Source organism: Diceros bicornis, chromosome 16 (assembly GCF_020826845.1).
Source record: "Diceros bicornis minor isolate mBicDic1 chromosome 16, mDicBic1.mat.cur, whole genome shotgun sequence".
NCBI classification, from domain to species: Eukaryota; Metazoa; Chordata; class Mammalia; order Perissodactyla; family Rhinocerotidae; genus Diceros; species Diceros bicornis.
In genome coordinates, this window is record NC_080755.1 from 25,210,225 (window position 1) to 25,282,313 (window position 72,089).

The following is a 72,089-nucleotide window of genomic DNA, read 5'->3' on the forward strand; positions in this document are numbered from 1 at the left end:
AATAAAACTATACAACATGATGAAAACCAAAATTATATGGAGATAACTATAATTATTAGCAACTATTAAATAGAAATTAACAAACTTGCTTTTACACAGCAATAGAGGATTTGAGTGCACTAAGCTTGTCAAAAATGTTTAAAGGCAGTTTGCATTTATATTCTAGTGCACCACTCTAAAGGTCATTTTTCTAAAGCATGTACAAAAAGACAATAAAGATCCATTTATTCTCATGTTGCCCTCTCATCAAAACTAAGACTGAATTGCCATAGGGAAATAAGGTATGGGTGACATTTTCTAAGACAATGACATCTATTTTACCTGGAACTTTTAATATTTTAGACATAGGAAGTAGAAGAAAAAATAGTATCTAGCATTCAATATTTTGCCTACTCTGTGCTTGTACATTCAGGTCCTCCATAGGAAACAGATTTCACACTCAAACAGGATGTATTTGTAATATATCCGAGGAAATATTAATGAAAAGACTATTTACAAAGTGTGGGCAATTAAGGAAACCAGAAAGGTTGGATGAAGCACTTCAGGGCTAGCAAGAGCTGTTAATACTCTTAGGTCTGAAGAGGTGAGAAAATGGAGCAGTTACTAGACCCTGAAAAATGCAACTTTGGTTACAACTTTGGTTGTAAGAGGGGGCCCAATAAGAAGCTATGGAGTTTAAAAGACTCGGCAGGAGTCAGAGTCAAATGTACCCCAATCTCCTCCTTCTGTCATATCTTTGGCAGGTGCTTCCCACTAGTCAAACCCAACCCTATGGGAAAGGAGCTCATTGATGCAGTCTCTAAAGTGAGCTTCCCAGGAAACAGAATAAGGTAGGAAAGGATGAAGAGGAGACCTGGAGAAGCAAACAAAAATACCCAGCACAGTCTACCCCTTTTGCTTCTCATATCTACTCTTGTCCTTGTTCTTGATGAAAAGTTTGTGTATCCATACAAAATATCGTAAGGTCTTGTTTAATCATAAGACCATAGTGCTATAGATATATTCCCACCTAAAACGTAAAATTTTAGCCACTACTATTTCTTCAAATAAGGGGAAGGAAAGAAAGAATCAATGTAAAAACTTGGCTTTAACAGTCCCATTTCTGTAACTTTCATCTTTCAAGACCCGTTTAATGTTCCTCTTACCCTCTACAATTGCTTAAAATGGGTAAGATTCTTTGTCAAGTAGGGTGACCCAAACCTTTATTCCTAGGATCTGGATCCTTGGTGGTCCTGTCTTTATTGGACTGCTGCAGTGTTCTATGGACTACTCTTGGATAAGGGGGTACTAAAAGCCAACGAATCTTCTGGTTCCAGACATTGTCTTCCTTGTCCCACTGTGTAGCAGTCATCCACTTTCTCCTGGGTAATAAAGATCAATCGGCATAAGAAGCACAGAGAGCAATTTCACTTTCTTATTTAAAGGAGTGTAACTATGTTCTCTAGTAGAAGCATTACTACCTTGTATGTTAGGACTTCTAAAGCCACCAAAATCAAGGTCATGGAGACAGGAAGCAAAAATTCTTCCAGTGATTTGTCTTGTGTAATAGTAAGAATCAAATATTCCCATGCCCAACCTCTTAGTTTCTCTATTCCATGTATTCTAGCTATAGTAAAGATAGCACCATAAAATGGCTTCTGGTTCATGTCTTATACTACATGATGAATGGAGAGTGCCATGACCTTAAAGAGACTTGTCTCTCAGTCAGTGCTGTAACTGAACTTTTAGCAGGCTGTTCCACCATTCTATAAAGCCAGCTGCAATTGAATCATGAGCATATGCTAAGTAAGTGAATTCCACGGATGCCAGCTCATTGCTTTACTTCCTTTCCATACAAATGGATAACAGACACTTTGATTGGTGGTGATGTTATGCGACATATCACAGAAATGGATATCTGAAAGTTCCTGAATAGTGTCACTAGCAGAAATGTTACAAGCAGGAAGGCATATTTGCATCCCATGTGTGCATCTATCCCCGTGTGGGGATAGATATGATGAAAGGGACCAATGTAATCAGCCTGTTACCAGGAGGATGGCTATCCTTTTGGGAAATAATACTACATCACGTGCTCAGCATTAGCGTCTGGGGTCTGGCAATAACCAGATCAGCCTTGGTGAAGATAATTCTAAGCTAAAGAACTCATGCATGGCCTTTATGTGAGCCCCCATCGCTATTTCATATACAGTGAACACAATTATCTTCATCATTGGTGCATATACCCAGAAGTCCATTCAGTTACCTCTTGCCCAAGCTTACTACTGGTCTTGCAAATCTTGTTCTTTTCAAAGCCTTGACCAGGCATCCAACCCATTAGCTAGCATAGGCATTTTCCTTAGACAGTCTCCCATTCCACATGAAGAGAATGACCAGACGTACTGTCCGAAGTTCTGTCCACCAGGAAGACTTCCCTTTACTCCTACTTCCAGGCCTCCCCTGAATGAGGCTATAACAGTAGCTATCCACTGCCACGTGGTATCAACATACAGTGCAGGTGCATGCTGTTCCCTCCAACATAAGATGGGCATAGAGAACACCTCGTGAAGCCTGAGTTGTGATATAGAGGAGAGGCAGGAAAGCAGAAGGAACAATTACTGTGGATGTCTAAGGTACCTGTTCATGCAGTGTGCTTGTTTCTTCTGGTCTTTGTTTTGTTCTTACACGCTTCATCTCTAGTCTTCAGTGGAATGCTGAAATACACACCCAGTTTTATGATTTACTGAATTAGATAATGCCCAAATCATCATGAGTATTTTAGGTCACATTTTTATTTGGTGCTTTATTATAAAGAGTTTGGATTCTAGAAACACCCCAGGAGCAACTTTCCAAATGGCCTCTGAGGTTGGCAGGTAGGACGTTTAATAGTGGCAATATCTAGATTAACCTGTGTGAGGAGACTTCTATGATGTTTAACCCACAAAAGCATATGTCCCGGGAAAAAGAGAGCCTGTCCCTACTATAAAACTCTGAGTCTGAGCCATGGTTTCTTCTTAAGGCCTGCCAGAGGCTCCACTGCAAACTCCTGTTTCTTTCTACTGCAGAGAGCAGCGACTTTTTCTCTAAAGGGACAGATAGTAAATATTTCAGTCCTCAGGGGCCATACAGTCTCTATCACAACTATCCATATTTGTTGTTGTAGCATGAAAGCACCCATAGACAATAAGTAAAGGGATAAGTGTAGCCACAGTCCAACAAAAATTGCCTTATGGACATGGAAATTTGGATTTTGTGTAATTTTCATATATCATGAAATATTCGTCTTTTGATATTTTTTTTTAACTATTTAATACTATAAAAACTATTCTTCGCTCCCAGGTCATACAAAAAGAAGTGATGGCCCAGATTTGGCCCCCAGATTGTAGTTTGGCACCCCTGGTCTACTGGGACATGAGGCCCAAGTGGCAGGGCAGCTAGAACTGCAGGCTAGACCCACTGAATAAGTTGTTATTACTTCAGGTCCCCTCAAACTAAGTTTTATGGGTTACCCAGTAAAAGTACTGAAATAGCATAACAAAATGTAGTATAAGTTGCCTTCAAAATCTGAAGACACCATGAAGCATAGTGACTGTCTCTTGGTGTAGATGGTGGAGCAACTTATCTCTCACTTTAGAAAGGGTATTCTGATATGATGAAGAACCATAGACTCCTGGCAACTTTACCAATGTGACAGGCCCTAAACATCTACAGAGTTTATCTCCCATCCTCTGGCATACATGAATCCTATCGGGGCATCTAGAATGTTTACTACTCCCAGATCACCACACCTATCTGGGATAGTATCTTCAATATAAGTGAGTAGCATGATGTTCTGTGATATATCAAGATCAAAGTTCCTCTAGGCTGTATTACACCAGAGAGCTGAAGAGCTGACATAGGCCGGTAGCAGCACAGTAAATGTGTACTGCTATCTCTTACACATAAGAGACATGCTTCTTACTATATTTGCTTATAGGAATGAATAAAAAAAAAAAAACCCATTTGCTGTTTCATTAGATACACATCTGGTATCTAATGAACTTTAGTAAAGATATTCTATCTGGAACTCCAATTGGGATTAGCATCACCATGTGACTAAGTTTTTGGTATTCCGTATTCATTCTTTAAGACTCATCTACCTTTTGCACCAACCAAAGAGGTAAGATAAATTGAAATATGGTAAGAATCAGCACCTCTAGATCTTTCCTTTTTTGGTGATGGTATGACTCTTTGTTATTTCCCTAGATATGTAGTATTGTTTGTGGTTTACTATAATCAAAGGGAAGAAGGGCTGGTCCAGAGCTTTTATGTCCCTCTTTCTACCATAATGGTGCTTATTCTACAGGTTAGGGAACAAATGTGGGATTTCTTCCAGTTAAAAAGTACCGTACGTATGTTCTTACTATTTATTCTGGGACTACGAAAGTACTGTAGAATGAGTCTGAGGTCCTACTGGACTCATTTGGGCTGACTCCATCCATCTCATGACTTCTAGAAGCTCCCAATTGTCTGACAAGTCATAGCAGCATTTGGGTTTCCAGACATCAGCAGGAGTTCAGAATCACTATCCACTAACCAGTGACAAGTCTGGCTATCCTTCTCTCTTCAGTGTACCTTATGCTGGTACAAATGGCACTGGCGCCTCTGGAGAAGGCTTTGAGGGGATTCATAATGCACACCTGTTGCTGTGTATGCAGCGTTTCCTCACAGGCAGCTGGCCTCTTTCTCAGTCCAGGGACTCTAGTTCAGTAAGATGGCTTAGCGCTATGAACTGAAAAAGAGACTGGGAACCCACATTATGGGGATTTCTGCCTACCAGACCTAGAATATTTCAGCCTATTTGTGCCAAATAACACCTTAATACAAAGCCTATTTCATTCCTAGGAAACTTGTGATCAACTAGGTTCAACTAGGTGTGCCATCACCACACACCCATGCTGTGAATACATTCTGGTTACTACTCTTTCCCTCTAGTTCACATTTCTCATATTTGGCTGCACATTAGGACCACCTGGGGAGCATTGAAAAATTCTTTGCCTGGGCCTTACCCCAGAACAATTCGATCAGAATCACTGAAGGTGGGAGAGAGGAATTGGTATTTTTTAAAATTCCCAAGCTGAGTAAAATGTGCAGCCAAGTTTGACAACCACTGCTCTAGTTTGTTGCGATAATTACATTCACCTTATTGCTAAAGATTAATTACTACCACCTGGTCTCTATAACTGTGATTTTATTATCCCCACCAAGATCTGAGAATTCAGTTTTATAGCAAAATCTCTGCTCCAGAGAGTATAGTCACCATAGGGCTTTTCAAAGATTTTGGTGCCCAACTTGCCACTGCACCCCCTGCACTTGAGGAAGAGCATGTCCTCTCATGAGCAATGATAAGAAAGCAGTGGAGCAGGTCACACACGATGGATACTCGCCAACATCTTCATTTCCCTGCCTCTTCAAATTCCTTCCTTATGATATGTCAGGGAAGGTCTAACATGAAAATCTATCTCATTGACTGCAAAGCTGGAAGCCTATAATTGCTAATCCACCAAAGCACAGGTGCTCTAGACAACTCACGGAATCCTGAATCCTAGAAGAATGCATCTGTATCAGTAAATTCAGTCAAATAAAGTATCACTGTGTTATTCTTGACCTAACAACCTTAAGGCAGCTTCCATACATGCACTGCTTACTTCTGTGGATACAAATTGCACAGTTCTGGAACTTACTTATTTGTTGTTTTATTTGTTACTTATTGTTACTGTATTTGTTTGTTTTACTCTATCTCCTCCTGGACTTGTCTATCTAGGCTATGCTGGGATCTAAATCTTGTTACAGAACTAGAAGCAATAAGGACAACTAGAGAGGAAAATGAAGAGAATCAGAACCACCTTCTAAAGGCAACAGATGGAGTTACCATCGAAAGATTTCATTCAGGGAAGTCTGGTTTCCTTAGGGGTAGGGATATAAGAGTAGTGAAAGAGGCTGATTCTGGCAGCAAGGAAAGTTCAGGGGAATTTGTAGTTCAAAGTTCCAAGCTTCATTTTTGTCTGCTTTAATATTCCCATCCTGTACCTTAGCATTCACTCCTTCTCCCCAGTTCCTTACCTTAATATAAGGCAGTTAACAGGATTTAGTATTTAATTGGAGCTGCAGACTCCGTGATGCTTGCAATCAGAATCCAAGCTTGGTCCTCAGCCTGACCTTTCTTTTTACTTGAAAGCTGCCATAGAGATTTTCTGACTTTTTTCTCATTCTCTGAATTCATCTTAACAGGGCTTCAATTTGTTATTTTCTTTGTGTTTTCTTTTGGGGAACTTAAAAAGAAATCAGCTGACCCTGTAATCATTATAATCACTGTTGTTTCATAGCAACTACATACCACCATCACTTAACCTGTCAACGTCTTGCCCTTTACTGCCCTTTATTCCCTGCCTCTGTTGGGTTATTTGAATAAGTATGATGGCACACATACCACAGTTTTCCAGGAACACATTTCCACTGGCAAGGATGTGATCCATACACTCATCAAATATTTGAGTAACCAATCCAAGAACCCAATGAAAAGGATTTGTTTTCCAGGTCCACCTGGAAGGAAGGAAACCAAGGAATGATGAAACTCACTGAAGAGTGAGTAGGTATAGTTATAGGAAGAGGCTTCTCGATAGGAGATATGCTCTTTGATAGAGGAAATATTCAACCTATGACAACCTGGCAGAGAAGCAGCCACGATAACAACTCCAATATCAAACTACCTTTTCTCTTTAATTTCTTGCCAGTGCTTTCCACCAGAGAACATTTGGAACCTACAGGGCAAGGGATCCCATTGATGTAGTTCTTAATGGTGAGCCTTCTGTATACTAAGGTGGAGAAGTGTGGAGAGAAGGTTTAGTGTAGTAAATGCACAATGTGCAGGTCGAGATGCTTTATAGATACTCCTTCCAATTACAACTCTGTTGAGATTTGTTAGGCCCCAAATATTAGTTAGGATGTTGGTTTAGCTGATATAATGAAAAGCAAAGTAATAGTTCATTATGACAGAATTTATTTCTCCTTTTTTGTGCAATAGATTATATAAGCAGTCAAAGCACAATACAGTGGTTCAATAGGGTTGGGAACCCAGGCCTTCGCATGTTATTAACAAACTCTTTTTGGGTGTTGGGTGTTGCTCTTATCTGCATAATTCACCACTAAGTCTGTATCCCATCCAGCAGGAAGATGTAGGAAGAAAGTGAAGTGCATGTACATTCCTTTAATGGGATAACATGGGAAGTGAACACATTGCTTCTATTAATATTCCATTGGCCAAAACTTAGTCACCAGGCCAGAACTGGCCACAGCAAGGAAGGCTGAGTGACATACCTTTAGCTGGCTCCCTGTGTGCCCCAGACTTAGGGATTCTAATGTTACTGAAAGATAAGTGAATGAAGGCTGGGCTAATATCTAATTTATTTTTATACAGAAACAATTTTTTAAAAGAATTCTAAGTTCTTGTCCAAATATCCAGGACTTATTTATAGATATGATTAAATTTAACAAAAACAATTAAGTGTTCCGTTGGATAATAGAATATTAGAGAAATTTGATATGATTTAATCCTAAACCCTTATCACATAAGAATAAAGTGACTCTCAGAAAAAAAGACAGTTATTTAAGGTAGCAGAGATATTTCCTGGCAGACCTGGGACTACATCCCAGTGCTCCTACTTTAGTGTCTCTCTTCTTTCCACTAGCCCATGCTGCTTATCATGTTATATCTAGGTTTCCTGTGGGGAGGAAAAGATGGGTGTGGCATAGTGGCAGCTAGAGTGTAGCCCACAGGAACCAACAATCTAATTAGAAAACATGTATGCAAATAATTAAGGATAAAGCAAAATACAATAAAATAAATGATTTCATAGAATGTTGAAAAAAAAAAAGTAAATCATTTCCATGTGTGAAAGATAGGATGTTTTATGCATGAGGTGTCTTTTGAATTTAGTATATCTTTGTAATAAGACTATATTAATTATAATTTTAAAAATAATAAGTGAAAACCTACCTCTATTCTCTCAACTATTTCAACTTACTTTAAATTGGGGTACATTGGACTAGAAACATAAGCACCAAATTCAGTAAGATAAAATTTAATTTATAGTAATGTGTTGAAGACTTAGTTAGTAGCATATCTTTATATTTCTCAAAAAATGGTAATAGAATTTATAGTTTATTTATATGCTTAGATCTACTATGGTCAAGCACTATTCAAAGTACTAGGTTTAAACTGGTGAACTCCACAGAATTTTATCTCTAAGGAACTGAATGGGGTTTAGAGACCTCAATAAGTCAATACACGTAAAGTGCTTAGATTGTGTCTAGCATATTGGAAATGCCATATGAGGGTTTGATATCAGTATTGCTTTTTCCCATAATTGATATTCACTTCTGCAATTTTGTTGATATTTGACTGGAATGTACTAATCATCAAGACATTTGCAGTGTTCTACTGGGGGAAAGGTTGTTATCTCCACATGTAAACTTTCTTATATGAATAAATATATTCATTAATTAGCCAATTTTGAATAATTTTTGTGATGGCAACTGTACTATATCATGGGTGCTATATCATGTAGTTACAGCAGCCATGTGGGATAGGGAATTAATTATAAAATGTTCTAAATACAGTGTATGTCAGACCTATAGAGAAAGTTATGGCTAAAATTTTCTTTTGGAAATCAGAAAATTTATCATATATTTTTCTGGAGTGTAGTGCATGACCTGAAACGTAAAAGACCAATAGGTTCTTGCCAGACACATAGGTCAGGAAGGGGAGGAAATTAGTGGGATGAGAGGAGAGCTTGGACATTCCACAGAAGGAGGTAACGATGAGGAAAAGCATGGTGACTTTGGAGAGCTTTAACTAGTTATGGCTTGGGATGCAGTTCTGAACAGGGTGAGGAGTGAGAAGCCAAAGGGATGCAAAAGCCAGTTCTCTGGAAATACCTTTATATGCCAAGGTAGGGAGTTTGACTTTCTCCTCTAATCAAATGGAAGCCATCTAATGGAGAGTAAAACAACAAGGTTTACCTTTTAGGAAAATTCTTCTGTATCCATGTAAGATAAAGATCAGAAAGCAGCAAAACTGGGAACAAGAAAATTTATTATGTGACGTTATTGAAGTCTAAAAGATGAGAAGTGCACAAACCAAGATAGCAGGCAATGGAAACAGAGATTTTAAAGAAATATATGGCCGCTGAGTCTCAGGTTGAATTTAAGATGCATTTCCAGTCATTTTAGGAACAAAAGACAATATGTAGAATATCTTATATATAAACTTGAACTGTTAGTTTGGATAAAAAATAAACAAACAAAATATGTATATGCATGTATTTATGTGTAAGTTACAACATCTTAAGGAACGTTAATATATTTTCTTTGCAACTATTAAGGAAATAGAATGCCCTTCAGTTTTTATCAGCAGAATAATTTTTAGGATAGTGGGCAGGCAGTATTTGATCTGAAACATGTGTCAGCTGATTTTTTTCTAGATTTTCATGATTTAAAGCAAAGTTATTTAGGGTATACTGTTACTGACACTTATGTTTCACTACAATTTAACATATTGTTAACGAATTTACTGTGAACACTAAGACTTGAGTTTTGCCCATAGGATTGATAAGACATGGCAGGTCACACTTGCCATCATTGTCACTGATCTTTAATGATGACTGAAGGATTTTTCTCCTTGGAGAAGAGAGAGATCTTCAGCCTGAATGCTCATTTGATATTGGCCTTTGTATAGAGACCAAAAACCACTTTGTCAATTATAGTCAACAGAAATTCTGGTTCTTCATAAATAATAGAAAATTTAGTTTCCAAATTCCTAAGAAATGTTCCTACTATCCCTCCCCTGCCCCTAGTTACTTTTTGATTCAACCATAGAAAGAATTATATTGAACTCTCTGATGAAGAGTAATGTTCCTGAAATCTAACACAGAATTCAAGATCAACAGGCCAAATTTGTGTATAAGAATTTATTCAAAAATCATTGCAATTGGATATTAGAATAGAAAAATATTGTTTTCTTTTGAAATATTCAGGCAAGACTTTATTGGATCAGATGAGATTTGAAATAGATTTTGGAGTAAGGAAGGAATTTTGCTAGGAGACTGAAAGACATGTCATGTATAAATCACCCTATAAGCTGAATCAATATGTAATAAACACAAGATGAATATTTAATAAATTATAATTTGACTGGATTAGAGAGTTCAAAAGGGAAATTTTAGATAAACTTGGAAAGGCAGTGGAGACTAGATTAGAGAAGCTTTTGAATTGCTGACATAAGAATTTGAATGTTTTTTAGACAACAAGAAGTCTGAGTAATTTTGTGAACAAGGATGCAACATTATTAAAGAGGCTTTTAATAATATTACATTAGGGGCATTTATGCTGCATAATTTAATAGGAGGGGAAAACAGAGTATGGCATGGCTCTTCAGAACTTTTCAAATCTCCAGGTATGAAGAGATAGGGCCTAAAGATAATGTTTGTAAGAGAGAAATATGAAAAATAATTCAAAGAAAGTAGTCAAATAATATCATGATTAACTGTTCACTGTTTATTGAGAACAAAAGAAAGAGTAGAATTAAATATGATTTTAAGGTGTTAAACCTGCACAGCCATAGACTTAGTGTCTTGTGAATAGTAGTAGGATGTGAGAAAATCATTTAAACATATTATGGTTGAGTTATTCATAAGAAATGAAAGTTAAAATTTCCTTAAGAAATATATACTTAGAACTCAATTAAGTGATACTGAAGATATTAAGATAAGAATGTATTGTGACATATTTATTGGGGAAAAATGTACGAATATACTGGAAAGAAAGAAATAATCAGGAAAAGAAGTTCACCCCAACTCAGGTCATGTTTTTCTCCAGGCTACTAAAATACTCTGTGTATTCACAGTCCACGAAAGGTTTTATTTTTATTTTTTTCCCAGTCGTGTGTGTGAACTCATAATTCTCATAAGTCATGACCTCCTGAAGAATGAAGAAAGACAAGGATTCTTAGCAGTTCAGCAGGTAATATGAGGTGAAGAAACAATCTGAAAAAATAAGAAGATTAACTTGAAGTAAATAAATTACTAAGTCAAAAAGCATAATTATAAGTGACTTATGCAGGAAAATATAGTAAAGTCAAAGAATACTCCATTACGGTACATTTTCACATTCTAATGTATTCTTTGGTTGATTTATTTTAGAAAGAGGTACCTAAGTATGTTCACTCAATGGCAACTACTAAAAACTAATAAAATTGCAAATCCTTTTTATTTACCTTTAGGAGAAATGCAGAACAATTTCCCATCAATTTCATAAAGAACAAATGATACGATGTCAATTGAAAAGATGGTAATAAGAGAATCGGTCTTCTCACACAAAACACCAACTGACAAATGTTTGTGGAGTGTATTGGTTTTCTACCAAAACGTAGCAGCTTAAAACAACACCTCTTTATTATCCCCACTGTTCTGTAGGTCAAAAGTCCGGGCTGATTTGACTAGTTTCTCTGCTCAGGGTCTCAGAAGGCTGAAATCAAAGTGTCAGCCAGGGTAAGCGCTTATTTGGAAGCTCTGAGGAAGAATCCACTTTAAAACTCATTCAGGTTGTCAGCAGAATCCCTCTTTTCTTGTTGGCTACCTGCTGATGGCTTGTCTGAGCCCCTAGAGTCAGCTCTCTAGTCTATTCCAGAATGGCCTCCTATATATTCAAGCTATCAATGGTGCATTGAGTCCTCTTCATGCTTCAAATCCCTCTGACCTGCTCTTCTGCTTCCTGATGAAGAAAGAACTCTGCTTTTAAAGGGCTTGTGTGATTAGACTGCAACCATGTGGATAATGTCTCTTTTGATTAACTCAAAACTAACTGTTTAGAACCTTAACTGCATCTACGAAATTCTCTTTGCTATACAATATAACATATTCACAGTCCCTGAGATTAGAGAGAAACCATGGGCAAGAGGGTTATTTCTGGAATTCTACCTACCACATGGAACATTTGTTTTACTTCTATAATAGAATTTTTAAATTTTCAAGATCTTTTGAATGTAAGATTTTTCACATTTCTCTGATTTTGCTGTGTATAGTCATCCTATTGACTTTACAAACTCTATTTTCTCAGATGTTAATTCTTCCTTTTTAAGTTTGATATCTTACTTCCATAGTGTTTTGCTGTAACTCAAAGATTTACTGGCTGTTTATTTTTGTTTTTGAGAATGCCTGTTCAACAAGTGAGAGTCTAGAGGGGATAAAATCAGTGCTGGTCCTGCATGCTCACAGGCCCCCCTCAAGGCAGTTAGCAGTCCCTTGGAGCATCCCCTTCTGACTTAGTCCGAGCATCCGGCTCACTGCTTTAGTCTTTGGCCAAAAACCCTTGTCAGCTAAGCCCCAGGAAGGGCAGGCTGTGAGGATACCCAAGCTAAGCTGCTCCAAGCGGCTCACGTGGCTGTCCCTCTGGCCTTGGACCTCCCCCAAACTTTCCTTACTCAAGCACATTCTTCTCCTGCTTGTGACGTCCTCCAGGATTGTTTCTCAATATATCCAACATTATCTGCTTTCTAGCTTTCAAGAATTCCTCAGCATGGCATTCTTTCTTATTTTATTGTAATTAGTCTGTCATTTCATAGGATCTTAAAAGGGTGCGAGGATGATCACCTGGATCCTATCATAGAGGATTCACGTACTAAAAAAAATGCCTTGATGTACTGAGAGGTACAAAGATGTATAAGGCCTGATTTTTTGCTTTCAAGGTGAAGAAATATTAAATAAATAATGAATTGTGTCATTTAGTCATACATTCAATAAATACATATTCAATTTCTTCAAGTTACCAGATGGTACTTAGATAAAATGATATGCAGTATGGGCATATACTGAAGATGATAAATAAAAATAGACAAGCATTTACAATTAGGCATGATAAGTATCAGGATAGGTGGAGAATAGATGATCAAGAAAGAACTGCCCTCCTAGTCTGAGATCTGAAAAAACCAACCCACAAACAGAAAGGCTGATACACCTGGTATTCTACAGACAGGGGCTTCTCCTTGATTTGAAGTTCCATCCCTGTAGCTACATAGGTTTCTTTGGCTCTGGCGTTGATCATTTCCAAATTACTGTGGTCTTCAGGCAGATTTTCAGTGCCAAAGCCATACTGATATGCATAATATCTACTCCTTTATAATGGTAGTTCCTATCCAAAAAGTGGATCCATAAATTCTTTTAGTAAATTATTAAGTACATGGGAACAATTATAGGCTAATTTTTGTGTAATTATATGGCTATGTGTGCTTATATAAATATTTGGCACATTTGAACATAAGAAAAAATAGAAACAAAAAGGAAACTTTACCTCTGAAAATTTAGTCAGGTAATAAATTACAATACATTGACTAATTCTTTTGCTTCACCTTCACTTTCTAAGGAAAGTGAAATTTCTGAACATATTATAGAATTCCCAGAGAGGATCCCAATAGTTCCCAAAGGAATCAAATTACGTCCTAACTACATGGCTGAAAAATAAAATCACAATTCCTTAGTAATCTAAGAGAGGAAACACTATTATAGAAAAATTTCATCAAGTAAAGGTTTTCTTTCCTTATTGAATCTGAGCTGTACTTAATCAAAGCCTGAGAGGACTGTCAAGTTCCTTTTTTACGTCTTACAAGGAAAGAGGCCTCCAAAAATAGACTTCTGTTTCTTAGTATGCTCTAAGTCACTGATGTTTCAAATCTCAACTAAGACTGTACTTTCACAGATTAATTCAAGTGGAGGGCTGAAGGAATATTTTATATACAACTGAAGCAAGAAAAACATTAATTTAACATAAATGATCTGCTTGTGTTCTCTGTATATTAAAAAAGAAGAAGAAGATAATAAGTCTGTTCTTTTTTAACAGCTTTATTGATATATAACTGATATACAAAGAACTGCACATATTTGATGTGTGCAATTTGATGATGTGGAACATATGCAAACATCTGTGATACCATCACCACAATCGAGGTCATAGATATATCCAACACCTCCCAGTTTCCTTGTGTCTCTTTGGTTTTGTGCGTATGTGTGTGTGTGTTAAGAACACTTACCATTAGATCTTCCCCCTAAGAAATTTTGAAATAAAACAGGTCTGTTCTTCCATCTTTGTTTGTAGAGATAGAAGACCCCTCTAGACGATCCAAAATCCTGCCAAGAGTGTGACTAACAGTTGGACTACCCCTTGATTACCTTTCAGTGCCAAGTAAAACTTTGCTTCGTGTCACCCCACTAAAAGTATACTAGAATGAAATTACAAGAATGCTCCTAAGTGAATATATGGCTGACTGAGCTCTACAACAGAGATAGATTAGATATTGAGCTTTGCAGAACAATGAATTGCAGGTTTAATGGCCTAAAGCAGTAGTACATATGACCCTATTTTATAACAATTATATTTGTGGAACCAATTCAAATAGGAAATTATTCAAGATATTTTTTGAACGAAGAAATGGCAAGAATAAACTTCATGCATCTTCAAGATTTGGTTTAATCTTGCAAAAATGCACTGACTGTTCATAGATTGTTTTTTCCACATATGAGAAATATATGTAGTTAAGTAGGTGTCAAGTTCAATAAGCAAAAAGCCATGCCATGGCTCTTCACAAGAAGAATATTATCTCTCAAAAGGATCGAAAAAATTTCTATTCACAAGTAACACTGTAACAAACCATCACAAAGATAGTAACTTTTGAACCACAAAATGCTTTGGTTGGGTTTATTTCATTGTATTTCGTCTATCTTAAGCCATCAATTGTAAGACACACCATTATTTTACCATATACATGTACCCTCATTAAGGGAAAAAATGCTGTCAATTAAATGATGACTCAATGTTTCAACAACAGTGTTGATGCACGAAACAGTCACACTCACTTTTCATCTCTTGTGGGATTTTGGCCATGGCTCCTGCCCTCACCTGAACAGTGGTGAGCAATATTCTACTACCAATCTCAACAACAAAACTGAAACAGCTTCCCAAGGGCATCTTTCTCCCTAAGGTCCTATAAGCATTTGGTTGCTGCTTTGCAAGAAAATGAAGAATTATAGTCATTCCTTTAATAGTGAATATTTGCTTCACAAATATCAAATTTACCCCTCATTAATCACTTTTCATGCCTCCCTGACTACACAATAACTTCTCATTTAATGCCAAATCATGGTGTAATCCTTTAAAGGCATTTTAAATGGCAATTAAACTTAACATGTGTTGTAACAACAGTGCACTAACTCTATTGAAGGGAAGAAGAATATGCAGCTATGACTAACTCTGTCCACATACAGCAACGAAGCTACATCACAACTGCTACCTTGCCAAAAGTGATTGTGAGAGGGGATCAATTGTAATTCACATCTCAACTTCAGATCAACGCACATACACACACACAAAAAATATAGCTAAAAGGAAATAAAATATGATGAAAAAAAGTATCCTGAGTTTCTTATTTTGGTGTGTCTGAAGTTCTTTATAATTAATTTTGGTTCTCACTTCCTAGAATTTATGTGGTTACAGAACTTTTATCTCAAATCCTATCTTTTTCATAATCTAAGTAACTAAGCACTGAAGTGAGGAAGGAAACATTTCAAACATTTCCTAGGCAGTGAAAGCTATTGGTTAGAAGTTTTTGTTTTATTTTGGTTTTTGGGGGTCTTTTTTGTTGAGAATATAGGGAAAATAATAAAATATTAAGTAGACATCATGTTTGAAAAGATGCTACAAGATTCGACCAATCAAGTGAATCACCCTGAAGCCTCTGATAACCTCCACTGAGTTTTGTGGGTGAGAGATTAGCTGCCCCTCCCCTAGTGGCCAAAGGCTTTTGCATACTATATTAGTCTGCTTGGGCTCCCATAATAAAATACCATAGACTGAGTGGCTTAAACAAAAGAAACTTATTTTCTCACAGCTCTGGAGGCTAGAAGTCTCAAATCAAGGTCTGGCAAGATTGGTTTCTTGGTGAGGACTCTCTTCTTGGCTTGTACACGGTGACTTCTCTCTATGTCCTCACTTGACCTTTGTTTGGTGCATGTATCTGCATGGAGAAAGAGGAAGAAAGAGCCTTTTCTTATAAGGACACCAAGCCTATTAGATCATGACCTCACCCGATGATCTCATTTAACCTTACTTACTTCTTTAAAGGACCCATCTCCAGATATGGCCACATTAAGGGTTTAGGGTTTCAACATATGAATTTGGGGGAGGGGGTTACAAAATTCAGTTCATAACATCATTGCCAGTTTAAAATTTCTACGTCCCATGTAACTGCAATGTAACTTAATAGCAACAAATATTGATATGCCCCTAATGTTTAAGAGAACTAATTATAGGAAAACATTTCCCCAAATCCAAATATTTACCGCAGCCACTTCTGCTTAGGAAAAGTAGTGCTTGCATAGTTCAAGGTCAAATTGAAAGAGATTTTACTCTAAGACCTCACATGATTGACAGGGGCCACAAACTGACATTTGTTTCTTTTGGAACCTGCATGTGGCTAAGACCTGTGTCTGTGTTAAATGTGAGCAGCACAAGGACCCGGCTCTGAAAAATTTATGGTGAGAAGGAGAAGTGAAGAACGCTTTCTCCCTACAGGCAGCTCCCTCTATAGAGAAAAACGGAAGAAGAAATAACTGGTTTACACACGCCAATTTCTCCTTCCAGCCTCATATGTCAGATAAAAGGGTAGAGATACCAGAAGTAATATTGCTAGTGGAATTCTTTCCCCGTGAAAGGAAAAATGCATTCCTTCCAATAGACTTCAAACAGAAAATTCTAAATATTTTATTTGTAATATTTTGCTGCCAATAATTAAGACAAAAGACAAAAAACAAATTGCAATATCAATATTACCAGAAGAAGTAATCTCATAGAGAATAATTGAGCTAATATAAAATCTCTACACCAACTGACTGTCGTTTGATAGCCCTATAAAACATTTCTGTTGCAGAGGACATGAAAAGTTTTTGTGCATCCACCATCCATATCTTGTAGTTAGACTCCTAATTTCCCTTTGGGAAAATCCCCTTCCCTCATGGCCTGAAATCTTGGGGACTGTCCATTACAGTTGACCAAGGTATAGTCATATAAATCAAATACCAAAGAGACTCTCTTTAAGGGCTTTTGAAACTTGAGCAGAGTCCCACAAGCAGGAAGGCAGCACTTGCTGCTGGATTCCATTACCTATTCTAGATCCAGCTTTTTCTAAAGGCAGCTTGTTTAGGTTTTGCTTTGATTCTGTAATTATTATGCAAACTTTAATTAATTTTTCAATTAGTCTATGCTTAAACACCTCTGGTGACAGAAACCAATTACCTCACCTAATATTTATCTATATTTAAAATACTCTCCCTTTCCTTGACCTGAAACTTGAGTCCTGCAGCTTCCTTCACTAGGTCTACTTCTATCTCCTTAGGGATATAAAAAGAGGTCCAAATTTTATTCCATATTGCCATTTCTTCAAATTATTGAACTCATTGTCTTTTCCATATTAGTTCCCTATAAGTCCCTAGAATACTTCCTTATATGATCTGATTTACATTTTTACCATCCTTTTGTAATATTCACTAACTAATCTTACTACTCTAAAAGTGAAGTGTACAGAATTGACTATAATGTTTTATGTGTGCTCCATTGAATATAGAGAAAAATGAGACTATTAACTATTCCCTGCCTCAAATCTCTCCTTCAGTGGTCTTGTCCCCTACGAATAGAAGCCAAATCATGTTATATGTTTGTTTTGAATATAATAATTTTATTATTTCACATGTATGAAAGATAATAATTGTATAATTATTTCAAAGATGCTATTGATAAGTGAAATAGCTTCATATCTTCACTTGTACAGTTGATTTTTTCCAAGTGAAATAGCTTTACCTATTCATTTGTACAGTACATTTTTTTTATGTTGGAATTTAACTAGAATACAAAATAAAAGAACAAAAGAGGTAGATGGGAGCAAAGGTGTAATAGAGTAAGAACAAGAATAAATGAGGAGAGACAGAAATGATAAGAAGTTTAATGCAATAAGATCTATAAATATGTACTTTCTATTTATTCTCTCATATATACTTTTTTGTGTGTGTGAGGAAGATTAGCCCTGAGCTAACATCTCTTGCTAATCCTCCTCTTTTTGCTGAGGAAGATTGGCCCTGGGCTAGCATCCATGCCCATCTTCCTCTACTTTATGTGGGTCACTTGCCACACCATGGCTTGATAAGCGGTGCGTAGGTCTGCACCCAGGATCCAACCTGGGAAACCGGGCTGCCGAAGTGGAGAGTGCAAATTTAAGCACTATGCCACTGTGCCGGCCCTCATGTTCTTTAAAAGATATAAATTATATAAATTAATAATTATAACAACATATTATTGGGTTTGTACTATGTATGATTGTAATATGTATAGCAACATTAGCAGGAGTATCAAGTTAGTATAAATCTGAAGTAGATTCTGACATTAAGTTGTATATGGCAAGCCATAGGAAACCACTAAAAAGATAACCCAAAAATGCAGTAAAAAATAATTAAAGAAATTAAAATTTTACACTAGAAAATATTCACTAAATGCAAAAGAAAACAGTAAAGAAGAAACAGAAGAAAAAAATGAGACATAGAAAACACAAAGCAAAATGGTGTGACAATTAAGCAAGAAAAAGAAATAACAGATCTTCAGATTGGAATGGAAGAACGAAAACCAGTTATTTTTGTGGATGGCATAATCTTGTACATAAAAAAATGCTAAGGAATCCACTAAAAAACTATTAGAACTAAGAAATCAGTTTAGTAAAATTGTAGGTGAAAGGTAAATGTACAAAATTTGTATTCTTATATGCTAGTAATGAATAATTCAAAAATAAAATTAAGTAAATAATTCTATTTAGAATATCATCAAAAAGAATAAATTACTTAGGAATAAATGAGGCTACCTCCCCAATAATGAGCCTTGATGTGATTTTTTTGGATTTTTACCACTTGGGGTTTGTTAAGATTCTTGTATCTATACATTATTTTTTTCGTCAAATTTGTGAAACTTTCAACCGTTATTTTTTAAAATATTTTTTCTTTTCATTTCCTTCTTTATGGGACTACCATTACATGTATCTTATCATGTTTGATGTTGCTCTCTTCATTTTTCTTCAGATTAGATAATATCTATTGATCAAACTTTAAATTCACTGATTTTTTCTGCTTCTATTTATAGCTGCTATTCAGCACTTCTAATGGATTTTTGTTCGTATTTTTTGGTACTGCACTTTTAAACTCTACGATTTCTTTTTAATCTTTTAATTTTTATTTCTCTATTGTTAAATAACTCAAAAATACTTTAAAACAACAGAGAAACTATAATGGTGCTCAAAAATATTTGTTTAACACAAAAGAATTCAGCACAGGATAAACTGATAGAGGAACAAAAAAATAAAATATATAAAAATCAAATGTGTATATTGTAATCTATAGACGGCCATTAAGTAAACAACTCAAAAATTGTCATTTAAAAAAATCAAAAGAGGAATTAGCATGGTACATTTAGAAGTTCTTATTTAACAGCAAATGAGGTGGTAATATGGAAGAATAGAGAACTGAAAAAAAAATGGAGAAATATAGAAAATAAATATCAGAATAGGCAGATGTAAACTCAACCATATCAATAATTATATGAAATGTGAATGGACTAGTCACTTCAATCAAAAGGCAGAGATTGTCAGGCTGGGTAAAAAGCATGACTTTCCTAAAAGATACACTTTATATTCAAAGACACAAATAGGTCGAAAAGATAGAAAAATATATACTCTACAAATAATCTCCATAAAATAAGTGGAGTGGCTATATTAATATCATAGAAAATAGACTTGTATTTCTTGTAAGGAATATTCCTAGACATAAAGAGGGACATGTCATACAGATAAAAGAGTCAATATATCAAGAAGATACGACCATTATAAGTACATACATACCTACCACTCTCATAATATAAGAATTATAAATGTCTTCACACTTAAATACTCCTCTTCTGGAGAGAGAATGAGATAAATTTGCAATTTCTCTACTCATATGACTTTTGTGCCATGAGCTCTTTACAGTGAAGGAAAATATTTTTCTTTGCTGATGTCTGACAAGTGTGATTTTGCAAACAATTTGCTAAGGAAAAAGGAGACAGAAGTAACTAAGCATTGAAATCATGTCCCCAAGTCATAAGCATACAGGAAGAAACCATTCCCTGTTAGCTGTTTTGGATATGATTGGTTCACATGGGAACCAATTTACATGCTTTATGTGGGATTTTGAATCAACAGCTAAAGCACATACATTTTTTGAATCATGTATGATCTTAACTCACTCATTTTCAGATATTAGGAAGATTCACTCTGCTGAGGCTGAGTTGTAACCGGACCAAGAATATTGTACATGTTGGGTTTTCACAGTACACTTTTTAAGGTTTTTAAGGAGCTCGTCAATTTGTTGTCATGAAAAGACTCAGCTTTAGAGAGTTATAAGCCATGTCATTTTGAGTTCTGCCTCCCTAGATGAAAGAATATGTTTGGCTGATCTTTAACATCACATATTTTCATGAAAACTAATGTTATTAATTTCTTTTTCTAGCTAGTTTTGGCTAGTGTCATTTAAAAAAAATAAACCAACTTTTTTTTTTGGAGTGATGCAGAACACAACACATTGTCAAGAGTATGGTTTGAGACCCTGGAAAGTAATCTTGTGTTGTTTGTTCTGTTCTCTTGACACAGAGCTAATTTTCTCAGTAATAGCTGCAATGGAAATAACAAATATAAAAGCTTCATTTCCCCATCCTTCAAAAAGCCTTTTAGCCTATTTTGAAATCCCCAAAGAATATCTAGAAAAAACCTATCAACTGAAAAATATCAAACCTAATGCTCTGCTTCAAAATTAAAGTACAGAGAAAAAGCCTGCGATATAGTTGCTAACTTCTTTGGTGTCTCTGAAGCATTCCTGCCAGTGTTAATTCACCAGGGCTCATTCTGCTGCCGGGGGCACTAACACAGTTTGCTCCCACTTCTGCTCAGAGTATAGCCTTTCTTGTAAATAATGGAGTAAGTAAGAATATATGAATCGGGTGTATGAAATGGACAGGTACTCTTGAAGTAAATTAAGCAAGTTTGGAACTTGCATTGATAATTCAGACCAAGCACCATGGTTTATTTATGCATTGAAGGGGTCACATGTTGAATAGAATCTTAAGGTTCTGAAGAATAAATTCAAAGTAAATGGCCCAGCATTCCAGGAGAACTAATCATAAAATGCCAGATTTCAAAGCTAAGTGAAATAGCAATCATCTGGAATCTCTCAGCCTAACAACTTCTTTTACTTCAATTTCTAAAGCATTCCTCCCAGGAGTGCCTCATCTTCTCTTTGGTGTTTCTGGTCATGGAGGCCATATGTTCAGACTCTAAGAGTAGTCATGAGAGATGAACAAAGGTAAGCATCTAAGAATTCTGCATGCCCACAGCAGACTCTAAATGGCGACAATATCACAACTCTTACCTTAGCTGGTATTTTGGATAACGTTGGTGCTCTGCCCAGAGAGTTCTGGATGTCTTTTTTCCCTTTGTGTGTATGTGTAGGTAGGTGTAGGAGCAAGAGATGGTCGCATTTTGTGCTTTTGTTTCCAAAATTCAGAATGTGCAGTTCTTTGTCAGAGGACCACCCTTAGGCTCCCCAAGCCTCCTTTGCCTGTCTTGTTCAGACATCAGGAAGCACCTGGGAACTTATATCTGCCTCATCTACACTGAGGTCAGAACAACACTGAGGCATAACTTACATTCCAGAAAACCCTTGCAAGATCAGGCCAAATCCCCACTCTTTAAAGGACTTTGCCTGAGATGGTACCTCGCTTAGATTCTCCATTTCAAACCACTTCCCTGGCTGGCTTTCCTTACTACCTTGTCAGTTTCCCATGAAGCATTTTCTTAATAAATCTCTGACTTGCCAATCCATGTCTCAGCATCTGCTTCTGGGGATCTCAACCCATGACACAGCCTGATACCCTGGGATTAAGCCACCGTGACAAAAAGAGCAAGGACATTTTGGTGGGGGTTAGAGGCAGCAGAAGGAGCTAATGCTTCAACCAGTTAAAGAAAAACGAGGGTGCTGGTACCCTTTACTATCACAGCTCTTGTTCTTCACCATCCTTTCTCCTACACTTGTTTTGTCCTTCTTCAAGATCACTGTGTCTTTAAACTTCCCTTAGCGTCCCTTGTGGGAATACCATCATTCATTCCACTCTGCTCTCCTTCCATCAGGGCGTATTTGTTCACTCTTCTAGTTCCCAGAACTGACAGTGTCCCCTAATCTGATAAAGTAATTCCAGAAAGAGGCTATTCATAATTGTTATATATTACTCATCTCAGACATTTATATATAAAACCTATAGCACATATATTTAAAGCAAAGCATTAAGATAAAAACATGAAAAGGATTCAGTTGCTACCCTAAAGAAAGGGAAAATCTTTTTAGTATAATAAGACAAGTTCACAATCAAAGTAGAACCTTTCAAACATCATAAGAGATGTAGGAACAAAGCACTGTGAGTGTTCAAAGAAACAGAGGAAAGGAACTACGTGGCAGGCATTTTTGCATATTATTTCATTCAAAATGTTAAGTTAAATAATGTAAAAAGTGCCGGCTCCCACTTTCTACAGATAAGTAAATGAGCTCAAATAAGTTAAGTACTTGTCTGAGGCATATTGCAGGTGAATGCCAAAGCCAAGATTGAAATTACTACTTTTTGCAACCAAAGCCAGTGTTCTTTCCTCTATATTGCTCCAACTATGGGCAGCAAAGAATGCTTGGAATTTAAAATTTATTAAGGAAATTAGGTAATAGATATCATTTATATCAGGGATTGAGCTACCTACCTAATTTATATTAATCATTCTTGCACTAACCCTATACAGTAGATAGTGTGTCACCTACTTATAAATTAAAAAAAAAAAAAAATTCAGATGAAGTGGGACTTGCTCACGCTCACACAGCTATTAAGTGACAGACAGAGGTTTGATCCCAGGTTTTTCACTCCAAAGCCTGATATTTTATTCAATTTTCTCTTGGCTATATAGAGATTGAGAGGACAGTCTACCAGACCGAGTGGAGAGTAGGGGGAAAAAAAACAGAGCAGAGAAATTCCGAGCGTGTATGGGGAGAGGGAGCAGTGCGGTGTGGCTGGGGTGTCTGGTGAACGAAGAGCAGGCGGATGGCATAGATTGGCAGAATGCTCTGCTTGGGTCTAAAGAGGTTTGACTTCAACTGATGGGTAATGGAGGGTCATTGAAGGTTTTTAACCAAGAATATAATGTGGTCAGAGCTGAGTTTTAACGTGCTCACATCTCATATTTTTATGGTAACATAAGAATATAAATATGTGTTAATCACAGAAATAAGTAATATTTACTATTTTGGTCAATGTGTTTTTAAATAAGGTGGATTTGAGATCAAATTAATTTCCTATTGCATTCTTTAACTTTATTGATTATTATTTATTGTAATAAGCATTATTTATTGCTTATTACTAACTTACTTTATTGCTTATTTTATCTTTACCTAGGACAGACTCTTCTTAACCCTCAGATGCAATTTTACTAAGGACGTCACGGTTGATAAATAGCAAAATGCCAGCTGTGTCAACTGTTTTGCATTCCCAGAAGATCCAAGCCTGTCTATAGGGAGGAATGTCTGTCAAATACAAACCAGCATATGGGAATTTAGATCTAATCCAGTAAGATATCAATGACCAAAAAGCTTGAGGATGAGAGTTCTGAGTAGTGGTAACATTTAATGTCAGATGAAAGACCAGGTCATTAACAAGGGCATTTATTTACCATGAGGCAAAAATTAAGATAATCCTTGGGAGAGCAACAATTTCAGGGACCAAGAAAGAGCATCAGATGTCCCAAGATACTGGCTGGGATTAAAGGTAACTTCCAGGCTCTGTCTATTCTGGATGCACACCTACATGGTGTAGCTAGGAGGAGTGAGGGAAGCTGGCAGAGGCACGAAGGAGCATTAGGCAGCAGGAAACTGACTAGGGAAGTCAGAGAAGACGACTGGCCATGAGGAGTAAACAAAGGTTAAGATGGCTATTATGTGGTGCTTTCATCAGACCTAGGATGCTGTTCATAAGACACTTAGAAATTGCTCCCTGTGCAGACAGGACACTTTCTGACCCAGGAATCAGGCGGGAGAACATTTACTCTTATGCCAGGAAGGACTGACACAGTGAATGACCATGATTTTTGTAAGAGATACTGGGAGAAAACAAGGATCTAAATCCACTTATTTATTGAAACATTTATTCATTCTCTAAAAATATATTAGGTACCTACTATTTGTCAGGAGCTATCTTAGATACTGGGGGTACAACAATGCAAAAACAAACAAGCAAACAAGCAACGAAAGAGAAGATTTCTTCCCTCTTGAAGCTTACATTCTGCTAGGGAAGATGGACAACAAACAAATACAATGAACAAATAAATATATAATGCATTAGTTACTGGTAAGTGCTTTGGAATGTAGTAATTATGTTCTGGGTACAGTGACACTCCTCTTTGGTACAATCCTGGGCCAAAATGCACCTGTGAGGAAGGAAAGAGGACAGAAGAGAGTATACAATCTCCAACTGGTTGGCACCAAGGTTGAATGGAAGGAAAGGTCTTTAAAGATTCTGGAACACTCCACAATGTCACCAAGTCACTGCAAAGCAGGAAGGGAAGGTGTTATTTGCATATCAGCATGCCTGCCTCTCTGTCATTTCTGAAGCAATAAAATTACTGAGGCAAGGATGTGAGAATGAATCCACTTCCCTCTCCTTAGGGGCAGCACAGCACAGCTGCCTTGCTGCTTTGAACAGCAGTGTTGTTTTACTTTTTGAGTGAAACCAAAGATTATGGTATTATACATCTAGATGATTAAAGTTTTTTAAATTATCAATTACAGAGCCCAGGATTCTGAAGTTAATGGAGTGTTACTGAAGGTTCATTAAAGTAGGACTAATTTTCACTATGTTATAATCTATGTCTCTAATTTCAAAATAATGGAAACTCCTGGAAATTGCTATCAAACTTTTAAAGCATTATCTGCTATTGAAATATGTACTTCTAAAGCAGAGGCTCTGTGCCTGTTGAACCAGGCAGCCTCACCATGTTACCATTAACCTGCACACATTGATTAAATACTAATGTGACCCCAAGGCAATTTCAACAAGGTGTTTTTTTTTTCAATAGGTCTCATGCCTTCAAAGCTATTAAGCTACTTGATTCTTCTGCTAATTATCTGAAATGTTATTAATCTGAAGCCTAAAACTCATAGAACTTCTTCAAAGCTACTCTACAATGACAATAGAGTTGAAGTTAAAAATGTAATTAAGAGATTGAAGAAAGAGATTCTAATGGTTAATTTCCAAACTTTTAGACCGTAACACACATGCCATCCTCTCCTTTGGTCTGATTTTTTTCTAGTTCCCCTAAATCATTTTTGAAAGGTGAAATTGTAGTCTTTTGCAAAAAAGATTGGGAAACAGTCACCATTAAAAAACAAATAAATTGCTTTCATATTGAAACTTATTTTTTTAACTCTATGGTTCAAAAATCTGTGTAACCTCCAATCTATATTAGTACCTTCCCAGGGGAACCCTCACCTCCACTCCCTTTGACCACTGAAATTGAATGGTGCCCTCTGGAGAGAAGAAATTCTAGTGGCCATGTATCGAGTTATCACTCTTCTGCATAGGTCCCGAGCCTCAGTGAGTGTAAAAACAAATAAAACAGGCATGCATTGTGTCTATGTGTTTCGGGAAGAGACAAAAATTCAGGATAATCAGAGATTCTGTCTACTTAGCTGGAAAATTTGTTGTTTCTATAAGCTATAGGATAGGCATATCATTTAAAGACTAATTAATACTGACTTTGTCGACAGTACAACTTTTTAACATAATAAATGGTCTGTAATGAATGAAAACAAGTTTTATAGATCTAGTTTGGCTGACTTCTTGTGGGCATAAAACCTTTAAATATTTTGACAGCTATCCATATCAATAAATGTTTCCAGGCAAAATGAATGTTCTTACATTTGAAGGATATTTCACGTATATTATCCTGGCCTTATAATACACTGAGAAGGTGATCATTAAGTTCTAATCATGACCTAATCAGTTAGTAAGCACAATAGCCTTGACCTAAAGAAGAAAAAAAATAACTATGTCAAATCAGATGAATCTTTTCTCTCAAAGATATTTTTAGAACAGCAAAATTGTTGGGTTTGTTCAGCCTGAAACAGACCAAATCTTACTTTCAATTTGCTGGTTAGACCCTTGCTTCTCTGTTTATTTTTGCTTAAAAAAAAAGTTTGTTAATTCCCAAGAATACATGGTTTCCATACATTGACATGACATTTTTAGTCAAACATTTCTTTTTTCAAAGCTTCATTTAGCAAGCTTTAATTGATCAGTAAGGACTGAGAAAAAGGTGCTTGGATTCAGTCCTGGAGTCTGCCCCTTTTTATAAGGATGACACGGAGCAATAGATTTAATCATTATAAACTTATTTTTCTCATTCATAAAATGGAGAAAATAAGAGTACTTATTCATGGTGATGCTATCAGTACTAAATAAAAGAATGCTGCGAAAATGTCTTTGGTACAGTGTAACCTCTTGACAGTTCTCCTGTGCCCTCTATTCCAATTATATTCATTCTTTTCATTTTTCTGAACAGGCCATTCTTTTTATTCCTGGTTTGTTTTGCTTTTCTGTTTGCACTACCTAAAAAGCACTTCTTTCTTATTGTGACTTCTTATTTAACAATGAAGTTCTAAGTTACTCATCATCTCTTTTATAAAACCTTGATTGGCTCTGCCTCCTCTTCCCATCCTCCCAGCAGGTAGAATTGCCCTTCCTCACTTTCGTGCTTCCTTAGTGTGTTGTGGAGGTTTCTGTCACAGCAAGCATAAATTTGTGCTTCACTTTTTGTTTATATCTTTGTTTCCTTCACTAATATAATATAAATTATATAAAGATTTAAATATAAATTCTTGAAGCCTTAGAAATACTTCATATTTATATACTCTTCATAAGAAAGGTGCTTGAAATGTGATTAATATGCAATAAATGTTGAATGAATGACAGTGTGAATAAATGCATATTTCATGCCTTAGTATCATTATTATGGATATTATTAAGAATGTGCAAGATCCGATGGGTGCCCAGAGAGCTTATTACATGCGGTTATTGGGCTAGGAACCTCGTAAAAAGTGTGTTATATAACCCACTGAAACCTGTATTTACAGGCAAGAAACAAATATTTGAAAATTAGAAATAACTTTCCTAAAACCATGGAAAAATTGGGATTGGCAATGAAGGCTACCATGATTTAAAGCTTCCCTATCTCTCTCTCATTCTCTTATTCTCCTCGAGAAAGAAAGGAAGAGAGAGGTATACACACACACACACACACACACACACACACACACACACATATGTATATGTATACATATACCCACACATGCATATACATATAATATACGTAATTATGTAATAATAAATACATATTATTTATGGACTGAATTATGATCCCCCAAAAATTCATATGTTGAAGCCCTAACCTCCAGTACCTCAGGATGTGACTATCTTTGGAGATAAGGCCTTTAAAGAGATAATTAAGTTAAAATAAGGCCATTAGAGTGCACCCTAATACAATTTGACTGGTGTCATTGTAAGAAGAGGAGGTTAGGACATACAGAGAGACATCAGGGAAAAGGCCATGTGAGGACATAAGGAGAAGGCGCCATCTAAAAGCGAAGCAGACAGACTTCAGGAGAAATTAAATCTGCCAGCACTTTGATCGTGGACTATGAGTCTCCAGAAAATAAATTTCTTTTCTTTAAACCACCCAGTCTGTGGTATTTTGTTAGGGCAACCCTAGTAAACTAATATAATTATATCTATCTATCGATCTATTTTAAAACTTACATTAATATAACATATATACCTGATTTTTAAATAGTCAAATAGTAACACAATACTTACAACTAAAAATAATGGTCATTTGCCTCACCCCGGATTCCTGTTTCCCGGACACTACCAATTTCAACTCTTCAGCTGTTTCCTCCTGTATTTTCTTTTTATTTCTAAATAACATGCTTCTAATATTATTATTTTATTTTTTACATTTCATATTTAGATATTATTATTAAATTCCTACCAGAGAAGATGGAGATTTACTTTTCTTACATTCTTTCCCTCATCCTTCTAGAATATATATTTCATAATTTTCATTAAATAAATATGCAGTGCTAATGCAATTCTGACTACAGCAATGTTATTCTCAGCTCAGTTGTAGGATACTTGAAAAATAAGTAGTAATCCCACTGATACTTCTATCCCATGAGAGTCAGCAACATTTTCTTCAGCCTGAAGAAGCCGTTTCTGCCTTGCTTGGAGATTCCATACTGTATTCCCATGAGACAGATAGTTACCTTGTAGAAGGAAATAATTTCTCCTCATATGTCACTCCCTGTATAGCCCTCATTGGTTTCCAACTTATAATGTTAGTCAGATCCTAGTATGTTTCAGGATATCAATTACAAGAGAAGATAACACATCAAAATTATCACAAAATTTTACTAAATTGTCTCAACACAAAGCTGAGAAATAGGTGTGGGTATGTATTTTTCTGATGCTAAACAGAGAGGGAAAAAATAATTTCAGATACAATGTTGTGGGTCAAGCTACCTGCACATTCACCTCCTATCTCAGTCCTATGATGAAGTACATGAGAATGTCTCTTCACCACGACTTTCAGAAATATATTGATGGAGGTAGGAACAGAATCTTTGAAAACGTCTATAATGGCTAATTTCTATAGGTCACAGGTCAATGGGAGATACTGCTAATGAAATGGATATTTCTCTTCAGTAGCGTTGATAAAAGCAATCAAGAAGCAGCTCTAATCTACAGAGAGAGGATATATTTACTCTACTCGGCACCAGAATGGTCTGAACTAGATAAATCTTTGGTGGTTGCTTATCGATCGTGGTATCCTTAGCAATAAATTTTATGTCTACTCAGAAAGTTCCTACTTGATTCATGGAACTGGAAATATTTTATGTGTGCCAATCAGAGATCTGATTTGACCCACCACAATAGCCATGCCTAGTACCCAATTCCCAAAACTGTATTAGATCATAAAATCCAAGTCCTTTGAAGTACTCTGGGTACACTTGAGCAAGGAAACTCTGATGATATCATAAAAATGTGCTCTAAATTTCTTTCCTAGCCTTCCCTTATAGCTATTTTCCGTGTTTACTATGTGCTGAGTAAAGTAAAATACCCGTACTATTTCAGGATAATTGGATACTGATTCTGAGCTAATGTTAACTTTAGGGGATCCACAATATCACTGTGGACCACAAGTACAATGTGGCCTTATGGGTGCCTGGGGATAAATGGATATATTCAACAATGATCAGAATTCCTACATTAATTCTCTGACAGAGTTAGAAATACTCGGACAGGAAGTGTCAATTAGGAGGTCCTGGAATTTTTCTTTCCTTCCAAAAGATCAAATCAAAAATAATATTGCATACTTGGAGGACTGCAGAGTATAATGCCAGCATCAAAGATTAGAAAGATGCCAAAGGAATGATTCCTCTCACTTTTCCCCAGTTAAATCATCTATTTGGTTTGTGCAGAAGGTAGATGTATCCTGGACAATGACGGTTGGTTATTGTGAATGTAAACAAAAGATAATTGCAATAGTGTCTATTCTTCCTCTTGTCTCTTTGCTGTAGAAAATCAGCAAAGGCCTTTGTCTCTGTTTTATTTGTTTCTACTACAACAAGGTAAAGATCATCAGAAGCAGTTTGCAGTCAGTCAACAGAGATAGCATTGTATCTTTATTCTTATGCTTTAGAGCTGAATCAGTTATCTGGATCTGTGCCATCATTCAGTTTTACAGAGCCTTCATAATCCCAGAATCTCAAAGTAAATGAAGCTGGACTACTAAAGGGATTGGCAAACTATAGTCCATAGCCAAATTCAGCCCATAATCTATAATCTGGTTTGATAAGGCCTGTGAGCTAAGTATAGTTATTACATTTGTAAAGGGTTGTAAACACACACACACACACACACACACAAATATGTAACAGGAACTAAATATGGCTCACAAACTCTAAGATATTTATTTTCTGGTGCTTTAGAGAAAAAAATTTGCCAACCCATGGTCTACTACGTCACTAACAGTATACTAACAGAATCTGGTAAGCAGGGAGTGACAGTAGTTTGGATGACTTATAAATTTATGCCATAAGGTATAAGATAAATCCCATGAACAAATGAGTCTGTCAACTCTGTGAAATTTCAGTGTTTCTGGTGTCCTAGGACATTTGAAAAATACACTCTAAAGCGAAGCATACTCATTAGAACTAAGAAAGGTGCACAATGCTTTAGTGAACCCTTTCGGTTGGGAAGAAAACATTTGGGTGTAACCCGTGTGTTAAACGATCCCAATGGCTACCAGCTTTGAATGAAGTCCAAAGCAACAGAAGGCTCCCCATCTTCTCCTAGCTACAACGCTACCAGTTCTGCACTGGGCCCTATGAACCAGAAGATCCAAAGCTACTTAAGTTTTTGTGGATGATTGGAATGCTCTGTGGAATTAATGTCAAGCCACAATAAGAGCAGAGGTCAATAAACTATAGCCTGTAGGGCATCTGCCGGATTTCATAGAGTCTTATTGGAACATAGCCATGCCCATTCACTTACACCTTGTCTTTGACTACCTTGTGTGCGCTACAATGGCCAAATTGAGCTGTTGTGACTGAGACTAAATGCCTAAAGTACCTTCTATAAGACCCTTTAAGAAAAAAAAAATTGCTAACTTCAGGATAAGTGGATCACAGAGGATTCTCTTAAGATTTAGAGAAATTTACCTGTCAAATACCACCCTCCTTTCAAAAAACAGCCTTTGGCTTACTCTTGGTTTGTAGTAGAAACTAAGTGACTGAACACCAGGTGACCAAGTGACCTAAGTCAATAATTAATTGGGCGTTCTTGGAATTACTGGCCTTAATCACTTCAAGAATGACCGGCAGCCCACTATCATCAAGTGGCAGTGGGACACAGAGGATTTGCTTCCAGTAGGAACCTAAGGTGGAGTAAGCTGCATGAGCATGTGGCTTACACTCCTAATGTTCTACTCTTGCCTCACGGTCACTCCTCTCCCAATCCCCACCTTTGTTCTCCTGGAAATTTCCCTAGGACTAATTGGCTGAAGAGAAAAACAGCAAGCCTGGTTAACAGATAATATGCTGGAAGGAGACTGCTGTAGCATTACAGCCTCACTGACATGTGACCTAGAAGGAAAAATAGGGCAGAAACTTTTTCAAAGGGAGAGAATTTCAAGAGGTCTGTTTGTGGTTTATTTTTCCTGGAAGAAACACCTCTCTTCCCAGAAAGAAGATTTCTGGTGGAGATGCCTGGAAAGAGATATAATTTTATTCATGAGTAGTGACTAATTGTAGATGTTCAGGAACTTGAAAAGAACAATATAGGAGGAGGATTGGCAACAAGAAGTTCTCGTAAAGAGGTACATGGACAGATCTCTCAGAATGGGCCTAGAGTGTGATAAGCTTTTGTTCCATGTAATTTTTCAACACAGTATAAATTGCAAAGGAGGTTTTCAATAAGCAGATGAAAAAAGATTAACTGCCCTGTGGATATCAGTTAGTTTTTTCCTTAAGTCACATCATTTCTTGCTCAATTAGCTCATGACTGAAGTGTCCATATTTGCAGGGGTGGAGTATTTGCATGGGCTCCTCAGTTAGATTTTCCTTACCCCAGCTGAACTGACTACTGTCATCACTACTTAATATGCCAAAGAAGTGATTAACTCTGTAAAGTTATATTTATATAATCAGGTACCGATTTATTTCCTGGTTTTTTTTTTTTTTTGTAGATTTTGATTCGCTTTGCCTGCCTGCCATGTTCCTGTCTTATTCACACAAGAAACATATTTTAGAGAAGGAAACTAAGACAATGGCTGATGTTCATGATATCCACTGATCTTAGGAAGGACTCAATCACTTAGATGCAGCTAGCCTTATAGATAGTAAAATTCAGACACCAGCAACAGATGATAGCATTTTGTGAGGTTAGTATATTTTCAGAACGGTATAGTTTTTTGCGCTGAAAAAGCTACCAACATGTGCAGCTGCTACCATGATAACCAGTTTACTTGGGTTTGGAGGTATTAGAAATGGATAAATTTAGAGTGTCAATTACATCAACAAACTCATTAGTAAATTTGCTTCCTCTGTCTTTGTAAATCTAGGCTTTGCTGGTTTAGAGTCTTGGTATAACAGAGAAGGTCACTTCTGCCAGGAATCAAGAGCTGTGAAGGGTCTGAGATTTTATCCTACTTGTAAGCTAACAAGTTAGCTGGTCACAGTTTAACAGATGCAGATAGAAGACACGGGACTCTCGGGAAGAGAAAAGCACTGTATTACTCACGGCACAGCAAGGAGAATGAGCTTAATGGTTGTGTTGATTCCCCTTCCTCTCAACCCAAATCCAGGGGTTGACCAAAAGCAGCTGCTGCACATGCAGTGAGTTTGCATCACTGCCGTTATTGACGGAATGTTTGTGTTCCCCCCAAATTCATATGTTGAAGCCCTAACCCTCCATGTATCCTTATTTGGATATGGACCTCTAAGAAAACAATTAAGGTTAAATGAGGTACTAAAGGTGAAGCCCTGACCTAGTAGGACCAGTGTCCTTATAAGAAGAGACACCAGAGAGCTCTCTCTCTCTCTCTTTCTCTCTCTCTCTCTCTCTGAGAGAGAGGTCATGTGAGCACACAGTGAGACGCAGCCACCTACAAGCCAAGAGAAGAGGCCTCAGAATAAAACCTATTTTGCCAGCACCTTGATCTTGAACTTCCCAGCCTCCAGAACAGTAAGAAAATAAATTTCTGTTGTTTAAGCCACCCAGTCTGTGGTATTTTGTTATGGCAGCCTGAACAGGCTAAGACAACAGCTGAGGAACTTGAATCTTAGGAACCCTCAATTTTTTGTAATGGATTGCAAACAAACTCATCCAAAATTTGCCCCACATGGAGACATTGTCTTTATTATAATGGACAGCAAATAGATCTGCCCTCTGTTCAGTATCAGATGGATACTATTTCCATCTTCCAAAGCTTTTTGCTATATAAACATCCTGAAAGAAATAGTCCAGAACAAAAGTGCTTACACTAGTAAGATGTACAAAAATGCAGGAGATCCAGAATTGTCTCCCAAATCTAATGCACACCAAAAATCTTATATTAAATTAGAACATATGGCTGCATTCTGGCCATCTAAGGCTTTTCATTTTGATGATGGCTGCAGTGACCAGTGTAGATTATTAAGAAAAATGGCATTTCTACTGCAAAGTTGGGATGGTAAAGAGGATGTTTGAAACCCAGGCGAATACCTTGATGTGCCTTCTAATCCTACCACACCTAGTGATAGAAGATAATATAACACCTATGAACAAGGTTACCGTGAACTCAGGTCCCTCAGGAATGAAGGCATGAGTAAAGTAAAAAAAACAGATCTTACTCTCAGGTAAAAACCCTGACTAGTTGTATTCTGGTTAGGGGTAAAAGAAAGAGGAAACTGGTAGTGAAGCAGAGAAGTTGAAAAAACCAGCTATGGAATTGTGGCAAGTTGCATAAATTAAAACGAAAGCAACTACTCATGTTTTGTTCTTTGCTGTGTAATATTTTCCTTTATTTTTAATCCATAATTCCTCTACTAATTAAATAAGACATGCAGATGGTGGTTAAATCTAAAATGTAGCCTTATACTGATTTTACAATTAACCAATAGATTATACCAACCAATCTATACTTTACCTAAGGCTTATTCAAAGACCTGAATTTAAACCCAGATGAAGTAATTATGCATCTTAGTTTTCTCCCTTTTAGGAAGACGGTGTGCTTACTTTTATTGAATGAGAGATAGTTGCATTTTGTTAAAAGAAACACATAATTTGTGTTGTTTAGGGAAATATGTGTAGAAAAAAAGGTGTATTTTGATTTTGAGTAGGCAAATGTGGAATGTAGTGAAAATCTGTCATGTTTGTAGTCTGTGTTTGTATCCAATATACTTGGAAATCACTTCCTAAGTTTGGAATATTTTCTATTTAACTTGCATGTTCCAGAACAAATGGCACAACCCATTTTCCCAGCCTTCCTTGTTGCTAGTGCACAGACACATGGCCTTGGTTTCACCGATAACTCATGTGTACAATTATGTGGGCCTGTTATTTGAAATAATGGACACTGGTATACATAACACATGTCTCTAAGGGTATCAAGCTCTTTAGGGGGTCCAGTGTTGGAGCTTCTGGCATCCTGTTCTGCGAATCATAACTTCAAGCTGTGATATTCTGTAGAACATGATGTTAGTAACACGGGCCGGTGGTGGAGTTTTCACTAGAGTAACCTCCTTAGTGTGGACATGCTCCCACTGTGTTTTTGGAGCTCAGTTTTCTAGTCCACTTGGAGATTCTGAGAGCTACATAATGGGCTGTAATACTTCTAAAGGCATCATGAGTGGACGTCCGAGAACCAAGGACCACCGGATATGGAATCAGAGCTCCGGAATCAAGTTAAAAGGGTCTTGGACATTCTCCTTGCCCTGTTTGACCCAGAGAGACCTGACTTTATGAACATTATATTGCTTGCTTTGCTAGAGCACATAAATAGGGCAAAGGAAAGTACCTGACCACAAAAGGAGACTTAACACCTAGCTGACCACAGAAAAAGACTTCGCAGAAAAAGACTTCACACTGCTGCTTGGACCCCTCCCCTACCCCTCCCTCTCTCTCCATCCCTAAAAGCTTCTGTACTCAATAAAATCCCAAGCGCTCTGAAGCTCGGAGGTGGGTGGGCCAGACTCCTGGAGTTGACCTTGAGTGACGCACCTGCTCCTTGGAACCATCTAGCTGCTCCTTGGTCCTCCAGCTCTGCCTCCCTCTGCCGAAGCCGTTGACTGGGTTGCACCCCACTAGCTGCGTCCGGACTCTCATTTCCTGCTCTTCTCTGAATCTCCACCGGCAAGCTCCCGCTGGCTTGACAGGTAGATCCGCTCGTGGCCCACAAGGTGCCGATCGAGTCCCTGCTTCTGCTCCAGGTTCCTGAGGTCACCCAGGGTGCCCAGAGGAGGGAACCTATCAATATCTCTCTCTCTGTTTAAAGTAATGTAAGAGGATTTTGCTGTCTATTACAAATCTTGACTGATACTTCTGAAAATGTCCCTAATCCACATTCATACTGTGATTTTGTCTGGGTATAAAATTCTACTTTAGAAATAATTTGCTATGAATATTTTGATTTTGATTGAAAGCTTTTTATCACATGTAGGGCTAATTGAGCAGTGGCCATATAACCACCTCCACGGCCTCCCTCATCATCCAAGCTGCCATGGCGTCTCTCTGGGTTATTGCAAAGCCTCTCTGCTTTTACCCTTGCCCTTAAGTCTATTCTCAACAAAGCAGACATAATTATCATTAATAAGTCAGATCATGACATTCTCTGCTCAAAAGCCACACTGGGTTCTCTTCTCTATTAGACTAAGAGCCAAAATCATCACCGTGGCCTAGAAGACACTTGGTCTGGGTCCCGAATAACCCTATATGTTTCTCCTGTTACTCTGGACCTCTTTCACTCTGATATAGCCACACTGGTTCCTTGAACACACCAGGCTTGTTCCAGCCTTGGGGGTTTTGACCTATTCCCTCTGCCTCGGTAGTTTTTATACTACTGAACCAGCATGGCTGGCTCTCTTATTTCCTTCAGAACATTGTTGAGACATCCTCCTCTCAGTGTGCATGTAGTCTTCCCTGACAACCCTATTTAAAATCGCAATCCTGCCATTCTCCACAGCCTCGTTCCCCACCAGGCAAGGAATTTTCTATACTCAATCCCTAGCTTGCTCTTTCTTGGTGGCACTTCTCACCATATAAATTGTGGTAGTATAGCACAGTATTAACAGCACAGATTCTGGCACCAGATTATCTGGATTTAAATACAGTAGTCCTCCCTTATTTGTGGTTTAGCTTTCCGCAGTTTCAGTTACCCATGGTCAACCACAGCCTGAAACATTTAGATGGAAAATTCCAAAAATCAACAATTCATAAATTTTAAATTGCCACACCTTTCTGAGTAGCATGATGAAATCTCACGCCATCCCATTCCACCCTACCCAAGGAAGAATCACTATGTCCCACCCAGAACTTGAATCATCTCTTTGTCCATCGTATCCACACTGTATATACTACCTGCCCTTTAGTCACTTGGTAGCCTTCTTGGATCAGATCGACTGTCTTGGTATTGCAGTGCTTGTGTTCAAGCAACCCTTATTTTACTTAATAACGGCCCCAAAGTGCAAGAGTAATAATGCTGGCAATTTGGACATGCCAGAGAGACGCTGTAAAGTGCTTCCTTTAAGTGAAAATGTACAAAAGTTCTCGACTTAATAAGGAAAGAAAAAAAAATCATGTGCTGACGTTGCTAAGATCTACGGTGACTTTTATTACAGTGTATTGTTATAATTGTTGTATTTTATTATTAGTTATTGTTGTTAATCTCTTACTTGCCTAATTTATAAATTAAGCTTTATCATAGGTGTGTATGTATAGGAAAAACATAGTATATACAGGGTTCAGTACCATCTGCAGTTTCAGGCATCCACTGGGGGTCTTGGAACGTATTCCTCGTGGATCAGGGGGGACCACTGCACTAGTTTGCCACTTAGATTTCTCTGTGCTTCAGTTACTTCATCTATACAATATGGATAATAATAGTTCTGGCTTCATAAAATTGATGAAGATTAAATAAGTTAATGTACATAAAGTGTGGATGCACATAGTAAATACTATCTGAGTATTTGCTAATATTAGCTACTATTACATAACATTACTTATTTTTTTCTTGTCTTTCTCTTATGATGAAAATGTGAGTTCTATGTGGGCAGGGATTTTTGAATACACAGTACATCTATCTCTCTATCAGCTATCTATCATCTGTCTACAGCAATAAAAATATTTACTGCTATATTCCCAGCAACTAGAACAGTGCTATACACATGGAAGGAATTCAATAAATACGCGTGGAATGGACTTCAGCCGTATTTTGGAGTGGTTATCTAACTATGTGGGAGGATCCCCAGCATCCAGTCCTGTCATCAGTCTTTTTCAATAGCCTTCAAAATCTGCAGAGAGGAATCCTTCAAACTCTGCTCAGTGGTTATCAGCCTGGCTGTCTGTTCTCAGGCTGCAAGCTGTTGTTCCACCTTTTAATATGTGGATTTTATTTAATCCGTCTGTTTGTGCTGCAATGGCCAGTACTCTCATGTTTAAAGACCCTTTAGTTTAACCTCTCCAGACTTTAAACCCCCAGCCACCAGGAAGAGGGAGGTGGAGTTACCTGGCTGAGAGAGTTGGAGAGAGGTTCTAGGTGCCTAGTAACTTTCTAATACAGATTTTTAACCAGTGCTCTTGTTTCCTGCCCCTTGCTCACCTCTAATCAAATGTAAATGTCCTCACTGCTTCAAATCTTGAGCCACTCGGAGTTTCGTAGAAACCATAGGCATGCTCTGAGGCTCCTGTACCACTCTCCTGGAAAATCCTTAGGATTCAGCTTTGTCCAGTCTTCTAAGTCAGCCGTCACTCATCAGTCTGCATTTCAGCATTCAAAACTTTATTGTTTTCTCCCTATTGTTCACCTCTCTCACCTTTTCTTTGTTCCTGTGGATTTTGCCTATTAAAAATATCTTGCTAGTCCTTTCAGTGAGATTTTGGGAGCGAACAGATAGATGTTAATATGTGAGTTCAAAATGCTGTTTAATAAGCCTCTGATCTTTCCATTACAGTAAATACTTCACTTTGTCTGTTGATGGGGTGAGAGGGATGATAAGAAAAAAATTTGATTTTATAAAAAATAAGTAAGAAAGAACAAGCAGGGCCGGCCCCGTGGCTTAGTGGTTAAGTGGGTGCGCTCCACTGCTGGCGGCCCGGGTTCGGATCCCGGGCTCGCACCGACGCGCTGCTTCTCTGGCCATGCTGAGGCCGCGTCCCGCATACAGCAACTAGAAGGATGTGCAGCTATGACACACAACTATCTACTGGGGCTTTGGGGGGAAAAAATAAATAAAATAAAAAAAAAAATCTTAAAAAAAAAAAAAAAAAAAGAAAGAACAAGCATATCAGGGCTTTCTAGACAGAGAGAAACCAGTGTGCAGATATGTGCACATTTCATAATTTGTTTTAAGGAATATCTGATGCATTTTGGAACACTAATGTCATTTATTAGGTTGAGATCAGGTTATCTTACATCAACAAAGTTCTTAACAAATGGTTTATATATCAGAATCACCTGGGGGAGATTTTTAAAACATATGAGCATAGGTTCTACTCTAAAGTCTTAATTTAGGATACCCAGGGTCAGGTTAAAATATATGCTTTCACGAAATAAGCCAGAAAGAGGAAGACAAACACGGCATGATTTCACTCATATGTGGAAGATAAACCAACACACGGATAGATAGAACTGTTTGGTAGTTACCAGGGGCAAGGGGGGTGGGGGGGATGCATTTATATGGTGACTGACAAACAATAATGTACAACAAAAATTTCACAATTAAAAAAAAAAAAAAAAAGCTCAGAAGAGGAAGATACTCCTTTATCCATGGCAAAGACTGAGCAAGTGGCAAAGCCAGGACTGAAAGCAAATCTCCTGATTCCTTGACTATTGCCACTCCTGCTGTGGCAACAGAAAAATTGGGAGAAAAAAAATATATATACTCTTTTAAAAGCATCACAAGCTTGTCTAATGTATAAAGTTACCAAGAACTGTTCAACTAGAGCAATTGAGTGAAATGGAGTCAAGTTCAGTGACATAAGTTTAAAGTTATTTTTTGTGTGGTTACCTGAATGACAAAATGAGATATTTATATGTCACTTATTCATTCAATGGATATTATAAAACAATCTTATTATATTCCCAGTCATCAATGAACTCCTTCTTTAATATGGGAATATTGCACTCCTTAGTGTAAAATGACCGGGATTGTACTGTCTGTGACAAAGCGAAGGACACACATATTTCCTTGTGGGTCTAGGAAGTTTTCTTTTATCTGGATGCCCAAAATAATAGTAAAACAACAACTTGGCTGCGGATTGTAGTGAAGAACGAAGTGCAACCAAGATCTCAAGGAGGCCTGGATCCCTATGAAAAATCTCTCCCTGAAACCCAGCAGGGCACACTGTGTAGAGGACACAGTAATACCTTACCTTTTAGGGATAGAGTCACTGATACACCTGTCCAGCATTGACTGGATAGGCACACTCTTCACATCTAAAATTACCTTCTTGGATCAAGGACAGGTAGATGCGGAAATTAAAAAAAGAGAGGGCAATTGTTGAGAGAATCCTCCTTTCACCTCCATCTTCCCCGGCAGAGGGACATCTATTGTAGTGTAACAGTTTTGCCTATTCTGTGCCTTTCAAGGAGATAAATGGATTATCTGACTGATAATTTTAGGAGCACCATCGAGGTATGTATAGTTCATTTCATTTCCCAATCTTTATTTTTGTAATTTGCTTATCCGCAGAGACTATGTATTCTATTCTGCTCTTTGTCGTGCAGTAAAAGGAACCTGTCCCATGGGGAAGAAACCCTGCATTGGTTCAACACTAGCTAAATGGACGAGTAAGTCTGCTCAACTGTGGAGTACAATATTAGGCTATTTATTGTTGTGTATACCTAAACTATATTCTCAAATAGCTGTATCAATGGTAAAGTTCATATTTAGCACTCCATCTGCCTGATTCTTTGTCAGCAGTACAGTCTACTAGATTTCTCAAACCCCAGCATTTTCAAGTACTTAGATTCTATTCTACTAGCAAAGGCCTCAGGGCTTGCTAGAGAAGAGGTTTTCAAGTTGACTCTTCTTTCCACGATTCCTTGATAAGTAAATGATAGTATTATGCAGCAGTAGCAGTAATAACTGCTATTTATTGAGTGCTTACTACAATCCAGGTACTATGAAAAAAAATATCAAATAGGTAACTTTATTTAATAATCTTCACAACTCTAAGACATAATTGTAATTATATCCCAACTTTAGGGATGTGAAAACTGAGTCAAAAGGAGGCAAAACAACATCCTCAAGGCTACAAATCAATAATGAATGAGGCTAAAGTTGACAAAGGAAGTCGACTTCTCAATCTTTGTCCCTAATCTTTTCTTAGTCTTTGACATTTTCTTCTTAATCACTTTAGAGATGATTATTTCACATTTTATAATATTCTTGTTTTTAATGCCTACTCCTATATTATGATTAAACGTATTTATAATCTTGATCCTACTTTATGTAATTTAAATCTGGAAATAATTTTACCACAGCCTTTCATTTAGTAGTTATGACAATGCTACCTGCATGTCTCTTTTTGTAACACAGCTCAGAGAAGGCATCTAGCACAGTAGAAAAGGAAGTGGGCTGCGTTTAGAAGACATGAGTTAAAATTTCATCTCCATCACTTATTAACCAGAGTACACACTTGTTGGGCCTGGACAAAAGACTGGCTTGCAAAAAATGTCTTATTCATTCAGAATAGCTCCCAGTCACCACATCGGTATTCATGAATCAGCTTCCCACACTTCAGGAGTTTGATCCAGGAGATAGATATCTACACCCTTAATTAGCAATTTTAAAACCACAAGTACAAAAAATAGCAAAACTTGATATAGGCCTATTAAGAGTTTAGCGAAACTACTCCATAATATTGCTGCCACGGCATCCACTTTACCTGGCTAAGTGGCCAGTGGGCACCTTGAACTGACACTAGCCCCTTCTGTGAGTGCACACCCTAGATAACCCACAGAGTTACAAGCAAAAGTAAGTTCCTGATATTATGCCCTTGATATCCCTTGTGATAAACAGCCTCTCCTGTCTCCCAGCTCCTTCCCCTTGCATGTCCCTTAGATAAGACTCCAAAGAGCTTACCAAAACCCTACTCTTTTTGGTTTGAATTGACCAATCTGGCCTTAGCCTGGGAACCCCACAGCACTCCAGCTGTGGGCCCTAATACAAGGGATGCACCCATGTTCTTCTGCTAGCTCTGCGCCTGCACGCTACACCTCCTTACATGAGCCTTCAATGCATTCTGTGTACCTCCTCCAGGATCTGCAAGTAATAAACTTCTCTGTTTTACTTTCCTTGTGGTCTTTTGTTGAATCTCACCATCCAACATCCCGGGGGCTCTACATAACAAATGTTAATTTAACAAAGTAACAAGTCCTCAATGTAAAAGCAACTGTAAATTAAATAGGTAATTTGATTTATAATTTTTTAAGAGAAAGTAAATCACAGATCCTAATACTCTAGGAAATATTGTTTCAGCATATCTCTTTTGTTGCTTTCGTGAAAAACAAGTCTGTACAACACCAAATGAGGTAGAGGTTTAACCAGTGTCTGTTCCATCAACCAACTCAGAGGAACACGTAGAAACATGTGCAGAGCTGTTTCCTTGCAGCCTGTCAGTATGGCAGTGTAACAGAAGTGACTCAGAACCACATGTCTTTCCAGTTTCAACCATATTAAAAACCAATGGCTGGATTTCTTAATTATTTATTTATTTTTGCTGAGGAAGACTTGTCCTGAGCTAATATCCATTGCCAATCTTCCTCTTTGTTTTTGCTTGAGGAAGGTTAGCCCTGAGCCGTGCCAATCTTCCTCTGTTTTGTATGTGACGCTGCCACAGCATGACTGATGAGTGGAGTAGGTCCGTGCCTGGGATCCGAACCAGCAAACCCAGGCCACCGAAGCACAGTGTGTGGAACTTGAACTACTTGGCCATGGGGTTGGCCCCTGAATTTTTCTCTAAAATCTACAGCCAGACATATTTGAGAAGAATTCTGCTACTGCTACGTGTAGGACCAGCTAGAAACAATTAATATATGTGATTTATTCCTTAAAGTAGCCTTTCTGGTAATCCAGTAAGGTTGTCTATGTTAACTGAATAATTGTGAAATCTTCCCTCTGACTCACCTTATGCATACTGGGATGGATCAAAGTCCTCAACTAACTCTTGAAAATATATTTTTTTGAGTAAAACTCTGTGTACTTAATAAAAATAAACAGGGGGAAAAACAGTATACATTGTCTGCCTTTGGTCAACAATAGTATCCAACAATCACTAACACTTACATAGTACTTATTATGAGTCAGGCTTCTTCTTACGCAGATCAGTTTTATAAAATGACTTTGGAAGTAAAGGATCTAAATATTGATTTATTAATAATTACCTGTGCTTATATACTCCTTGGAAAGTCTTTCCATTTACTCAATTTGAAAAAATATGAATTTACAGTGTCCTTACTGATCATTCTCCCACTTCTCTTTCCAGCTTCATCCCTACATATGCTACTAACCACTGCCCTCCATCTAGGTTTCAAATACTTTCATGTCCATATGCATTCTATTTTCTCTCTCTTTCTTACTTTTCCTCTTTGTTGGAACACACTTTGTCCTCCTCTTCCCATGGATAATTTTTATTCATTTTTAATTCCATTCATGAGTAGTGTCATTTCCTTAGGGGACTCTTTAGGTGCTCCTAAAAGTATGCAATAGCCTTAGGAAATACTTGTTGAATGAATATACAAATGACTATAAATAGTGATAAATCATCTTCTACTTTCTGATATTTAAATTGGTTTTCTCTTATCTTTTTGCAGAGCCTAGAATTTTCACATTTTTAAGAGTACTAGTGATTTGTTCTTAACTGTGATTGGAACATCTCCAGTGTTTATTTCCTGAGTGTATTTACCACTGCTTTTAACTAGATACTTTCTCAAAATCTTCCTGCAGACTCTATTGCCTATCACCATTAATTGATAAATTAATATCCAATATATGATATTTCTAATATTTTAGTCTCAAAGTCTTCAAAATATTCTAATTGAATGATACCTCTACAATATTTCAAGCCTTCATTACTATTTTCTGAATTTCCCTCTGACCACAGATTTCCAGTTACCTCATGCAATAATTTCATACATACATCATAATACATTGTAATACATACATACATGTAATGTATGTATGTAATAACATACATACATTAATTTTATGTATCAACTTGACTGGGCCAAGAGATGCCCAGATAGCTGGTTAAACATTATTTCTGGATGTGTCTGTGAGAGTTTCTGGAAGAGATTAGCATTGGAATTAGTGGACTGAATAAAGCAGATGGCCCTCCCCAATGTAGGTGGGCATCATACAATCTATTGAGGGTGTGAATAGAACAAAAAGGTAGAGGAAAGTTGAATTCACTCTGGACCTGACTGGTTGAACTTGAACATCAATCTTCTCCTGCACTTGATGCTCCTGATTCTTAGGCCTTCACACTCGAACTGGGATCTATACCATTGGCTTTCTGGCTCTCAGGCCTTCAAACTACACTACAAGCTCTCCTGGATTGCCAGCTTGCAGACGGCAGATCATGGGACTTCTCAGCCTTCATAACTGTGTGAGCCAATACCTTATAATGAATCTTTTTATACATATAAATATATATCCCCTATTGGTTCTGTTTCTCTGGAGAATCCTGACTATTACATATGTGATGTCACTGCTACTAGAAATAATCATAATAATAACAAAAACTTCCATCCATTGGTTATTTTCTGTGAGGCAGGCATGCTAGTAAGTGCTTTACAGACACTATCTCCTTAGGTGCTAACCCTGTGGGGTAGAATATAGGCTTCATGGGAAAATGAAGTATATCCATTTCATTCCCTGTTGTGTATCCAATGGATAATGCAGTACCTTGATCACATAGTTTGCTCTATTAGATATTTATTGAATAAAGTATTGGTAATTATTATTAAGTCCATTTATAGATGAAGAAATAGAGGCCCAAATATGTTACACAATTTTCTCAAAGCCAGTTACTAACTGGCAAATCTGTAATTCAAAGCAAAGTACTTCTGATTTCATATTACACTCTTCAATACTATAATAAATTACTTTTCTCTCATCTTGCCACCATCCTGTTTCCCAAGTCAATAAACCCACTTTTGCCTACATTTCCTTCTCTTTCTAACCATGATCTCATTATTTTAATTGTTCTCTCATTGAAATCCTCAATTTTTCCTCATCTAATGAATATTTATAGAATAAATGAAGAAATGAATGGACAAAGACCCACATGTCACTCTAAGAATGCACAATAATCTAACTACATATTGAGAAAAATAGGATATAAACTACTTGGGGCCAGTCTCGTGGCATAGTGGTTAAGTTTGCACATTCCACTTCGGCGGCCTGGGGTGTGCAGGTTGGGATCCCAGGTGCGGACCTACGCACTACTCATCAAGCCATGCTGTGTCAGGCATCCCACATATAAATAGAGGAAGATGGGCACAGATGTTAGCTCAGGGCCAATCTTCCTCAGGAAAAAGAGGAGGATTGGCAACAGAGCTTAGCTCAGGCTAATTTTTGTCACCAAAACAAACAAACAAAAAAAGATATAAACTACTTAGTGTGCTAGTTAATAATTGATTATCATGTTTAATGCTTTTAACACATCAGAGTAGAGAGATATGCCAAGCATGATGGTGAAATGTGCAGACTAGGAAAGATAATGTGAAAAAACCTCACTGTATGAAATAACTTATTGGTTTATGAAGAGAACGTGCAAATAACATTGTAAATAACATTCAGGATGCTCATTGTACAGCAAGAAAATTCTCTGAGAAAATTCAAGAGTTTTGACTGCAATGCTTTTGATACAGAGAATGTGGTGTTCATTGGACACTCTAATAAATTTTTAAGTGGCCAGCATACTCACACATTTAGCGTTTCATGCCAACATAAGGACTGTATTTATGATGAGATTACCTTAAATATTTGAATTCATGACAGTGTCAAGGGCAGCAAGATGTACCCGTATCATTAAGCTATGCATGTGATGGTCAGTTTTATGTGCCAATACCCAGTTATTCAATCAAATACTAATCTAGAGATTCTATAAATATGATTAAATAATCCGTTGACTTTAAGTAAGGGAGATTTTCCTAAATAAGCTAGGTGGACATGATTCAATCAGTTGACAGACTGTAAGAGCAAAACTGAGGCTTTCTTTAAGAAGAAATACCACCAATGGATAGCAGCTTCCATTCCCCTGTTCCAAGAGTTCCAGCCTGCCCTTCCTGGAGGACTGCCCTATAGATTTCAGACTTGCTTCACCAGCCCCTATAATCCATAAGTCTATTCCTTGCAATAAATCTCTCTCTCTTTTTTTTTGAGAGGAAGATCAGCCCTGAGCTAACATCTTCCAATCCTCCTCTTTTTGCTGAGGAAGACTGGCCCTGGGCTAACATCCATGCCCATCTTCCTCCACTTTATATGGGATGCCGCCACAGCATGGCTTGACAAGTGGTGCATTGGTGCGCGCCCAGGATCCGAACCGGCCAAACCCCGGCCACGGCAGCGGAGCACACGCACTTAACCACTTGCACCGCCGGGTCGGCCCCTTTGCAATAAATCTCTTGATATAAATATTCTACAGCTTCTGTTTCTCTGGTAGAACCTTGACTGATACAATGCCATATTCTTTTGTGATAAACATGATGGAGAGGGGTGTGTGTGTGTGTGTGTACTTATTCACACACATAATGCTCATCATCCTGAAAAATTATTAACAAAGCTTTTCTGTTTTGTGAAGTTCAGGGCTGGGCTATGAGTTAGAGTAAATATAAATTTAGTCTTCTTATCTCCATAATACACATAAGTTGAGGGTTTGTCAATATTCCAGTAGAGTCTTTTGAGCATTTGTCAGTCAGCATTGGCAGTTTTGACAGGCTAACTACTTGCTGAATACTAAATGCAAAAGCTGTCATTTTTAGACAGGATATTACTTTGAAATGATTATTATTTAAGATAACTTCCTCCATATATTTAATTCAGACTTCCCACCATCTCAATTGTGAAGTGCTTTGATGTAAATTCTATCTGTATTCAGTGTATGTAATATTAAAGCTTTTAATAAATAGATTTTTGTATTCAAAGGATTTTTGATTATTCTTAATACATCAAGGTATGAGACACACTACAGTATGTTTATATTGATGTCGTATTAATACTTCCACATGCCAAATGGAAGTTATTACAGAATTTGATGATTACTTAGGCATAAAATATGTTTCTTACATTATTTCTCCAAAATTCACTTCTAGTGTCATTATAAATCAAAATTCAAACAACATCAAGCTTTTTCAATAATCAGGGGATATAGATTTTTTTTGTCTAAGAGTAGAAAAAGCTTACAGCAAATTTTATTGAAAAGAGGGTTGTAGAAAAAATAGGCAAGAGAACTGCAGACATACATACACACTTGATGGAATGGGATGGAACAATTTCTACATCATTACATATGCGTGGGCTTGATTCACCCTTGTTATGAGTTTGTATTCTTAAGCGAAAGATGAGAATAAACTCATCAGCTAGCGAAAAAGTGCATTTGCATGATATCAAATTCTATAACTCATTAGAGTTTTTCTAATCAACTCATCTAAATAAAATATGATGATGATGATGATGATGAAAATGAAGATAGAAAAGAGCAACAACTCTTTTTGCAGAGTAAGGCTAGTCTATAAGAGTATATAGTCCAATTAGATGGAACGGAAACATTTACCCCACATGATTCATTTATCTACACAGCTGCATGATGTTGATGGGAATCAGGAACGCCAATTTTATTGTTCATTCACAATTTTAGGGCTACCTCTGGCGATTGGAGCCCCAGTCTGATTTTCCCCCAAGCAAGCTCGGATGGAAAGTACTCAAGGATGAAGTGAAAAACAATGGAAGGCTTCTCAGTATAATTCTGAACTAATTCATTTATGAATAACCAGTAACTGAAATTATATTGGTAACTTTTATAAAGGAAGAAAGAAAAAAGTAAATAATAGAATGAAAAGGTGTACTCAAAATGATAACAGACATTCCTAATAAAAATCAATATGAATCACTGTACTATGTAATAAAAAAACTTCTAAGAAATATACAGCTGTGTGGGAAAGCGTATAGCGAAGTTTTTGGAAAAAGTATTTTTGTTTAAATCAATATCCGTTGCCATACTTTAAAACCAGAAATTCATAAGATGCTAAGTATTTGCAAAAGAGAATTATAATCTACATCACAATAATCACTCAGATTCTAAGTCTACATTCTGTCTTACTAAATTTTAAACTAAATTGAATAAACAGACAGAAACAGTTAAGTTTTTCTTTTTTAAAGGCATAGCCATGTTTCCATAATAATCTCCTGCCTCCCAACTCCTAGATGCAGAGATAGGGGATAAGTACGTGTTGTACTCAGAAGGGCAGTGAGGACTTTGCTAATAAATCTTTGCTCTGTTAGTAATAACTATCAGAGAATTAATACAGAAGAAAAAACCCTAGAAGATGCTTCAAGTGAAAGCCTAGAGCAACTTGAAGAAGCACACACATTTGAATTCCAGGCAAGGGCAGAGCTGGGAGTGTCCCTTGGGACGCCTCTATCAGCTGAGCAGCACTTCACGATAGGAGTTGGATCATGAAGGGTTTTCATGGACCTAGTGGGAAGTTTAGTTTCATCCCAAATATATAACTTATTTGTAAAAGGCTGTGGTGCTTTCGGAAAACTTTTCATAGTTTATTCGTGTGTGTTTGTAGCATCATTAGTTTGGACATCTAAACTAGATTTTAGGAAGGAGATGAGGTTGTGATGGTTCATTTTATATATCCATTTGGCTAGGCCACAGTACTCAGATATTTGGTCAAACATGTCTGGATCTTGCTGTGAAAGTATTTTTTTTTTTAGATGAAATTAATATTTAAATCAATAAACTTTGAGTAAAGCAGATTACCCTCCATAATGTGGGTGGGCCTCATCAATTTATTAGTTGAAGGCCTTAAGAAAAAGACTGATCTCCCCTGAGGAAGAGGCAATGCTGCCAGCCGACTACCTTTGAACTCAAGCTGCAACATCAACTCTTCCCTAGGTCTCCAGCCTGTGGACCTATCCCACAGATCTCGGACTTGCCAGTCTCCACAATCATGCGAGCTAATTCCTTAAAGTAAATCTCTCTCTCTGTCTTTGTCTCTCTCTCCCCTCTTCTTCCCTGCCCCCCACCTCTACTGGTTCTGTGCCTCAGGAAAACTCTGACTACTACCACTACTACTACTACTACTACTACCTACTAGAGGTCCATTACGTTTATGTATGAATAACTTCAACAAAGTTTTATAGTTTTATATTTAGTCTATGATTCATTTTGGGTTAGTTTTCTATTAGGTGTGAGGTTTAGATTGAGGTTCATGTTTTGGCCTTTGTATGTCCAATTGCTCCCACGCCATTTATTGAAAAGGTTATCCTTCCCTCATTTAATTACTTTTGCATCATAGTCAAAAATCAGTGGGACATACGTGTGTGGGTTTATTATTGGATTTCCTATCCTGTTTTATCGATCTTTATTTCCGTTCCTTCACGAAAGAGACAATCTGCTGATTTCTGTGGGTACATAGTAGGGCTTCACGTGAAGTAGAGTGATTCTTCCCCTTTATTCCTCTTTTTCAATGTTGTTTTGGCTATTCTAGGACCTGTACTTTTCCATCTAAATTTTAGAATAAACGTGTTTACACATACAAAAAAAAACCACTAGAATTTTTAAAGGAAATGCATAAAACCTATAGATCATTTTAGGGATAATCAATGTCTTTATTATGTTGAGTCTTCCACTCTGTGGACATTTTATGTTTCTCCACTTATTTAAGTCTTCTTTAATTTCTCTCATCAGCATCTCGTAGTTCTCAGCATAGAGATTCCACACGTTTTAAGTATCTTGTAAGTTTTTTATTTTCTCTGAAGTAAATGCAAGTGTTGTTGTGTTTTAACATTCCCTTTCTACATGTTCATTGCTAGTATATAGAAATAAAATTGGTTTTTGTGTGTGTTTTGTGTGTTGTAAATGTTCTTTTGTAATTGTGCATTTTATCTGATTTTCATATATATATGTAAATGTAATTTATTTTGGCTACTGATTTTTTTTTTATCTAACAAGCTTGCTAAGTTTTCTATTAATTCAAATAATGTTTGAATAAATTTGGGGGAATTTTCCATGTAAACAATCTGGTCATCTGCAAAGATTGACAGTTTTTTTCTCTTTTCTATTTTTATACTATTGTCTACTCTCTTTTCCTATTTCTAAACTACTTTCTATTTTTTTCCTATCTAATTAAAATGGGTAGGCTCCAATACACAAACTTTCTATAGGGAATTTCTTTACATTTCTAATTTGTTGATTTCCTTTATGTGTCTTGTTTGTTGAATTTTGTTAAGAAATTCTATTTTATTTCTAGTTTGTTAAAAATAGCTATAAAATTTTGAATTTTATGGAATGTTATGTCTGCAACTATGGAGATAGTCATATGTTTTTCCTTCTTAAAAATGTTATTATAGCTAATTGCTTTAGTCTTTTTCTGGTATTAGGCTAAGCTTGCATTCCTGGAATAAACACAACTTTATCATAGTATATTATCTTTTTTATAATTTGCTAACACTTTGTTTAGGGTATTATTTATGTTCTGAAGTGAGATAGGTATGTAATTTTCCTTTTTAGATTAGTCCTTCCTTGGTTTTGCAATTAAGATTTTATTAATCTCATAAAATACTTTGGAAATGTTTTCTGTTTTTCTCTAAAAGTGTTTGTATCAAACAGAATTTATCTGTTTATTAAATACTTAGTAGAACTACTCTCTAAAGCCATTTAGGGAACACTAAAATTTAGATGTAGTTTCTTTAATGGTTACGATACTTTGGGGTTTTCTATTTCTTTTAGAGTCAGTTCTGATATATTGTATATTTCTACAAATGTAATTCTCCAAGTAATTTTTAAAGTTTATTGGCATAAAAATATCCATAAATTCCTCTTATTGACTATAAAACTTCATATTATGATATAACACATATACATAAAAGTACATAAAACATATAGTTTAATAATTTCCCAACAAGCAAAACCCACATGAAGATAACAAACATTTCCAGCACCTCAGAAACCCAATGTATACTGCTTAACAACCCTAAATCCTCCCTGCTAGAAAAGTTTGTTACTCTGAATTTTGTAGTAATACCTTATTTTCTCCCCTACACTCTTACCACCTAATTAAGAATTATTAATCATTATAGTTTAGTGATGCCTATTTTTGAACTTTATATAAACAGGATCATACAGTATGTATTGTTTATCTCTGGCTTCTTTTGTTCAATATTAGTTTTGAGAGCTTCAACTATATTTTGGGGTGTTGTATTTCATTAACTCTCAATTCTGTGTAGGATATCATTTTATGATTTTGCATAATTTATTTATCCATCCAAATATTGATCACAATTTGAGGTGCTTTTTTCCCACAGTGATTGACTTTTTGTGTCAAGAAGAATTAAGTTGATTCCTAGTTTTGTCACTTACTAGTTGTTTGAGTTTAACTGGTCACTTAATTTTTCTGTCATTCCATAAAATATGGAAAGCAACACCTATTTCATAGTTCATATTAATTAAATAAGATACTCATAACGTAAAATTATCTTCCTTTTCATTATTATAGTATAGTGTCCTTCTTTACACACTTATTGATAAAATACATCACCTTTAGTGATGTATTTAGTATGTATTTTAGTTTTAAATGTTTCTAGAATATGAAAATTAAATGTTTTAAAATATTTCTTCTCCTTTGGAGTCTCCAGATATACAATTCTTCAAATCTGTTCTTGGTTTTTGAAATCTATTTTTCTATAATTAACTTTACTCAGAACAGTTTTCCTTTTTTTGGGAATCTGTGGGCACCTCCAAATTTCCATCACTCCACCTCTTCTCAGTCACACAAAACAAAAACGTAATCTCAGTAAAAATGCTGTATAGCCTGTGTAAATACAGCTTCAAGACTAGTCTCCCAGACCTACACTGACCTCATGGCTCAGTTTGCCTGGGACAATCCCCATTTATATGTGCTGTCTTGGCGTTATTAATAGTGCTTTTACTACCCAAATCTCCCAGTCTGACAATAAATTATAAGATTACCCTACCTTGCCCTCATTCTAACTAAACTGTTGGCAAACCTACTATTTCATGGCTAAAGTGAAATTGCTATTTTCTTTCTATGTCCTTGACACAGATTTAAACAATTCCTCCTGCTATATGAAATAAGTCTGGAGGAATAGTTTTTCTTATATATTCCAACACACTAAGATAATTAAGCTCCTCAAGAATCTTATGAAATAGTCAGCAGGTTCTACTAATTTGCATTATCCAGGTAAGAAAATGAGTCACAGAGGAGCTGAGAGACTGTTGCCCAAGTTGAACATAGAAGAAAAGACTAAAATCCTGATTCCTCATTTTTGGCCCATTGCTCTTTCTACTAAAGATCAAGCAGCAAATATTACATTTTGAAATAATTGGCTGAATGAGTAGGCATTGTACAGATTTGGGATGAAACTACTCAAAGAACAAAGAAAAAAGAATTCTTAGCCATTAAGGCCTAGTTGCATAAATTATATTTGGTAGGATAAGCAGAATTATCAGTACATTTTTCATTTCTAAAATATTTACAATTGGTAACATTGGAAGATTGAAAAAAATTTAACCAAATTAGCCACTCTAAAAGAGAGTTGCACTTACCTACACTAATGCTAATGAACACATTTTATGACTTAATAGAATATTTGATTAAGCAAAGGCAATTTTTCAACCAAATTCATTAATAATACCTATTTGCTCAAATACAGTGTCCTGTGTGCTATGGGATTGGTCTCAGCTACGTCTACAGCCACTTGCTCCGTGTTCTGCCTTCTTATATCCCAAGCCATATTTCTTTCATTTCCATCCAACTACTTTGTCATTATGATCTCTGTGAAGACACTCACCTGTTCATCTCCTCATGCTTCTTTTTCTCTTTATCCTTTCATTCCTTCAAGTTGGCTATTTGCCAAACAAGAAGGTTGAAGGTTCTGCTTCCACACAGCTGGTGATAGGAAGTTTGCACTTTTATGAAACTATTGGATTATATTTGTCGTGATAGTTACTCTTACGTGTTTTACTGGGGCCACATATTTGAAAGGTGAAAAATACAAGAAGAAAGGGTAGAGTTGCCAGATAAAATGGAGGCTATACAGTTAGATTGCATTTTAGATAAATAACAATTAATTTTTTTTAGTATATGTCTTAAATATTGCATGGGACACATGAATATGAAAAAATAATTTGTTGTTTACCTTAATTTCAAATTTAGCTTGGTGGCCCTGTGTTTTCCTTTGTGAAATCTGGCAACCTCAGAAAGGGAGAAGGCTGTTAGAGTGCTCATTCACTATCCTGGTTTCTGGAACCACAGACTCAAATCCCTTAGCATAAAAATTAGAGTAGTGGAGGTGGCCACTACATTTTTCTTCCTTTTTTTCTTTCTCTGTTTTCTTGTTCCTCCTCCTCCTCTTCCTTCCATCCTCCATTTCTCAGAAATAGTAGTAATAGTGGTAGTAGTAGTAATAGTAATAGCAGTAATGGTGGTAGTAATAGCAGTAGCAGTAACAGTAGTACTGATAACATTAGTAATACCCCCCTTGGTGTAATGTGCTCACGTGCATCATCTTACTTGATTTTAAGTGACTTATACATTTTTTCCATATAGATTTTGAGAATGGGGAAGAAGGAAAAATAATCATAGAGACATATTTAATATGTTTCTTTGTTTAGACATAGTCTTACTGTGAATGTAGTTTCCTATATAAGGAGAGCAGGTAAAATGAACCTGAGACATAATCCAGATTCTGAGCCCAAAACTTCCTACTATTGACCAAAGTTGCACTGGGGTTTCATTTTTTAGATGAATAGTTGTATTGACTATGTTCATTGAATATAAGGATTTTAATGAAAGGAATTCATCCTGGCAAAATATGAAGAAAATTAAATAGACCGTATTAAGACAAGTCCTTATTAATGAACTGAAGTGGAAAATTAAGGCAAATGTTAGATTAAGTTAAATTATTTTTTACTTCTTAGTCTCTATAATTTCAGTAATATAGGTCAAAGTACATGTAGACCTGGTATAGCCATGTAATCAAACTTATCTATACTCTCCTTTAGTAGTAGAGTAGTAGTTTGTTTTGTTTTTTTTTTATAATTTTATTTATTTTTCCCCCAAAGCCCCAGCAGATAGTTGTATGTCAAAGCTGCACATCCTCCTAGTCGCTGCATGTGGGACACTGCCTCAGCATGGCCAGAGAAGCGGTGTGTCAGTGCGCGCCCAGGATCCGAACCCGGGCCGCCAGCAGCGGAGCACGCGCACTCAACCGCTAAGCCATGGGGCCAGCCCTAGAGTAGTAGTTTTAAGCATTTGATCTTAAATAGTATTTCTAGAACATGGGGAATTTAGTGGATGATTGAGAACCATCGTGTGAAACACATGTTGGTGGATAGGGTGCTGTAGTTGGAGGGTGATTATTAAAAAGGAAGTACAACATGTTGCTTTTGACATGACACCTATTGTTTTAGTTCTATCATTCCAGAGTTAATATTTGTTGTACAAAATTTAAATATGTGTCTAACCCTGTAATAAATGTTTTACTAAGATTATTTCATTTTTATCCTTCAATATACCTATAAGGTAGATATCACCCTTAATTTATGAAGGAGAGTTGACCTTAGAATGTATTAGGAAGTGGCTCAAAGTTGCTCAACTGTGTAGTAGTACAGTTAGTGTTAAACATATTTGTGTTTAACTCTGAGGTCAGTTTTTTAAAGCTTTATTGAGATATAATGAACATACGATAAGCTCCGCATGTTTGAAGAGTACAATTTGATAAATTTTGACATACATACACACCCATGAAGAAAACCATCTTTGCAGTTAGGATAATGCACATATCCGTCACCCCCAAACATTTCCTCCTGCCCCTTTATAATCTGTCCCTCTCAACTCTTCCAGTCTTCCTTCTTGTCCCCAGGAAATTACTCGTCTGTTTCATGTTACTATAGATTATTTTGGATTTTCCGGAATTTTACATAAATGGAATCATATACTATGTAATATTTTTTGTCTGGCTTCTTTCATTCAGAATAATTATGTTGAGATATATCGATATAATTGTGTTTATCAATGGTTCTTTGCTTTATGTTGCTAAGCAGTATTGCACCATATGGATATTCTACAAAAGTTTACCCATAATCTGTTACTGAACATTTGTGTTGTTTCCAGTTTTTGGCTATTACAAATAAACTGTTGTGAACATTTCAATATAAGTCTTTTAATGGACATGGTTTTCAGTTTTCTTGGGTGAATATATGGGAGTGGAATGTCTGGACCATAGATTAGGTATGCTTTTAATTTTTAAAGAAACTGCCAAACCGTTTTTACAAAATGCTTGTACTGCTTTACATTTTCACTAATAGTGTTTTAGAGTCTAGTTGTTTCACATACTCATCAACACTTCGAGTAGTTAGGTTTTCTGTTTTTAGACATTCAAGCAGGTAAGTAGTTGAATCACTTAGATTTTAATTAGAAAACCCTTAATGACTAACAACGTTGGTTGAGCATCTTTTCATGTGCTCATATGCCATCGATATATCTTCTTTGGCTAAATGAAATATCTGTTTGAATGTCGCTCACTTTTATATGGTTATTTGTGTTTTTTTTAATTATTGAGTTTTGAGGATTCTTTATATATTCTGCGTAGAATATTTTATCAGACATGTTATTTGCAAATATTTTCTCCAAATCTGCAGCTTGTCTTTTCATTCTCTTAGGAGAGAGTTTTAGAGAGTAGAATTTTTCAATTTTGATGAAGTCAGATTTATTTATTTATTTATTTATTTTTGATGAGGAAGATTTGCCCTGAGCTAACATCTGTTGCCAGTCTTCCTCTATTTTTGTATGTGAGATGCCTCCACAACATCGCTGATGAGTGGAATATGTCTGCGCCGGGGATCCGAACTCATGAACCCAGGCAGCCAAAGCGGAGCACATGGAACTTGAACCACTTGGCCACAGGGCCGGCCTCCAAGTCAGATTTATTTTTATCTTTTATGCCTCATGCTTTTTGCATATCTAACAAATACGTGCTAATCAAAGCTCACAAAGATTTTGTTCTATGTTTTTGTCTATAATTTTTGTAGTTTTAGGTTTTACATTTAGGTGTGTGATGTATTTTGAGTTAGTTTTTATGCATGGTAGGAAGTATGGATCAACTTTCTTTTTATTCATAGGTATTTCCAATTGTTCCAGCATTGCTTGCTGCAAAGACTATCATTTGTCCACCGAATTTCCTTTGCACATTTGTTGAAGAATGATCATATGTATGTCTATTTCTAGATATATTCTGCTACATTGATCTATTTGCCTATCTTCGTGCCAATAACAGTCTTAATTACTGTAGTTTTTTTGTCCTTATTCAAAAGTATTTTAACTATTCTAAGTTCTTCACATTTCCATGTATATTTTAGAATCAGCTTGTCATTTCTCCGAATTGAGATTGTGTGGAATTTACAAATCAATTTTAAGAGATTGGCAACTCAACAATATTGCAGCTTCAAACCCCTAAACATGGGATATTTCACAATTTATTTCTGATTGTTAGAAATGCAATTGAAATTGTATAGAAATTGCATAGAAATGCAATTGATTTTTATACTGATTTCTTTTTATTCTGCATCCTTGCTAAATTAGTAGCTTTTTTGTACATTCCATAAGATTTTCTATATGGATGATTATGCCATCTGCAAATAAAACTGTTTTGTTTCTTCTTGTCCAATTTGAATGTCGTTGTTTCTTTTTCTTGTTTTCTTTGTTTCTGGCTTAACATATGGTCTAGAACCTTGAGTGTAACGTTGAGTAGAAGTGATGAGAATGGACAGTTTTGCATTGTTTCTTACCTTAAGGAAACATTCAACCTTCCGCCAGTATGACATTAGCTGTAGGTTTTTCACATATTCCCTTTATCAGGTTGAGGAACTTTCTCTCTAAGGTTTCTGAGGGGTTGTCTTGTTTGTTTTTTTAATCACAAATGGATGCTGGACTTTTTCCCATGCCATTTCTGCATCTATTGATATAAACATATGATTTTTCTTTTTCAGTCTATTGATGTGTTGAATTACATTGGATTTTGAACATTAATCCAGCTCTATATTCCTGGAATAAACATCACTTGCTCATGATGTTTACCTTTTTTATGTATTATTGGATTTGTTTTGCTAAAATTTTAATTAGAATTTTTGCATCTGTTTTCATGAGGGATATTGGCCTGTAGTTTCTTTTAATATCTTTGTCCACTTTTGGTATCAGAATAATGATTGCTGTATATAATGATTTGAGAAGAAGTCCCTTTTCTTAAATTTTCTGCAAGATGTTATGTATAATTGGTAATATTTCTTCCATAAATGTTTGGCAGAATTCACTAGTGAAGCTTTGTGGGCCTGGAATTTTCTTGTGGGAAGGTTTTTAACTACAAATTCAATTTCTGTAATAGACAGAAAAGTATTTAGGTTTTCTATTTTATTTTGAGTGAGCTTTATAGCTTTGTTTCTTTCAAGAAATTTGCTCATTTCATCTAAGTTTTCAGATTCATTGGAATGGTTGTCTGTAATATTACTTTTTTTTATCGTTTGTTCTCTTCTCCTTTTTTTCTGCTTTCTGTTGAATTAATTGTATAGTTATTATCTTATTTTATCTTCTTTCTTCATTTCTGAGCTACAGCTCTTTGCTGTGTTACATTAATGATTTCTTTAAGAATCATAATACACATCTTTAACATATCACAATATACCTTCACATTATATTGTACAGTTTTATATATAATAAAAGAAACATAATGGTATATTTATTTTTTACTTTTCTCAGACTTTGTGCTATTATTGTCTGACATTTTACTTCTATCTATACTATAAACTCCACACTATATTGCTATTACTTTTGCTTTACACAGTTGATTCTCTTTTTAAATATTTTAAAAAATAAAAGAAATTCATATTTACTATTTCCATTCTCTTTATCTCATTGTGTAGATCCAGATTTTCGGCTGCCACCATTTTCTTTTTAATTGAAACACTTTCTTAAGATCTTTTATAGTGTAGGTCCACTGACGTTCAATTATTTCACTTATGTATATCTGAAAAAGTTTTTATTTTTGAAAGATATTTTTGCTGGGTAAAGATATCTAGATTGAAAATTCCTTTCTTTCGCTACTTTAAGCATTTTTTTAATTTGTCTTCTAGCTTGTATTATTTCTGAAAAAAAATCAACTGTCATCCTTATCTTTGGTTCATCTGTATGTAATGCATCTCATTTCTCTAGGGATTTGAATATTTTCTCTTTATCTCTGGCAGTAAATAATTTTATTTTGATGTGCATTGGTGTGTTCTTTGTGCTTGGGTTTATTTAACTTCTTGAATCTGCAGCCTGATAGTTGTCATCAAGTTTGGGTAAAAAAAGTCAGTCATTACTTGTTCAAGTAATTTTTCCCCTTCTCCCTCAGGTCCTGCAATTTAACCCGTATTTAACTTCTTGGATTTGTCCCCTAGTTTGCTGAAACTCTGTTCTTTTTTGCCTGTTTCATTTTGAATATGCTGTGTTGCTATAGCATCAAGTTCACTAGACATTTTTCTGCAGGATCTGATTTACTACTAATTACATCCACTGTATTTTCATCTCAAATATTATATTTGCAGCTCTAAAAGTTCAATTTGGGTCTTTTTTCTATATCTTCCATCTTTCTACTTTACATCCTCAATTTTTTCTCTACCTTCTTAAAAGCATGGAAGACAGATATAATAACTATTTTTATGTCTTTTTGTGTTAATTCTATCATCTTTATCATTTATGATTCAGTTTAGATTGATTAATATTTCTCCTCATAATGGATAGTATTTTCCTATTTCTTTGCGTATTGGATAATTTTTGTTTGACTGCCCAACATGGTGAATGTTAGATACCGAATCTTTTGTATTAATAAAAATATTATTGAACTGTGTTTTAGGGCAAAGTTAAGTACATGAAATCAGTTTGCTCTCTTCAGGTTTTGCTATAAGCTTTGTTATGTGAAATCAAAACAATATTTGGACCCTTATTAGTACACTAAATGATGCTTCATAAATTATAAAGCTTCTACTCTGTTTGGAACAGGCAATATCCCCTGTACTTTTGATGTCCTGTGTTCTTTCATTTAATTCTATCTTTCTTGTCTTGACTATTTTTCTCATATGCATGAGTTGATCTGTACTCAACTGAATACTTCAGATGAATCCTCTGAAGTTCTCTCTGGGTTTTTCCCTCTCTCTGCAGGTCTCTCTTTGCAGTTACTCTGTGTTGCAAATTCTAGCCACCTTAATTTCCCTGCACTCTCAACCCAAGGAGACCCTGGACTCTGATTGGGTTCCTCTTTCAAGAACCACAGCCTGGAAAATTCCTCCAGCAGTAAGATGGGGCAATCACAGGGCTCACTTCGTTTCTCATATTTTAGAGATTACTATACTTTGTTGTATGATGTTGAATATCTTGAGAGTGATTTTCTCATAAGTAATAGCCCCAGTTTTTGGTTGTTTCCTGCAAAGGAGTAAATGTGTTCCCTTTTATTTCATCTTGGATAGAAGTGGAAGTCTTTGTGAGGCCAATGTTAAATCTTTATATTATAGCAATTTGAGCAATCCATTTGAGAAGGTGTACCTTGCCATATGAAAAGCAAACAATTTAAGGCAAAACATATACTTATCGTGTGCACATATTTTTTTGTGTTTTAACTTTAAGAAAAGATCTTGGAATTTACTTTTACATTTAAGAAAGTTTTTTGTTTCCTAACTTGTCACCCTTCAAGAAAGAACGAAACAAAATAAATCTCTTTTCCTTATATTGACCCTATATCGTATATGTATAGTAACTCTGTGCCGTGGGCAAATGATGACTTCTTTTCTAATTTGCCAATTTTTTATCAATTCTATTACAACAAAAATAACACTTTAATGGACATAAAATGCAGTCATCATGTTTATTAAAACATTTCAGAAAGTGTAGTTTTTTATCTTCATTTTTATATTAGCAGTTATAATTTGACATATTTATGACTTTTAGAGCCTGAGACTTCAGTTTTCACAATAAGCAGATACTTAATAAATGATTAATTATAATAAACCCTCTTGTGTTTTTTCAATAGGTAAGAAGAAAAATTGAAACAACTGTTTGCATAATTCAAGTTTAAAACAAATAAACAAAGACAATAAAACTGTTATTCGTAATCCTTCTAAATAACAACAAGGGCTTAAATCGTTGAGGAAATTCCCCATGCTAATCAATTCATAAACAAACTGTGGTTTCAAATATCTGGCACATTGTCCGTGTTCTGCTCTGCCTGCAACTCCACATGTTCAACAGGGCAAGGGAATTACAAGTATCGGGATAATTCAGAAAAGAATTATAGGCCATGTTAACAATTATTAGTCAAGAGTTATACATGGCGTTTATCAAGCAAAAGACCCACTGCAAACTAAAGTAGGAGTACAGAGTAATTACTTGATTTCTTATAATTAGGAAAGTAAGGTTTCTATTGTAAGCTTCTCCTTATAGAGAAACTGATGTATTTAAAGCTAAGAGAGGAAAACTTCTTTATGAAGCCAGTAACGCAGATATGCTGCCTTATTGACTTAGGTATAGCATATAATCACAATATTATTTTAGATGACTTTGATTATGAAATTTCTATTTGTTTTTTCTTAATACCTATATTAATTAGCAACTCCATACGGTTGTGATGGACATGGAGATATGCTGCCTAGAGCAGACCTCCGGGTGTTGTTGACCTGTCTGCAGCAAGTGCATTCAGCAAACAGCCTACAGCTGTCAGTCCCTTCAGGAATTGGCTTATCTGTAGAAAACTGTCTGCCACAAGGTCACACTTTTTTCAGGACAGTCCGTATCCAATGACTGATCGTTGCATAGGTATTAAGGCAAGCCTGGACATTTGGGCCTGATATGGGACAATTCTGATAGGTAATTTTAACACATAGCTCTCTATATGGCTAGTTAAGGTTGATCTTTGGCCTACATTACAGTTTTACTTATTCCTCTGCTCAAACCTTCTTCCTTCTCATTCCTTTCATGGGTATTGTTCTCAAATGTATTCCCTAATAAGTACTGCTCACTGACCTCTGTGTTGGAGTATGGTTGCCAAAGAAAGTACTCTTGGAAGTAGTCCAAGCAGCAGGTCATAAAGATGAAATTTTAGAGCTGGACCAATCCCCACCCAGGTCTTAAAGAGAACACCATCATTGGTGGTAATTGCGATAGAATTCTTAAAACTTTCTTTTCTTTTTTGTGAGGAAGATCAGCCCTGAGCTAACATTCGTGCTAATCCTCCTCTTTTTGCTGAGGAAGACCGGCTCTGAGTTAACATCTATTGCCAATCCTCCCCCTTTTTTTCCCCCAAAGCCCCAGTAGATAGTTGTATGCCACAGTTGCACATCCTTCTAGTTGCTGTACGTGGGACACGGCCTCAGCATGGCCGGAGAAGCAGTGCCTCGGTGTGTGCCCGGGATCCGAACCCAGGCCGCCAGTAGCGGAGCAAGCACACTTAACCGCTAAGCCATGGGGCCGGCCCTTAAAACTTTCATTGGTAGTGAATTGGCATCATATACTGGTGGAAGATTGCACTAGTGGCTGTGATATATCTGGCTTGAAAGGTATTAAGGAAATAGTAATTATAAAGACAATGGAATTGTATGGCTATTGGTTAACTCCACTGATATTCCAGATTAAAAAAAAAAATAGATAAGCAAAAGCTAACTGATTAGCAAGCAACAGAAAGCCAAATATGAAATCCAAAGGCCCTCCTTGGTAGCATAACCTTCAAGGGAAGAGCAGAGAAAGCTGATTATCAGCACCAGAACTTAAATGTAAGAATTACCGAGCTCTAAGGAATGTAGAGGCAGGTCTGCTATACCAAAACCATGGCCCTATTGAGAAAGAATGGAAAGTTAAAACATGAGACGGGGTCATCTTGATTAATCTCCCTCAAAATCTTGAATTCCCAGATTTCTCTGTACTCTCTGAGCCTATGGAATTGATCTACCTTTCTCCTCCTTATTAAAAGGTAGCTCTCCACACTGACCGAAAGTTAATTTAGAACTTCTCTCTCTCCTCCCTCCAATTGCTACCTCCACCATGACCACCAAAGAACAACATAATCCCCCCTCAGAATCTTCCCATTATCCCTCCCCTGTTTACTAGATATAGATCTAGTAATAACCAGGTTTCTGTTAGACCATGACTCAGTCCAATATGTGTTGGGTCTGATAAGATAGGAAAGGGACTACTCCAAAGGAGCTGCAAGACCAAGCCAACAGGTACTGGCAAGATATGAGGGAGAACAAGGGTGATTATATTCTGATTGATTAAAAAGGAGAAAAAAAAAAAAAAGAATTAGACAAAGGGAGACTATTGGGAGCATTCTCCTGATAGAAGGGCTTTAACTCCCTGGCAAGAACTCAAGGAGATGGTGTGAGGTCTCTATTACAATGACTCCTAGAAGCAAGAGAAAAGAAAATCCCCACATGAAGTAAGGTAGAAGTGCCGGAATTACCACGCAAACAGTGGAGGAAGAGATCTAAAGCATATGGAAGTTGTCTTCCCAATGGATTCACTGAGGATTCATTATGCAAGGCTAGAAAACCCACAAAATAATTACGCTCCACAAGAAGAAATGGAGGGTACACCAATTACCAAGGTCAAAGGGAATGTACTATATGGGGCACATCACTAAGAAGCTCAGTGTTGGCTGTCTTCTTTAGGCCAGAGCTGATGGGAGGAGAGGATGTTGTACAATTGGATTCCCAGATAGCAGGGGGAATGACAGGACCTTGAAACAATAGAAGCCATGAGATTGTGCTTAACTCTCAGAAGCCAATGGACACTATTATCATAATGAAATACAAGATTGGAGTGGCAGCCAAAGGACCTGAACCACAGAGAGCTATGCAGATGTTTATTAAAACACAGCATTCCTAGGAACAAAATATATGGCTAACCAACAAGGTTGCTACTTAGATTGGATCATTAGGAATAATTAACGTTGGATGATCAGGAGATTAAGCGTAGTTGTCCCAATAAAAAGTCACAATTTGCTTAGTTTCTAGTCCTGTGTCAGGACATGGAACCTGTTTTAGGACACAGAACCCAATGATTGAAGAAGACGATAGTTGCCAGGAGAAAAGACTATGCAACTCAATAGCAAATATACATGGTAACAATACCAGAAGTCTTACCCACAAGGGTCTTATTACACAGATTACTGAACATTAAGGAAAGGGGAGCAAAAGATACCTAGATTTGTACAACTCTTTGAATATAAACAAATATTTCCAAGGGAGAGATAAGTCTCTAAATCTCAAAAGTAAAATAGACTCTCTAATTCCCTGGACATGTTTGCCATTTAATCACAAAGCCCAGAAGGTGTAGAATCATGAAAACATTCATTGAGCATTGTCTCTAAACAAGTACGTGGCTATGAATTTGGTGATTGTCTTGTTTGGTATTTCTTTCATAAAAGAGGATCAGAAACTACTTGTACTTACAAAAAGCAGACAATATTATACATTTACTCTCTCTACCTCTGTCATAATATAGTCTGAATATAATGTAGTCTAGATGTCCCACAGAACATTACATGCATCCATTATAATGACAACACACTAACCAGGCCAATGAACAAGAAGGGTCTACTGTATTGGAGATCTTGGAAAGATACTGGCACTCTAGAAAGTGGAAAGTAATGGGTCTGCCACATCAGCAATTTTTTTAGTGGTTAAGGATGTGCCAGAATATCCCATTCAGAGTAAAAGACAAATTATTACATCTTGCATCTCACACCATGATGAAAGAAGTATAACCCTCTATGATGCCTCTTTGGATTCCAGAGCTAGGCTATGCCACATCTGGAAATACTGCACCTATCCATACACTGTGTGACATGAAAAGCTACCAGCTTTGAAGGAGTCCTAGAGCAGGAATGGGTTAGAAAACGTATCCAGGCCACTTAAGTGATACAATCCAGCAGACTCTAAGCTATTAGAAATATCAGCATTGAGAAAAAGTGTTGTGTGGACTTTACGGCCAGCTTCAATAGGAAAATCAAAACGTCAACCTCCGAGATTAGGATAAAAACTATGTCACCGTCAGTGGAGAATTTTATTCCTTATTGTAAAACAAGTCCTGGCATGTTACTGTGTCCTGGTAGAGATAGAGAATGTGACTATGGATGTAGAACTGCCTATCATGAAGTAGGTTCTAACAGATCCGCTAAGTTTTAAAGTTGGGCAAGCCCAAGAAAAATTCATTATAAGATGGAAGTGGAACAAAACACATGATGTGGAGCGGGACAGAGGGTATAAGCCAGTTGTATGAGCAAGTAGCACTGACTCCCATGCCCTTCATCTTTGCTGCAATTGTGCTTCAAACCCAGCTCAGCCTATGGCCATGTGAATGATCCTTCTCTAGCAGGTAATGAAGAAGGACAAAGCCCAAGCTTGGTTTACAGATGGGTTGGCTTGGTATGTGGATTCAAGCAAAAAATGGACACTAGCTTCACCGCAACCTCACATATGAGTGGCCTTAAAATAAAATTGTGAAGAAAAATTCCCCAAACAGTAGAACTTCAAGAGGTGCAACTGTTATCCATTTTGCATGGGAAGAAAAGTGGCCTGACATAAACTGTGGGGAAGGACCTGGTCAAAAGCCTGGAAGGAGACAAATTGGAAGAGCAGAGACAAGAAGGTCTGGGGTAGAGGAACATAGAGGGACATGTGGAAATGGGAGAAAAGTGTGAAGATCTTTGTGACACACATTAATGCCTACCAGAAACCATTGTCCATGGAAAAGGCACTAAACATGCACGTAGACAAAATGACTCACTCAGTTGAAACCTCCCAGCCTCTGTCATTGGTCACCCTGTTGTTGGAACAATAGCTGTATGGACAAACTGACCATGGTGGCAGAGATGGAGATTATACATGGACTCATGGGTATGAGATCTCACTTACCATGGCTGTAGTGGCTACTGTGGCTGGCAAAGGTCCAGCCTGCTAGCAACAGAGACCAATGATGAGCCCTACTAATGTGTCATTCCTCAATAACAATCAATCACTTGGAAGAAAGTTGCTTGTATTGGACCCCTTCCTTTCCTGCCTGCAGGGCCTTAGAAAACTCCATTATTTAAGGGCTTACCGAGTTTTTAGACCTCCTGTGTGGGATTTCACACATCATCATGTCAAACCAGGGCTTCATTTTATGGTAAAGGAAATATGTGCGTGGGCCCATGGCCAAGCATCCACTATCATATCATACACTATGCCACCCGGAATCTACTGGCCTGCTAGAATGTTGGAACAGCCCCTTAAACAAATAGTTAAAACTCTTACTCAGAGGTGATACTTTATGAGTTTAAGATGCCATCATCCAGAATGCAGTGTACACCTTAAATCAAAGACCTATAAACTTTGCTCTGTTTCCCACAGGAAGAATATATAGGTTATGGAAGCAAGCAGTAGAAGCAGGAGTACACCACTTACTTTAATTCCCAATGATACACTTGGGGAATTTGTGCTTCCCAATCTCATAACTCTGGGTTAGAGAGACATAACTAGGGTTACAGACACTAACATTCATTAGGAGAACTCACTTGCCACTCATGCCAGCTATGGCTGTCATCTGGGTATTTGAAGCTTCTTGTATCCATGGGCCAGTAAGGCCAGTAGAGTAGTCGCTATCTTGACAGAGGCAACGAACCCTTATCATCAGGATGCTTTTACACAATGAGGACAGGAAAGAATATATGTGGAACCAGGTGATCCACTTGAGTGTCTCTTGGTTCTTCCTCATTTAATTTTGATAGAAAGGTGTCTGAAAAGGGCAAGGATACCAAAGGCTCAGATTCCTCAGAGATAAGGTCCAAGTCATGCCACTAGGTAAAACATCAAGACGGGTAAAGGATGTGCATTCTGATCACATATAAAGAAATGGGCTGGGTAGGGCAATGGGTAGATTGCAGTGGACACAGAGATATTTCCTCCAGATCCTATTTCAAGAAAAGATTTGCCCCAGATGCGTGGAGTGCTGACAGAGATACTCATCAGCTGTCAATAACTCAGGAATCAACTCAGTTGCAGAGAACAGCTTTCTCCCCCACCCCACCACTACAAGTACCAACCCCTCCATCGCATCATACTCTTGCTGAGCGGCCCAGATCCAACAGATGTGGTTATAAATGCCCATCCATTTCTTCCCAATGTGGGACAATTCTGACAGTCCAGTTTAATTCCAGAGCTCCCCATGATCTTGGCCAAAATCATTGCTGGGTTTGCATTACAGGTTGACTTCTCTGTCTATCCAATACTGCTTCCTTCCCATTCCTTCCACAAATGTTGATTCCAAAGACACTCCTTAATAAACATCCTGCAAACTAAACTCCATCTGGGAATCTGCTTCCAGGAGATACCAACATGCTACAATAGTATAATGGAGAGACCATACAATTTGGAGTCATACAGAGCTGAGTTTACAATTCATCAGCTCCATAACTGTGGGCAAGTTAGTTAACCCTTGTAGATCTTGGTTTCCACATATACCCCTCTCTTTCATACAATTTTTCTTAAACAGTAGCTCTATTCTGTGCATTGTAGTATAAGAGGAATTATTTGGATTATCTCACATTTTGGATTAAATATCAAGCACTTCGCTTATGTTCAAATATATGAAAACACCATCTTGTTTAAATGTGTTTGCACATATACCGCTATGTGAGGATTTAACGAATTCCTTATCCTCCTCAGGAGATACCACCGTTGCAGTATTTTTAAAGCATTCATAAAAAGTGGCTATGCCTTGAGCCTTCCTCTCTCATGTCTGTGTGGTGAAAATCCAGTGCAGAAGAAACTTTTCTTTATCTTGTCAGTAAATTGATTTACATATAAACTAAAACAGGAAAGAAAAAAAATGAGTGGAAGTATTTACAATTCAAATACCATCACCCAAATGCATATTAAAATAAATGACTTTTGGGTAGTGATAATGAATCAGAAGCAATTGAGTTATACAAATTGAAAGACTGGAATATTCATACATCAATTATTGATGGGTTGTACATTTCAAACTAAGTTGTTTCATTACCAGGTACCAGACAAATGTTATTATTATCTTTTAGTTAGACTAAGTTGCCTTTCATTATCCTCAAAGTATCTAGCTATGCAAATAACTTTTAGTTTAAGACCATAATCATCCCTAAAGGATTTTGTTTTCAAGTGTTTCTTTTTTTTGAACTAATGCCAGTTTATGTCTATATCACTCCCTTGTCGACTGGTGATAAATGACATTAACTGCTGTGGACTGCTTTTTTTTTTTTTAATCTTTCTATTATTGTTTAACTTTTCATGTATTTAGCCTCTTATCTTCCAGGCAAAATTGTAAACTTATTGAAGGCAAAGGCAGAGTTTTGTATTTCCTTGATTTTAAGGCTGTATATAATAACATAATTAATATTTTAAAAAATTTTTATCTTGCTTTTACTTATAATTGGTCACAATTAGTTGAGATATCAGTCTTTAACTTCCTAAGAGAAACACGGCTTATACAGTTAACTAGATTTTAGATCACAGAGGCGATTAATGAGGTCATAAATTCCCAATTAGGAATAGTAAAATCAATTGACTCTCTCCTGAGTAAACTTATATTTCAAAAGTTCAAGTTAATATAGGATGGTTCTTATTGGTGTGATTTTTCAATAATACAATTGAGACTCCACATACATATTAAAAATAAATGTGGAAATTAGATGCTGAGGTAGTGTAATGAGCAAAAAAATAGCTTATTGACACTCTCATACAACAATGGAAGAGACATAATATCTCACAAATATTGGGAAAAAAAGAAATTCTGACTTAAAAACCCCCAATTAGAGAGGGTGTTTGCCAAACTTCAGATTTTCAGGCCATGAACAAAAACTTGGTAATCTTCAAAGGCAAATATAAATAGAATGGATCCTAAAATAAATTATAGTAATAAATTAATACACTTGTTTAAAAAATGATAATTTAGTCTTTCAATTACATTTAAGTTGAAAACTTTAATTCTGATTTTTCTTGAAAAAAGAATGTAGTCATGTGAAAAATATTAACTGTTTATTAAGCAAAACAAAACAGTGCAAAATGAAACTGATATTTGAAAAATAAAAATGATTCTGAATATATTACTGATAAATATGATCATTTTAAAGCATTGAACTGGGATTTTAACCATTCCATTAAACCTGTTAGCATAGTATGTTTATTGGTTAATGAGAATGTATCTTCAGATATATTCCATTTATATTTTGATTATTAAAAGTATAGGTTTCTGCTTATAGGTTTCCTTTTTTATTTTTCCCTGAAATGGCTCATGTTGAATACATTTTAGTGCTAACATGGTGTTGCAATTCATCACTGTATGTATCATAATTCATTAGGTTACAGGGAATAAACAAACCAATGAAATGAAGGCAATATGGCTACTGCCTAGAGGTCATGTTAGCATCTTGGCATAAAGAATTTATTCCCACTTTTTTAATGCATTATTACTTATTACAGACAGCAATGTCTAAAGTGGAAATTTTTGAAAAGAACTTCTATTGCATTGGAAGTTATTACATTATCTCAGGAACTATAAAGGAGCTGATAGAGGAGAAAAAGAAAATACATTCTTATCTGAAGTGTACACACAAACAGTGATATGATAGTACATTACACTATTCAGCAGATAAAGGCACAGTGAATTGTCTTCAAAAGCCGGCTGTATAACAAAGAACAGTCAGGTCATTAACGTGACCATTTCATATTCAGGTTTACACAGGTGGGATCTCTTGAAGTATGCATTGAAAATTACAAGAGAATAGAGTTGGAATATACCACCAGGAAGACGAGAGATCCTCCCAGCCAATGGCGCATATACACATCCCTTTGGGAGGTAGCTCCCCCATCAGCATTTAAAATGGGAGGGAGTAGTCAGATTTAAAGTGATCTGAGGAAGGCAGAAATTTTGATTAACTTTATTTTTTTTAAGCTTGCATTTTAAAAAAAGAATAAGCACTAAATATATAACTTCCAAACCAATAAGGGAAAAACATTTACCAATCAAAAAGAATGCAGCAAAAGAAAGTTAAAGGAAGGAGAGAAAAAAAAAATCAAGATAAACAGAAAACAGAAAATGAGATAGGGAAAAAAATTTGAATGAATAAGTAATTAAGTAAATGTAAAGTAACCTAAGTCTCCAGCTAAAAGACAGATATTCTAATATTGACTTTTAAAAAGTACAGCTATATAATTTTATAAAAAATAAATCTAAAACCACAAAAATGTTGAAAATAAAAGATTAGAAAAAAGACACCGGGAAAAAACAACTTAAAAATGTACTAAGGGTAATATCATAAAATACACTTTAAGGGAAAATAGTAACAGTATAGTAAAAAAAAAAACCAACAACTTAAATTTACCAGGCTGATATAAAACTCTATAGCTTGAGTGAATGTAATATTCTACTCTCAAATATATAAGGAAAAAAAATAGACAGAAATACATGTATAGATGGACAAATCCAGCATGATAAAATCTCTTTAACATCTGTATTTCAATAACTGATAGGTGAAGTGGACAAAATAATAAGATTTTGAAAGGTTTGATAAACTTAATTGACAAATTGGTTTAAAAGACATGTATCCATGTAATACCTAGTTCTAGCAATTACAGATCCATATCCTTCTCAAGCATACAAGAAACATTTATGAGAAAGTAAAACAATCTCTAGGTCTTAAAGCAAGTCTGAAAATATTTCAAAAAATCAATCATATAGGCCATGTTCTTGTATTCTATTGTAATTATTTTTAAAATGAAACAAGAAAGAGATTACCGAAATCGTAAACAGTGTGTATAAGGATAGGTTAACTTGTGCTTGGTCTCTGATATGGAACTATGCTTATCCCCAAGGACTCCTAGAAGCTCGCTACTGACCCTTGGCCAAAGCAGGAATAAAATGTACTAGCTAGTGATTTAAAATATGTTGTAGAAAATCCCAAACGTCCATGGAGTCACTCTGTACTAACTTGTCTATATTATTTACTGAAAATATATTGACTGTTTGCGCCTGGTTTAATCAGTTCCCTAGCCTGGTTTTATGACAAGTGAGGTACAAAATAACCTCAGTAAATTTGTACCTCGGCTTCTGTGAGATCAAGGTATCGTTGCACATGTCTTGTTGGCTAAGAAGATACTGGAAACAATCTGAAGATAAAGCATCCTGTGCGACCGAGAAAGGACTCGGAAAGGGAGCTGTGCCAGGAAGTTGTTGGACCTCTCTGTGTTTACTGCTATACGTTACCTTTATTAAAAGCCTATGTGTGAATGCTCAGTGAAGTCTTCCAGGTCCTTTCAAGGATCTCACTCTGTTTTTGCAGCACAATGGTGCTGTGAGCACAATGATATGACGGAGGCTTTGGGGAATCTACTATCTCAATTCTTGCAAGGTTGAGGTTCCCCTTTACTTAACTCATGAGCTTAAATAAAGGGGAAAAGATTAGGATTATTCAGAAAAAAGGAAACTTTAATAAAAATAACAGGGATGAAGAAAATCTTAGGACAATTAAACTGGGTAGAAATGTTCAGATGATTCATTACAAAGTGCCTGAAGAAGAAGGTGATAGATGGAGCAGCTCCTAACATTTTAATGGATCGCTGTAAGTGAAGAGATGATCTGGTCACCATCAACCCCTCACACCAGATAAAGGCCACATCAGATTCGTTCAAATTCTCTTAGATTTGATGAATATTAAAAATCTGATAATGACCCACAGAGAAATCTACAGTTTCTGGGACCCATGCTCATTAAAAAGGTGAGAGATGAAGGATAGAATTAAGATTCTGAGAACTAGGATGGCCATGGTATCTTGTGCAAACTCCAGCAGGGAAATCAAGGTCATCTGTACCGGTATGAGTAAAATAGGCTGGAGTAGTGAAGACACCTTGATGGGGATTGCTGGATGCTGGTGGACAATCTAAATGTACTGATGAAAAATTAAAGGACAATATAACTAAATTAGGGAGATACGGTTATGCAACTGTAGAAGGCTTACAAGTAAAAGTATATCCCAAAATAGAAATTTATTAAGAAAAGTTATGACTGGTTGTTGCTCCAGCCTACCAGTGTGCATTACTGAGACTATATTATACAAGAATAAGGACTCTTCCTTTATCCAAACTACTGAGAAAAAGAACCTCTTATAAACTTACACTTCAGCATGTTTTACATGCCCATATAAAATTAGAACCTTTAGAATTAAAGATTAATTAGAATTCATCTAAAGCAATGTAGAATTCATGAGGGAGTATTAAAAAATTTTAGGTTTAATTAAGTATATGTTAGACACAGATGTATTTGTACTCACAAATTCCTACTTTAACAGTACAATATGGCCTAGAGAAAAACTAACAAATACAGGAAATTGATTGAGGATTATAGAGATTTTAATAAAGTAATAGCCCTATTGCACCAATGATGCCAAATATAGTGTTAACACTTCAAGTTGTGCAACATGTTATAGGAGATTTGTATTCTGTGATCTATTTGGCAAATACTTTCTTAAATTTCTATTTCCACTATGGAAAATAGCATGGAGCTTCCCTCTCAAAAAATAAAAAATTGAACTACCACATGATCCAGCAATTCCACTTTGGGTGTATATTCCAAGGAAATGAAATCACCATCTCAAAAAGATATCTGTACACCCACGTTCACTGCAATATTATTCACAATAGCCAAGACACGGAAACAACTTAAGAGTCCACTGATGGACGAATGGTTAAGGAAATGGAAGATTGTTCAGCCATGAAAAAGAAGAAAATCCTGCCATTTGTGACAACATGGATGAACTTTGAGGGCATTATGCTAAGTGAAATAAGTCAGCAGAGAAAGACAACTACTATATGATCTCACTTATACGTGGAATCTGAAAAAACTAAACTCGTGGTAACAGCAAAAAGATTGGCAGTTGCCAGGGACAGAGGTTGAGGGGGTGGGGGAAATGGGTGAAAGTGGGCAAAAGATACAAACTTCCAGTTATAAGATGAATTAGTTCTGGGGATGTAATGTACAACATGGTGACTATAGTCAGCAATACCATGTTATATACTTGAAAATTACTAAGAGAATAGACCTTAAAAATTCTCACCAGACACACACAAAAATGATGACCATGAGGTGATGGATGTGTTAACTAACTTTATTGTAGTAATCATTTCGCAATATATACAGGTATCAAATCATCACTTTGTACACCTTGAACTTACACAATGTTATATCTCAATTATATCTCAATGAGCAGGGAAAAATGAATATTACAAATATAATAAAGAAAACTAGACTTTCTTTTTTTTTATTGTGGTAACATTGGTTTATAACATTGTATAAATTTCAGATGTACATCATTATACTTCCATTTCGTCCTTATACTTCTATTACACATGCATAATCATCCCTTTCACCCTCCTCCCTCCCCCTGAAGAGTACATTCTGTATGATCTCATTTAAATAACGTCAGCAAAGACTCTAAATAAATAAATAAATAAATAAAAAGCCTTTGTTACACAGCATATAAAAAGGCAGAAAAGCTGCTCTACGATGTTAGCAGAAAAGCATGGGCCAAGTAGCATTACAACTACCCCAAAATGCACTACACCTGGAAGGAGGAGGCCAGCACAAAATCCATGTGCATTTGACTGCCTTAAAAAATAAATAGAGAGCCAGCTCTGACGGTCTAGTTGTTCAAGTTACGTGTGGTTTCCGGACGTGGAACCACACCACTTGTCTATCAGTAACTATGCTGTGGCAGCAGTTCACATAC